The 69,148-nt window shown below is 60.4% G+C and overlaps 1 protein-coding gene and 1 pseudogene across 2 annotated transcripts; both read right to left on the bottom strand.

The window, feature by feature from the left end:
* LOC119092500 (uncharacterized) overlaps positions 1 to 6,600 on the bottom strand; it is a 22,456-nt pseudogene extending 15,856 nt beyond the window's left edge.
* A 1,850-nt stretch (positions 6,601 to 8,450) lies between these two features.
* Positions 8,451 to 42,971, bottom strand: LOC119091291 (ephrin-B1). 2 transcript variants are annotated; one of them, XM_037213984.1, is made up of 7 exons: positions 42,719 to 42,971; positions 14,851 to 14,992; positions 12,231 to 12,399; positions 11,969 to 11,989; positions 11,118 to 11,243; positions 9,830 to 10,030; positions 8,451 to 9,575 (listed from the first exon to the last, which is right to left on the bottom strand). In XM_037213984.1, the coding sequence occupies exons 1-7, from the start codon at positions 42,826 to 42,828 to the stop codon at positions 9,436 to 9,438; spliced, it is 909 nt and encodes a 302-aa protein (XP_037069879.1). In that variant the 5' UTR covers positions 42,829 to 42,971; the 3' UTR covers positions 8,451 to 9,435. The 2 variants fall into 2 exon arrangements, with proteins under 2 accessions (XP_037069879.1, XP_037069880.1); XM_037213985.1 differs by lacking the exon at positions 11,969 to 11,989.
* Between the last annotated feature and the right edge of the window lie 26,177 nt (positions 42,972 to 69,148).

The following is a 69,148-nucleotide window of genomic DNA, read 5'->3' as shown; positions in this document are numbered from 1 at the left end:
GTTGGAGAGCCAGCCCCGCTCAACGAGTTTGAAATACGCCATTTATGGGTTATGAAACTCCGCAAAAGGAGCATAGGCCGGTTTCCAGCTTTGGATTTGGAGCAAGGGCCGTCACTCGAGAGGGCCCTTCCGAAAAAGGGCCCTCTTGGGTGACAGAAGTGCAAGGTCTTAGTTTCTGAAAATGGTCGTGGGCAGCGAAAAATGACCGAACGGTGAAATTTTGAGCAGTGAAAAATGGTCCAGCCAACCCCCAAATTTGCCAACAAATAGGTTTCTCCTCAGATTTGGCGCCCTTTTCCCAAAGCTCGGGGGACAAGTCCATGTGTGTGTTGGGGAGGGGGAGCTGAAGCCCCTTATTCAACTCAGTTGGAATATATCCCCCTGGGTAGGTGTCCTAAATCACGATGCTTTTCCGCCATGTGATGCCTGTTAGCTTATCTGCTTTAGATCCCTTCGACCATAGCAAACCATGGTCATGAAAGGACATTTCCCCGACGGGCAGTGCCGCGGATGTTTAGCTATGGAAGAACATTTCAGGCGGTTTCAGACGGTCCAGACAAAATGGAATATCCTCTCAGAGAATCCTCCTGGATGGGGCTACCTAATGGGTCTCTTGAGCATTGGCAGGAAAGGAGCAAGGAGATCCGCACAATAACTTCATCACCCTTATCTGTTTCAACCCCTCAGAACGGTACCGTGCCTTTCTAATTTGGAGAAAGCGTATGTCATGCTGCTCGGTCATCTCGGGTTTTGGGAAGGCGTGGGTAAACCCATTCGTTAGCTTACTGAGACCATTGAAAGAAACAAAAAACAATCTTAGACAGAAGGCACGTACTAAAATCTGTAAACGTACCTTGTTGCTTGTAAGCAGCCATGTTTGTGATTGTACAGTTTAAGTAGCAGAAAGCAAGTTACTGTCAAAAGTATTCGGTTGGTGTTATCAAACTGTCTGATAAATGATATAGTTTTAACAATTGTGTGGGCAAATATTGAGATGGGGGTAACTTCTTCGTTTTTAATGAACTCTGTAAGTAGGCACACTTAGTGTAGAAACTACAGTCAAATTTACGACTTGTTGCAGAAAATGTCCAAAAAACAAATGGGTGTGTAACTGCTCCGTCTCCTTCCCTGTTACACCGCCACTGACCACACCCACAACAAGAGGGCTACTGCAGGCGTACAAGTGGCCATTGCTAACATGTAAAGGAGGCCCAGCCTAAACACAAATGAGACGCGTAGACCTCGTGGCTGAGCAGAGCCCACGGAGTTCCCTGAATTTGAGCGGGAAATGCCCCGCGCAGTCATGGACGAGAGTTCTTTCTGACTTACTTGCTTCAGGTCTCTCAGACATTTCTTTCATTTTGACTGGGATTTCTTAGACTTGTCGTTTCCCTTTTTACATACAAGTGGGAGGCTACAAGGGAAGTGGGAGACAAGTGGGGAAGCCTACTTTGTTGTGGTCTGCTATCCCTTTTGGGCGTTCACCATGGTAACATTTTACATTTGGTGTATCTTTTGACTTGCCGCATTCAACTTTCTTTTACTTTTAAACATGGGACGTTTTGCCTTTTGGCTTCTTATTCTTTTAGCTTTTGCCGTTTGGCATTATTCATGCGAACTGTATCCTCTCGAATTTTGTATGTTTGACCTTTTGCATTCTGCTTTGTATCTCCTTCGCTTTTTGCCATGCAGCTCTTTGTCCTTGTGACTTTTTAACTTTTTGCCTTTTTGATGTTTGGCTTTTACCCCTTTTGAATTTTTGCCATTCGACCGTATCTCCTATGACCATGTGTCCCTTGACTTCTTGGCTTTTGACTTTGTGTCCGGTTACCTTTGCGCCGCCAGGTGTACAAGCAGCAGCTGGCGACGGTGGCGCTGGAGGGCGGCGCCGGGCCGCGCCCTGTTCGCCGCCTCGGCCGGCCGCCGCGCCGGCGAGCTGTTCGGCCTAGCCAACCTGCTGCGCCTGCGCGAGGACGGCCGGCTGACTGAGCGGCTGCTGGAGCGGCACCGCCGGCTGGAGCGCCTCCTCACCAGCCACGGTACCGGCACGCCGCCCTCTACCGACCGGGCGGGCGAGGCGGGGCGGGGCGGCACCGCCGGCTGGAGCGCCTCCTCACCAGCCACGGTACGGCACGCCGCCCTCTACCGACGGGCGGCGCGGGGCGGAGCGGGGCGGCACCGCCGGCTGGAGCGCCTCCTCACCGGCCACGGTACGGCACGCCGCCCTACTACCGACGGGCGGCGCGGGGCGGGGCGGGGCGGCACAGCCGGCTGGAGCGCCTCCTCACCAGCCACGGTACGGCACGCCGCCCTCTACCGACGGGCGGCGCGGGGCGGGGCGGGGCGGCACCGCCGGCTGGAGCGCCTCCTCACCGGCCACGGTACGGCACGCCACCTCCGACCGGCGGGGGGGGGGGGGGGGGGGGGCGGGGCGGCACCGCCGGCTGGAGCGCCTCCTCACCGGCCACGGTACGGCACGCCACCGACGACCGGCGGGCGAGGCGGGGCGGGGCGGCACCGCCGGCTGGAGCGCCTCCTCACCGGCCACGGTGCGGCACGCCACCTCCGACCGGCGGGCGGTGCGGAGCGGGGCGGCACCGCCGGCTGGAGCGCCTCCTCACCGGCCACGGTACGGCACGCCACCTCCGACCGGCGGGCGGGGCGGGGCGGGGCGGCACCGCCGGCTGGAGCGCCTCCTCACCGGCCACGGTACGGCACGCCACCTCCGACCGGCGGGCGGTGCGGAGCGGGACGGGGCGGCACCGCCGGCTGGAGCGTCATGTGCCACCCCCGACCGGCGGGCGAGGCGGGGCGGGGCGGCACCGCCGGCTGGAGGGTCTCCACCGGCCATGGTGCGACACGCCACCATCGAGCGACAGGCAGGGAGGGAAAGCACGCACCGTTGGCTCCTGGTGTTGGGGTTTCGAATTTTACTGACAATAGGTGATCTTCGACGTACCATGAAGTGCTAGGTAAAGGATGGCAAGTAACCTTTAAATTACGTCATGAGAATGACACTGAGAGCGTCACAATCACGGCTGTCCAACGCCATCCTTTATTTTCCTAACTGTTGGCGGTAATTTTTTAACCAGCCCTAACAATCCTGATATTGTGAACGTGAGTTTTTCAGTATACCAGCTGAAGTCATCAGCCCCCATCTTTCATATCTGTTTGGCAGCGGCGCCATGCTGCTCCGTCCGTTGGGGCTGCTCGCTGGACTCGGTCCGCCCTCTGACGTCAGTGCCGTCCCCAGTAGAGCAGGAGGCGACGGCCGCGCTGCCCACCGTACAGACCGGCGTGGCCGGCCTCACGGTCAGCGACTACACGACAGTGGCGCCCTCCGACGACGAGCAGGTGCTGACATCTGGAGACGAGGTGGAGGCACCGTCGCCGTCGGAGACTGCCCAAACCCGAACACCTAGCACGGCGCCCCTGGATGCCGCACTTAGTAAGCAACGTGTTTCTCACCCTCATGTAGTGAACGGAAAATTGTTTTTACTTCGTCCTTTGTTTCAGCGGCTTATCCATGTGGTCAGTTGTTTCCACATCGATGTTTTTGATGGTCAAATACTCATGGTGAACTGGCTGATATGCGAAACCAAGTAACCGCGTAGCGTTATGGTCGTCCCTCCGCGGAATGCATAGAGGGCACGACTGTTTGATACCCCGGTGCTTTCCAGAATCGTGCGGTGTGCAGCACACGCACGGTAACGCGGCCCTGGTGGGCGCCAGCCGCGTGGAGGAGCACGTGGCGCGCCAGGCGGCCCGGGCCGTGTTCGTCCTCGGGGACGGCACCCAGGAGCCGGCCGAGTGGTGCGCGCCACTCCGCCGACAGGTGCGGCGCGTAACGTGACGAGAATGTAACAGAGGTGTGCTGCAGGGTGCCCTGGGGAAGGAAACTCTTCTCAGTACCAGGGACTTCACACAAAATAATAAAAAAGTCTAACCAGCATGAATTTCAGATTGAGTGAGCTGGTTCTGGTTACTCTGTTGATTCAGCCGTCTGGTGTCGCGATGTTTTCCGAAATGGTGCCGTTTTGAGCGGGTCTGGTTTTGCCTGTGGCGCCGGCGTGCGGGGCTAGAGCCGGCCCAGCGCTGTCCGCTGACCATGGCGCCACCTCACTGTGCCCACTGGGCGTGTTTCCAGGCGGGGCTAGAGCCGGCCCAGCGCTGTCCGCTGACCATGGCGCCACCTCACTGTGCCCACTGGGCGTGTTTCCAGGCGGGGCTAGAGCCGGCCCAGCGCTGTCTGCTGACCATGGCGCCACCTCACTGTGCCCACTGGGCGTGTTTCCAGGCGGGACCGGTCCGACCGTCTGCCCGCAAGCGAGCCGCCACGGACGCCCGGTATGGTAGGTCAGTAAACGGCAGGGCAGGTCAGGACTCCAGGGTAGGTCAGGCCTGGTGGTCCAGGGCGGGTCAGAACTCCGTCGGACACGTCAGTGGCTCTGGGACACGTAAGTACACTGTCGGACATGTCATTATCCGATGGTGTATGTCGGACACGTCAGTAGCTGTCGGACACGTCAGTACACTCGGTCAGGTCGGTACACTGCTGGTCAGGTCAGTACACTGTCGGACCCGTCAGTACACTGTCGGACACGTCAGCACACCGTCGGTTAGGTCGGTACACTGCTGGTCAGGTCAGTACACTGTCGGACATGTCAGTACACAGAGGGACGCGTCAGTACACTGTCCGTCAGGTCAGTACACTGTCGGACACGTCAGCACACCGTCGGTCAGGTTGGTACACTGCTGGTCAGGTCAGTACGCTGTCGGGCACGCCAGTACACAGAGGGACGCATCAGTACACTGTCCGTCAGGTCAGTACGCTGTCGGGCACGTCAGTACACAGAGGGACGCGTCAGTACACTGTCCGTCAGGTCAGTACGCTGTCGGACACGTCGGTACACTGTCGGTCAGGTCAGTGCTCTGTCGGACCCGTTAGTACACTGTCGGACACGTCAGCACACAGTCGGTCAGGTCAGTGCTGTGTGGCGAAGGCCGCCCACCTCGTCATCTCTCCATGGGGCGCGGGCCCGTGAAAGCCCGTCGTGACTGCCCCAGTTGCATCACGCCGGGCGCGCTCGACTGGGGGTCTCCCTTCAGTCCGTCCCTAGTGTCACAAGACTGCTCCCAGCTGTCTTGTGACAGGCATATGCTGCACGCTCTGATGGTACAGATGAGCTGATGTAATGCCGACTGGATGATAGCCACGTGAGCTGTACCCTTGTGGGTCACCCCTGCTGCTGGAGCGACCGGGGTGGCCAGCCTGCTTGCGTTAACAAAAACAGGAGATTACAAATTCAACGTCAACAAGCTTAGTTTTTCGCCGTTGAAGTGTCTGTTGGAATCCCGTAATGTCACTCATATATTTCTGAAGTCTTTTGGCAGTTTCGTCATCCTGCAGCCTGAAAACTGGCGAGACCGGTGGGTCTATGTGGAAAGGCAGACTACATCCTATCATGCAACTCATGCATTATCATGCAGCATTTTGCAACCAAATTCCATTCATTACCCACATAAAACTCCGGAACTAATGGTTCATAGGCCCTGTAGATAACAAAATATTGATATAAGAATCCAAGGGCGGCTGTTAATCAAGCTGCGGGGAGGCTGCGTCACGGATTTGGCGAATGGTACTCCGCTATGCCGGCTCTTCCACCCTCTTGCATTTGCGTACTGCAATCACGTGCCTAGTGTCAAGATGGTACGAGCATGCACGGTTCTCGAACATGACCGCTATCTTCACCTTTATCGCCGCAGATACAGATGGAGCAGATACAGGAGAGCCCTTCACTATCTTGCTGGGTAATCGCGGCTGAGTTGCGTCAGCATTGTCGACCTCCAAACGTTTGACATGACCTAACCCATGGCTCTCCTGTTGGTGAAGTGCCATTTGTCGAATGCAGCTCCGCTGAGTGGCCATCACATTGTCTCGATTGTGGCGGAATCCCGATAATTCAGGCTCTTGTGACCGCACGAAGCAGTTCGGGTCAGGTGTCATTCAGCTCATTGCGAGATTGCATGTCTCAATTGAAATAGCACCGTCGAAATGCTTTCCAAATCCTTTCATGAAAGCTATTCAATTTAATAGAGGTGTCTGCATACCTCTGTGGCATGGCAGTGCATCGTCTCCTCCGCGGTCCCCGCCAACGGCATAATGACGCGGTCGCCGACCGTCTGCGAACCTGCCCTGTTGCGGCATCACCGCGTGTTGAACCCTCACTGGGATACCGGCGTCCGCGGATGTCCGACGGTGTGCGCCGGCCGGCTGGCCGTCCGCGGATGTCCGACGGTGTGCGCCGGCCGGCTGGCCGTCTGCGGACGTCCGACGGTGTGCACCGGCCGGCTGGCCGTCCGCGGATGTCCGACGGTGTGCGCCGGCCGGCTGGCCGTCCGCGGATGTCCGACGGTGTGCGCCGGCCGGCTGGCCGTCTGCGGATGTCCGACGGTGTGCGCCGGCCGGCTGGCCGTCTGCGGACGTCCGACGGTGTGCGCCGGCCGGCTGGCCGTCTGCGGATGTCCGACGGTGTGCGCCGGCCGGCTGGCCGTCCGCGGATGTCCGACGGTGTGCACCGGCCTGCTGGCCGCCGCCATTGTGCGACTGATTATCGTCCGCCCGGCTCCATCCTGCCTCCTTTCGTAATTAGGTCTGCAGTCTGTTGCTATGCACCGAAGGTCACGACAGTCATGAGGCCGCTACGAGTTTCTCAGATATTGTACAAAGTTTGGGCATGGCTGTCCGTCTCAGTGACAAATGCCCAGCTCATATTGAGAGGGATAGAAAGAGGGTGACATTTTATATTGAGGGAGTGAGCGAGGGAGATATTATATAAGCAAATTGAACAGTTTGTCAGTGAGTAATATCTCTTAGTGAGTTCCTCTCGCCGTTTCAGCGCCCATCCAGCCCGTGTCGTGGACCCGGTGCCAACGCTGCCTGCAAAACACCGCAAAACCACCGACAGAGCGGGCCGACACCGCGGGCGCGTCACTGTTCGCTTCTCGCATCGACCTGGGACGAGCGCTGCTCGCGCCGGGGGGCCAGCGGGCGGCGGGTGGGCGGTGGTCGCCGCTCGGGAGGGTACCGACGGCCGGGCGGCAGCCTCTCGGCCGGCGCCGGCCGCCAACGGCGCTGCTCCGGGTGGCCGGAGCGGCGCGGAGAAGTGCGACAGTGCCGGCCAGACGGCCAGCACCGCGCTGAGAGACGCGGTCGGTGAGGGGCCTGCCGACGCCGCTGAAGCCGCGGCTGGACCGCTGCATTCCGCGGTCCCGGAGGCCGCGGCCGGACCGGTGGACTCGGGACCTCACACCGGCGCCGTCCCCGCCCAGGACGCCGCGGGCGCGACCCTGTCGGCGGCGAGCGTGGCGCGGTCGCCGCCGCCCGCCGTCGGCGGCGCCCCGCCGGCTGCCCTGGCGTGTGCCGACAGCCCGCGGCGGGCGTGGTCGACCGACGGTACGCCGGCGGCGGACGCGCTGCTGGACCGGCTGCTGGCATCGCCGGGCCGGCGGCCGCCGCCGCGCCGCCGCGCGCCCGGCGCCGCCCCGCCCGAGTCTGACCCACTGCTTGGCCGCTGGCTGCGCGACGGCAAGGTGTCGATCGTCCAATGACGGCGTGCCGGCCGGGCGGCGGAGGCAGACGCGGAGCGGTGGCTGGCGCGCGGCAGGCGTCCGGTCTCACTAAGGGATGACCTCGAAAGGGATCTGCTGCTAGGAAAGGCCGCCAGGGGTCCACCCTGCTGCCGGTACAAAGGCTGTGAATGTGAAGAAGCCGCGAACGGTGCGCGAACCCCTAGCCTTTTACTCTAACATTTGTAGCTGCGTGCCAGTGGACGGGTCGTAGTGTCCATCGATGGGTTTGGTTTGCTGGTTTGAGGTTTGCTGTGCATGAGTACACGAGCTGTCAATGCATGTTTGTTGATCTGTTTTGTTGTTGAGACGCGCTATCTGTGTTTATTGATATTTGTTAAGATCTACGAACGGACCTAGGAAATCTACAATTTGCACCGTGTGTGCTTAATGTGGACATTTTGTCCATTGTTATTGACGACATTCTTAAGGCCGAGTCATATGATGTTGACTTTCATAGACATCTGTTTATGTGACCATCACGCCGTCCCCCCTCCCCCCGCCCTCTCAATTGATCTGTAGCGCTGCGTGCCCAGCGTGGTAAATATATCCGCAACGTTTCCATTTTTGTGACGATATCAGAGATCCAGATAGAGCAGTCTGTGATCTCCGTGGCTTATCTATGCTATTTTGATCAGCTTCTACGTATCGTCGTCATTGGATGATTCTGTGATCCCGAACCTCCGTTCAGCCAGCGAGTCCATGCATAGGCATCTCGTCCGCGCCTTCAAAAGGAGAAGATTGCTGCTTCAGACCTGCACTCATGCCGGGTTTACGTGATGACGAGGGGCCGCACGACAACCGCCACGCATTGGAAGAAATTCTGATGACAAGTATTTATTACATTCAAGTACAAGCTAGATATAAAAGATGATGCACCTTGAGAAAGGAAACGCTCCGCTGTTGCCTCTAATCAAGCTTACACGTACCGAACCGATTGAGAAAAGGAGCAGATGCTGTTGATCAAATAAATCATATGACGGCCTCTTTGGGATAAGCGATCTAGCTGATGTGTCGCCGGGCTTCCAGGTGAGACAAAGCGAAACGCAACAAGAACAACAGTCATATGGCACACGACATTTTGATGACAAAACCTAAGTTCACATTTGGCCAAGCCCGAGAGCGGCTGATAAACTATTGATCGTTCAAGCACGTATTCTCTGAGCAATCCGTCAGGAACATTGGTGGAGACAGCAGAAGATGGCAGAACACGCAACAGTACAACGAAACGTCCAACACTAACACAACGCCGACGATGGCTGCGCTCCGTCATTTGCGAGTGGCCACTTGAAACCTGACGATGTAGGCACTTGCTATGTGAACGGTACGGCAAATCTGGAAAGTACGCCGACGGAGCAGGGAGGCGGTGCCTCAGCGTGAACACACCACAGAAGAGAGAATCAGGATTTGCCGCTTGTAGGATAATACTAGCATCTACCGTCGCTCTGACTTATCCACATGGTTTACAATATGTCTGGCGGCAGGAAGGCTATTATCATCATTTAACATTCAAGATAGGACAATACAAGTACAACGTATCACAATGGCCCTCATACACATGGCCAGCAAAATATCTTCCATCACAAAATCATCCGTCAATTTCAATCTTCAATCAAGCCCGATCCTCAATCACAAAGTAAAGCTTCACGCGGCGACCGCCCAGCCGCTGGAGGCGCCACGACAACGTGTCCGCAACCACAGCTTCCGTAAGCTGTCCCACGATGGCAGCACTGCAGCGCGTCCACACTCACTCGCTCACGCACGCCTGTACACGCATTTACACAGGCTATTGGCGTCGTCGGCGACTCAGCCGGGCACCAGCCTCAGTAACAGGAGACCTATGCTGACGGCTAGCGCTGCGCATGAGTCCAAGCTCCCAGCCGCCGACTTAAGTCCTCCCTTTTTCGCCACACCGTCGTTCGGGTGTTTGTTTTTGTCGAACTCGTCTGCAACAGGAATCGGCGTGAGAGACGACACCGCATACCAATCCGAAGACGTGCCCGACCGCAATTCGCCAACGCTACCGCTCTTTTCTCCATCACATTGCTGTCCCGACGGCTAAACTGAACAGCGTCACTCCAAGCGAACACAAAACCCTTCTGCAAGTGGCTTACCTTGTCCCGGTCGTGACAGCACCGCGCCATCACGACCGAACTCATCACACGCGAGACACCCGTCTCCCCTGACGGCGGCGGTTTACCTGTCTTTTTAGTGGTGGCCTTGACGTTGATGGAAGGCACGTGCAGGCCGTACAGGTCGTGCGTGCCCTTGTACGAGTGGCGCGTGGTCGGGCGCGCCGTGCTGACCGCCGTCGTCCGCGCCGACAGCCAGTCGGGCGTCGCGGTCGACGCCGCCTCGTCGGCCGGCAGCGGCTGCTGCGGCCCCGGCCCGGGCAGAGCACCTGTCGAGGGCGCGGCAACACGTCAGCCACGGGGCCGACAAAGGTCTCCAGAGTGCCGGACACGCGTCGGCCGTCGGTGTGAGGCTCGGGTCATGTGGCACGTCCAACGCTTATGGGTGAGCAAAAAATTGTTGCAAATTTATGGGCATGCGTTTGCATCACATATGGGGTGATGGATGATAATTGTATATCAGTGTTATGATCCGCGGCTTCTTGCGACAGCTCAGTGAGCGCTCATGTTCGCGGCTCACCTGCTGCGTCCACCCGTGGAACGTCTCCGAATAATCCACGTTGACATCCATGCCATGCAAGCATTCCGAAGTGCAACAATCGGCCTTCACGACCTTGCCAAACCAGTCCGATCCGCAAGCGACGATAACCGATAGACGATATCTCATGCAGCGACTGTGACCACCACCGCGTGCACATTGCATCAGCTGCTCCGCCGGTAGATCTGCGGCGTCACCCCTCGGCTGAACAGGATGTCACTCCGGAACGTTCCCGAGCTGATGTGCCGTCGCAGCTGACTGGCCCGCACGTGTCGCCGGCATGCGAGCCGCGCCGCGCCGCGCCGCCAGATCCATGCCGCCCGCGCCGCGCCGCACCGCTAGATCCATGCCAGCCCGTGCCGCGCCGCGCCGCCAGATCCATGCCAGCCGCGCCGCGCCGCGCTGTTAGATCCATGCCAGCCCGTGCCGCGCCGCGCCGCCAGATCCATGCCGCCCGCGCCGCGCCGCGCCGCTAGATCCATGCCAGCCCGTGCCGCGCCGCGCCGCTAGATCCATGCCAGCCCGTGCCGCGCCGCGCCGCCAGATCCATGCCACCCGCGCCGCGCCGCGCTGTTAGATCCATGCCAGCTCGTGCGCGCCGCGCTGCCAGATTCACGCCAGCCGCGTCGCGCCGCGGTGTTAGATCCATGCCAGCTCGTGCGCGCCGCGCTGCCAGATTCACGCCAGCTCGTGCCGCCAGTATGGTCATGGGAGCCTTCGGCCGCGGACGGCCTGGCCGATAGCGAGCTACCAGAGGGCCGAGCGACCCGCCTGAGTCACCGCCTCGCCCATCACCCCTCCGTGCCTCCCTCGCTCACCGGTGCCGTGGTCGACGATGTGGTTCTGCTCCGTCTCGTTGCAGCACACCTTGAAGACAACCTTCATGTTGTGCGTGGAGCAGCGACCGCCGATGCGACGCAGCATGTCGCCCCGGGCGGATGTCGCTGCAATAGACGGACGGGTCGTGAGGGCACGCTCCCAGAGATGTCACGCGGGGCACGTGACCCCACCTGGCCGGCTGCCTCCCTACCCTTGGGCAGATATGATGTCCAAGTTGTGTTGCATCACGATATAGGCGTGAGCGATACAATGGATGGGGTGACGGTGGTGCTTGGGATTATTCGTGACCAGTCGCCGGCGCACGTCGCTTTGAAACCGCACACGGGGCACCAGCAGCAGGTACTCTGAACGTATAAAGAGTGAAGTGCAGACAGTGAATTGACGCTTGCACCCGGAGCAGCTCTTCCGGAAGTCGACATCCAGGCTCACAAACATGCAGACAAACACAAACGAGACGCGTGAGGACGGAGCCGGGAAGGGCGGGCTGCTGTTGGCAATCGCGTCATCCTGGCAGTCGCTGCTGAATGCGCACACGGAGGCCGGGCGGGGGCGAGCGGGCAGGCCGCCGCCTCCACCGCTGAGTTAGGCCGCAGCAGGACCGCAAGGCAGAGAGAGGGGAGTCGGTACAGTTCGCCGCCGGGCTGGGCGGTAAGGGCCGCATCGTAGACGGGCTGGAGGGCAGCTAAACGCCCAGGCAAGCGGCGGCAAGGTGCAGGAGGCATGCAGCTGGAGGTGGAGTGCATAGCTGCAGGGTGGTGAATGGCGGTGCTTTACATGCACCAGCTGAGCGAAACGAGGCTACATTGCACGCCAGGCCACACGTAGTTACCGTTCTTTCCGATGAACCGCGCTTGAAAAGAGAGGAACATTTCGCTCAACCGCACGATCAGAACATGTACGAACATTAACATCGTATCACGCACTGCTACGGTTCAATCAGCTTGAATTACATGAGCACGTTCATTCACGATAACGAACATGACTCAACAAGCTCCCCTTCCCCCGCTTGCTACAAGTTACTACCTAACAGCAGACACTCAACGCTGTTGTCTGAGCAGAGACAGCGTCAGCGGATGGTGGGGCGCCCTTACAGATAAAGAAGTAGTCCTGCCCGGGCCTGAACTCCAGGCCGCCCGGCTGCGGTGTGAACGACCGGAACGTGATGGTGAAGAACATCAGCTTGTACGGCTTGTCGCAGACGGCGATGATGCGCGGGTTGGGGTTAGTGATACGGCACGTGTCGTACTCCTCCTTGGAGACCTGCGGTGAAAAAGGCGCGGTCAGCTCAGGCTGTGGCGCGGTCAGCTCAGGCTGCGGCACGGTCAGCTCAGGCTGCGGCACGGTCAGCACAGGCCGCGGCGCGGTCAGCTCAGGCCGCGGCGCGGTCAGCTCAGACAGCGGCGCGGTCAGCTCAGGCTGCGGCGCGGTCAGCACAGGCCGCGCGGACCATCAGTGACGTGGCGCTCTTATGTCGACATAAACCCGGCCGCCTCAAGCTTCCCGTGACTGGGGCCCGGCTCAGCACAGCGTGGCTGCATCATGGGAGGCGAGGAGGTTCAGCTGGGCTGCTCAGGCGCCATTCACTCGGTTTAATCGCCCGATAAAGCTCGCGAGATGATAGGCGCCGTCGCCAGAGGGCTGAGACCCCCGCCCTGCACCGCCGGCCTCGACACCCACGGCTGAGACGAAATACCACCTACACCTTCTTGACAGAGTGTTCAGCGACGACCTTCGCCCTGACACCACTGTCAGACCGCCACTGCGGAGCGAGTTCGCCTTCGCCGCCGCCCTGACGCACGGCCAGCCTGCTCTGGTCTATGTACGCGACGGACCGCCAGGCCCCGAGGGGCGCGGACGCACGCCGCGCGGTCCACGCCAGCCTGTGGCGCGCGCCGCCGCCGCCGCCGCCGCCGCCGCCCGCGCCGCGCGCCGATCCGCTTAACTGGAGTGCGCCGCGCCAAGTGGCCGGCTTTGAGCGCGCCGGCGGGCAGCGATTTCGTTATGAACTGACGTGAAGAGGATTCAATGAGCCGGGCCGGACCGGCCGGGAGAGACACCGACGCGGTGGGGGACGACCGGACAAAGCGGTCCCGAGGGCGCCTGAATGGCGGCGCCGGCGCGGCCCGGCTCGCCAGGCTCAGGTGGAGGATTATCGGCTGGTCTGTCTCCAGCTGGCGCGCGCGCCGGAGGACGGGGAGGCGCGGCGCCGGCAGGACGACGGAGGAGCGGGACTGGTGCTGCGGGGAGCGCGAACGGGAGAACAAGCAGAGGCAGAGGAGAGAGAGAGAGAGATAGAGAGAGAGAGAGAGAGAGAGAAGAGAGATTAGATAGAGAGAGAGAGAGAGAGAGAGAGAGAGAGAGAGAGGAGATAGAGAGAGAGAGAGAGAGATATAGGAGAGAGAGAGAGAGAGAGAGAGAGAGAGAGGAGAGAGAGAGAGAGAGAGAGAGAGAGAGAGAGAGAGAGAGAGAGAGAGAGAGAGAGAGAGAGAGAGAGAGAGAGAGAGAGAGAGAGAGAGAGAGAGAGAGAGAGAGAGAGAGAGAGAGAGAGAAGAGGGAAGGAGGGGAGATTGTCATGAAGAGGAGGCAGAGTAAAAGCGAGGAAATTACACTAACTGACGTTCAGGAGCTGCTGCGGTTTGCGCCCTTCAGCCTTCAGACTGGACGTCTGATCAAGCTGCGAACGGCCGGCAGCCTCCGTGCCGCTGGACGCGCGGCTCGGCGGCGCGGCGTCGGAGCCGGGCGGTCAGGCGCCGGCGGCCCAGGTCTGTTTCGGCCGGCCAGTCACGACCGATTCATGTCGCTTCGACATGCAACGCGCCCGGCGGTGACGCGGACCGCACCCCCGTCTGCAGCAAGGGGGCGCTCCCTGAACCCCGCGGCGCCACCGGAGCGCGCACCGCCGTATACGGGACGGACGCGGCGCGGGTGGGGACGCGCCGCATTCAGATGCGCCCCTGACGACCGGTGATGATTGGCTCCTGGAGGTGTGCGGCGGGGGGGGGGGGGACTCTGCAGCGTCCGCAAGGCGGGAGCTCCGGCTGCGCCACTGCCGCGGCGCGTCGTAACGTGCGTCATGGCTGGCGGTGGACGCACCGTCAGCTGGCCGACGCCATTTTCCCGTTCAAGATCAATTATAGTCGGCGGCCTTGGCGCTAAACGCGCGAACGGACGCGGTGTTAACACGGCCGGACTGGCCGGCGGAAGGCCCACCGGCGCGGGGACAGGAGAGGCCACCGACTGGCCCAGGCGATTCACGGTTCAAATGGTGGGAAAGATACGCTATCTGATGCTTGGTAAGAGGCGCAGCATCACAGTGTCAGACGCGAACCAGGCGCAGCATCGTAATGTCAGACGGGGACCAGGCGCAGTATCACATTGTCAAACGAGGCCAGGCGCAGTACCACAGTGTCGGAAGCAAACCAGGTGCAGTATCATAATGTCAGACGGGGACCAGGCGCGGTACCACAGTGTCAGACGCGTACCACACGCAATATCACAGTAATCCGTGAAACACACAAGTGAGCGCCGCACGTAACCATGTGAATCACAGTAGACTGGTCATTGCTCAATTTACTTCGTATGATATGCCAGAGACACGTCACTGGAAACACGTGTCAAAACAGATGCAAGCAGGACACAGCACAATGTTCTAAAGTCATCAGCAGTTAACGGCATGCGGAGAAAACATATATAAAAGCAGCAGTTGCTTACGTTATAGATGATGTATTTCTCGGTGTCCTCCTCCCTAGTCCACTCGTTGTAGCTGGGGCAAATGATGGTCACTTGATCGTACTCGAACAAGTTGTTCCCTTTATTCACGTCGATGATGTGATCTGTATTGCTGATCTGGAATCTGCAAAAAGAGAAACCGCCGGTCATCACGTGACCGCGCGAGTCGCGACCCGGTCCCGTCAATTACCCCACTCCCGCCTTCAACCGGACGCATTCCACCGCTTCCCACGACTGCGGAGCCGCCGCAAAAACGGGCTCGTGTTGCAGCTGAGCTGCCATCGATCAGCGCACGTGTCAGGCCGCGGCGGCCGAGCCCGGCGCTGAGAGTCGGCCGCGTCCACGCCCGTCTGATGAGGGGTGGAGCGCCGTGCACGGCTCGTCACTTTCACCGGTCTCTGCGGCGTCCGAGCCTCGGAGGCGGCCCAGCGCGGGTGGGAGGACACCGCGGTGCTGCGGTGGGTGAGCGGTCGGCAGGCAGCGCGCGAGCACTCGCTCATCGCTCCCGCTCGGGACGGCGTCGGCGCCGTGATAGACGCTTCGAGTTGATGCTGCGGGAAGGATCAGGTGCCGCAGCCAAGCCGACCAGCCGCAGGACCGCAGGCTCTGTTTTAGAGCCGGTCGCAAGCAATCGCGGACGTAGATAAGGACTGCTGTCGGCCTTCGGCGTGATGGCAACACTCACTGCTCGCAGCTCGATTCTGAGGATGCACGCACGCCAGACACTGGCATTCTCTGACCGGTCTGAGTGGCGCCGTATCGAGCCCCGTCCTGGTCATTGGGCCAAATTGGGCCGCTATCGGGCCGACCACGCCGGTCAGTTTGTTCAGCTCATATTGACTGTGCGCCGGGGATAAGGATTTCCTGCGGCCAGGGCGTTTGCTCTGGCCACCGCGGTGTCGGATGTCGCCTTTGTAGCTGCGGCCTGTTTGGCAAATCGGAACTGGATGGCCGAGGGCACACATGGCTGGTATGCCGGTCAATAATGTCGGGGGTCCAAGTCAAACAGGCGGCCGGGGCCCCTCCAGCAGGGCAGGATATCCAGCCTGCGCCCCGGAAATGGCAGGATATCCAGCCCGCGCCCAGCACAGTAGTATCTAGCACAGTTATAGGTTTGAAAATAGTCAAATGTTCAGCGTTGGCCTCTGAAATAGAAGACCATCGCCGGAAGCTGATGAATAGCAGGCTGACCCTTCCGGAAATGACAGAACGTGTTAGTTATGCCGACGTCAGTGGTCATGTGACAATGTGGCAAGATTGCAAACGTGTAACTGGCCGGATATCTGGCACCGACCGGATATTGCACAAAGTTTTGCTGCTGCCGCTAGGACATCCCCCGCCGACCAGCTGGCGCCGCAGGAGACACGTGAAAGCCGTGTCGGCGTGGGACGCTTAGCATGCACAGTTATCAGCCTCTAAATCACCGCGACAATGTTATCCAGTGTTCAGCAGCGCGAATAAGCCTGATCTGTGGCGCTGCCAGAAAGAGCGGCCCGACTTTTACGAGCCAACAGACGATGTGCGCTCACCGAAAACCCGCCGAATAAGAGCCGACGGCGGGACGGCGAACAACAGCCGGCTCGGTGGACAGGAGCAGCGCCACAGCGGTGAGCCGTGCCAATGCACAACAAATCCCGGGGATGAACAGCGCCCGCAGCCGCGCCTGCCGCCAGCTCCGCGTCCAACGGGGCATTTGCCGCCGCCAGCTCCGCGTCCAACGGGGCATTTGCTGCCGACACGCGGGGCGGCTCGCACGCACCTTGTTCACGCCGACCGCGCCGGGCACGGGGGCGCCGAGCGGACGGTGGGCCAGGTAGAGGCCAATCTCGGCCGGCCGGCCCGGCGGGCTCACACCTGCCGCGCGGGACTCGGCGCCCGGCCGCAAACAAGCCGCGAGGCGGCAAGCGCGGCGCAGAACCCGACACTGCCGCTCGCCCCGCTCGTGACGCCGCGGCGCGGTGCGGCCGGGGTGAGCGTGGGGTCTCGCTCGTCCCTACAACACAGGGCCCGACCCTGCCGCCCCCGCCGCCCAGCCTCTGCCCGGGCCGCTCCTCCCCAGCTCCTCTCGCATCTCCTCCCTCGCGCCCGGCCGCCGCTCTCTCCAGATCGGTATCGCGCCGCCGCCGGCGGCCGCCGCGCGGCGACGCGCGCCACTTCAGCCCCCGACCCAGATCGGGCGCCGCGCCACGTCAGCCCGGCGGCGCTACTCGCCGCGGCGCCGCTACAAGCCGCGAACACGGCTGCCGACGCATCCCGACCGGCTGCGGTGCAGTCGACCGAGCGGAGGGCGGCGATCGCTGCGCTGCCCGCATCCTCGCCTGCAGGGCTCCGCCCAGCGCGGCATTGTGCAATTACGGCGCCGCCGCGCCGGCTGACAGCGCGTGCAGCGCGGACGTCGCGTCTGGTTAGCCGGCACGCCACGCCGCGCGCAGGGGAGCGGTGCGCTGCCGGCCACCGCTGCCCAGAAGCCGCCGCCGGCTCGCGACAGTTGAGCCGCCGGTTTTTGCCGCCCGGTCTCGAGCGTAATAAGCTCGCGATATTGAGCGGCGCGGCGGGCCGAGAGGAGGCGCGACGATCAGTCTGGTGCGCAGCCGGGCGGACGGCGCCGGGCGAGCCGCAGGTGGCGACACCTGTCCGTCGTGGGACGAAGCTCGCCCGGCAGCGGCTGAGCGGCCGACAGGACGGTACACGACAGCGGCTGTCGTCACATGCCGGCTTGTCCACCGTGTCGGCGACCTGCCGACGTCCGCGGAGAAAAGGCGCGCATAAATGGGTGCTGGTGCACGCCCGTTCTCCACCAGACGTCTCAGCAATGCTTTTCGTCAGCACCTAGCCGACGTAGTCTGGCGCTGGCTGAGGGACCTCAGTGAGCCAGCAGAGTCGCAACCGCGACGCGACGCCCACGACAGCGAGATGGCGCCTCGCGCCGAAGGCCGGACCGGACGGGAAGAGAGTGAGCGGGCGGGGCAGCACTCCAGACGTGGCTGATGTGGCGCAGAGACCATTGTGGCGCGGCGGCCGATGTGGCGCGACGGCCAATGCGGTGCAGCAGCCATTAGCGGTGAATAGGCGGCGGTGGTGGGGGGAGGGCTCCTGCCAATCGCGCGGCTGGTGCAGCGGCGCCGCTCGTTGGCCAGCCGCCGGCGCCGAGGACTCCTCTCGGCGGTCTGCGCCGCCGTCTGACCGAGCCGCCGGTCGGCCAATCTCCCGCGCGCAGGACCACCCGGGTCCGGCCCCGCGTCATCAGAAGAGAACGGAGCTGCTCTGCGACACACCCACGTGGGAGCGCTCGAGCGTGAGAACACTCGAGCTCTCGTACGTTGAGCTCTCTCACTTACGAACCCGCGCATGCGTACCCCGCGCGCGACCGGGCACCCGCGGACGCGTGCATGGCCGCTCGCGTGTTTGCGTGCCGCGCCGGGTTTGTCACCATCCCGGGGCGGCGCCGCGGGCGCTTGGTCATGGCGCGTAAGTGGCGGCCAGCCGCAGACGCCGCCGCGGTCGCGGCTACGACCGCCGCTCGACGACGGCCGCTTCCGCCGGCGCGTCGACCACCCATTAACCGCGCACTGGCGCGCAACGGGCTTCTGCCGACTTGTTACGGCTTCTAAGTAATGGAAAATAAAAATGCGACAGGTCGGCAGCGGCTGCCGGGATTAGCAATCACGCAGGAGGGCGGCCGCCGGCCGGGCAGACCGTGAGAAGCCCCGGGCGCGGCCTGGCCGTAGGTGCTGATTGGAAGAGCATCAGCCAACCCGGACAAGATTTCACCGGGTGGAGGGAGGGAGAGAAGAGGGGAGGCGATGGAGAGAGGGAGGAAGACAGAAAGGGGAGAAACAGAGAGGGGGAAAGGGGAGCAGAGGGTGTAAGATGGAGATCGAGAGAAAGAGGAAGGAAAAATAGAAAAACAGAAAAAGAGCAAGAGACAGGCATTGATAAAGAATAGACGAAGCAAGGATAAAGGGCAAGGGGAATGATATCAAATAAAGATTGCACACTCGCTCAGTGTTGCGGAACGTCATTGTTAACGAAACGTACCATTTTAGTCGAATCGGTTCCTTTGTTCCGAGGATCCGCTCTGTTTGAGGCGCCCATTCAAGTGATAGGTTGTCAATAGCGGAAGATCCCGACGCCGCCGCCGTCCGGGGCGCGCCGGCATGGCCTACACCCCTGACCGCCGCCGCGGTCGGGTAAGCAGAACCGCCCGAAGTATGCAGATCGCGACGGGTGTGGGAACGGCGATGGACCTATAATTTTGGTGAACAGTCGACCGCACCGGATCGTTTAGCTAATAACACCGGCTGCAGGAGTTTACGAGGGTTACGGAGTGGCGCCGGCGGCGCGGCGCAGAATGCGACCCGCTCCGCGCGGCGCGCAGGCAGCGCAGACAGCCGGCTTGCGCTGCTGCCGGACTGGGAGCGGCGACCGGATATCGATTTTGTGAGCCTCGGACCGCGGCCGAGCAGCGCGGAGAGTCGCGGCTGGCACGAGTCGGCGGCCGCTAGAGCGGAGGGGTACCGGAGCAGCGGACGCTGGGCCGCCCCTGGCGAATGCAATCCAGCAGGTTATCGCTGATTCTCACGCCTTTGGAGGCGCTGGGTGGTGAGTACTCGGCCGTGAGAAGCGAGCCCGGAACGACTGGATCCAAAGGGCCGCACATGATCCGCATAAATGTCGGCAGGACAAAGCATAGCTGCCGCTTTGGCCAGGCGCCAATTAAAACGGACTGGACACAGCACAAACAAACAGACTAACTGACTGGCACAGCTGTTTTGGCCGTTCGTCATTTATTACAGATCAAACACACCGTCGCTCTTCGAACCACAGGTTTCATGTCCGGGGTGCGCGGGGTGGTAGCCAACGATCACATATCTAAAGATGTGTCTGCGGCTCGGGGTCACCTGTGCCGACACCAGTTGGGTATGCCGAATTCCTATGTTGATGTCTGACCGCAGCATCGTAAACTAATTACATATTTGCAATGCACGGTTGATTATCTGCATGCTGCAGCGCTGATACGCTGTTATAAGTGTACGAAGCATACCACTGCATTGCAAAATATTCCATAAACACTTGGGCCAAGGCCGAAGAAGGCAAGTCCAGACGAAAGTGAACTAACTAAACAATCGCCTAGCGTGCAACGTTCTCTGGCATTTTTGGGCGCCAACCGAGTCGGTCCACCCTCACAGACAGGAATGTGTGTGACCCCGCTCGATCACCATTCATCAAGGACCATTTTCTCGCCGAACGAGCCATGGACACTGGCTGTAGTGGCGGGGCGGACGCCAGGCGGGGAGGAGCGCGAGAGATAAAGCTGGCACCTGACCTCGACCTCGACCTGGGCCGGTGAGCGGCGCGGTGAGCGAGGGGGCGGGGGAGCGGCGATCCACGCGTGGGTGGATGGTGACCGACGGGCGCGTCCGAGCACGGCTGCACGGTGGGGAGACCGTTCCGCGCTCGGCCGGCGGCGGCCGAGTGACGGCGAAGGTGTGGCAAGCGCGAGGAGGCGGGCGATGGATGGTGGCCAGGAGAAGGGCGAGGAGGATCGTGGAGACGAGCCGGTTGAGGGCAAAAAGTCGAGGCAGGAAGCATAGCCACCATCATCCCCGGTAGGTGGCGACCCGACGTCCGCCCGTTGAGTTATCGGACGGTTTTACCCTCAGCCGGCTAACTCTCAAACCCGGCCATGGCCAGGAAGTGCCCGGGGCGGCGGGGCGCCGACCGGCGCCCCGGCCACCGCTGTAGCGCCACCTCGCGGCGGATCAGCGGCGCCCGATCGGCGGCTCGGCGCGTGACCGGGGCATTTGGTGACTCAGCAGGTCGGCGCAGGGTTGTCGAACGCGGCGCGCCGGCCGGCAGCGCACGCCTCCCAGCGCGGCGGCGCCAGTACAGTCATCCGGCCGCTATATCATGTCAGAGTAATTACCCGAGATTAACCGCACCACCATTAGTATGGAGATCACAGCCGGCGAAACTGGGGGAGCGCATTTTTGGCGTTTACTAAGACTGGCCTATTTTTGCAGGAGTGATTCACCGTTAGAATATTCAGAGTGAGGTGTAAAAACGGTCTTACGTGCTGTTTGCATTCAAATGAACTTGGAAACGTTCTGTCGGCCTGTTAATTTACTAGCCGCTGCCTCGGGTGGCATACCTGGGCATGCGGTGTGATAGCTTTATCGCACACGAAATCCAAACACGGCGCGTCATTCTGTCCACGAAAGCAGATCTTGGAAACTTCTCCATCGGCAACTCGTCACTGGCAGCGAGATGGTTATGGGCTGTGACGAGAGCGGGGCAGAGCGTGCCGAGCGGGTCTTCACCCTCGTGGCACGCAACGCGCCACCAGCTGTATAATACTCAGCCGCGGGGAGCGGTCGCACCGGCGCTCACAGCGGGCCGATCCTACGGGTCATAAACAGCCGACAAGGGCCACCGACCCGCGGCCGACCGCGCTATTCTCGGCTCTACGGCCGACGTGTCCATAGATAAATCGGTCTGTACAATCAGACAACACTCCGATGGTGTGATGAGAAGATAGCGCCGGCTCGCTCTCTCAGTGAAATACCTTTAAAACGTGACTCGTGCGGTGAGGAGGCCGTCACAGGCGCGATCAAACGGCACCACCATTAGATACTTCATTAGTTCCGAGAGATAGCGAGAAGAGTAACAGAGAGATGACAGCAGAAAGAAGAGACGCGCGGACAGAAGCGGTGAACACTGACCGGTGCGGCGGCCGTGGCTTTGGACTGACATTTCTAGCGGCAGCGTCTGTTACTGCGCTTTCAGAGCACGTTGAAATGTCTGTTGAAGTCTGCAGACATGAACGTTAGCGAAGCCCAAGCCTTGGGGTTTGTTTGTGTGTTGAAGCCGGCTCGCCGCGGGAAAACAGGCATTCACAGTTGACATTTATCTAGCGATACAAAAGATGAAAGTAATCCCTCCCATAATAATTGAATACGCACACAAAAGCGCTTGCAGGCAAAAGCAAACAGTGAATGTTCCTCCAGTAAAAAGCGTCCGTAAACAAGCTGGGCAACATTCCTAGACGCCCATCACTAACTTTGTAAATGGTGTCTCGGCCTTGGTGTAACATACCACGTTACGAAACAACAAGGAAAAGTTTGCACGAACGCGACGATCCCTTCCGTGCATCTCACGTTAGCCAGACATGACACGGGATGGGGTGGGACGTCCTCGCCGTGCTCCCCCTCTCCCTCCGTCCGCGGCTCTCTCTCTCTCTCTCATCCCACCTCCGTCCGCTCCACCCCGCACTACATGACGGGGACTTGCAGCCGTTGCTAGTCACGGCGCAGGGCGCGCCGACCGGCGGCCAACCCCGCTGGGCGGGCAGCCGTAACACTTTCGATCCTCTCTACACTGCAACTAATAGACCCAATTTACATATGAATAACACTACCGAACCTGCACGGATTTATGAATATAAAAAGCAGACATCTTGATTAGGATCTGGGGAAGTCGTGAACGAGCGTGGGTTCCAGCGATAAATTTGACATCGGCGGCGGCCGCCGGCCCCATGGTCGACACGCCGCGGGACCCTCGCCATCCATCAGACCGCTGCGGGCGAAAGACGCCGCGCCAGTGCGTCGGCATCCCGGGAGGCGTCCTTGTGGCCGGATCGGACCGCGCGCGCCCGCCGCCCGCCACAAACGAACTCTGGTCCAGACAGTGATACCGGCTTAAACGTCGCCACTCCGATAAGGGCTATCAGATGAGAATAGCGCCGTCAGTCCAAGGTCGCTGGTTATCACCGACGGGGAAGGCGCGCGGCGGCTACTGGTGTTACCGCGCCGCCGGCAAGCCGTTTGGACGCGTCGCAGTCTCTGGTGCTGGCGCGTGACGCCGCCCGGTGCGTTGCAGTCGCTGCGGGCAGGGCGGCGGCCTCGCTCTTTAACCACGCGCCGCGCCGACCACTGGGAAAGTATGCCGTCTGCGGCGTGCCATGGCGCCGGCCGCACGGCGCCGCCGCACACCGCGCGCCGACAGGTCTGGCCGCAGCTCAGGAACGGCCCAACGACAAGCTGAGCTGGAACTTATCAGCCCTGAACAGAGCTGCGCCGCAGAAAGCCACGACGGACCTCCGTCCAACAGCATGGCGAAGTCCATATCGCCGGCGACTGGTGAGGTCAAGGTCCATATCCAACAACATAACGTGGCGAAGCCCCTTTTTTCAACCGACGTCGGAGCGCTGTGCTGCTGATGACCATCACGCTACGCTATCCGCTGAACCTTGCCCCAGAGCTTAATCTGTCTCGGCTTCCGTGGTCACCGCAGCCGTCTGCCGCCGCCTCCCGCAGAGGCCGGTGCGACCCGGCCGTCTGGAGGCGGCCGCGGTCGCTGCAGGCGGCGCGCGCGCGGCGACCGGTGATCGGGTTCCCAGGGTGGCGCCGGCGGCACCGGACCAGCTGTACGTGCTGACCTCTGGCGGCCGTGCGGACCCGGTGAGAACCTGAGACGCGTCGATGACCGACCTCGCTCCGCTCAGCTGGGCGACGGGCGCTGGCGGCCGCCGGCCAACAGGGATGGCCAGGGCTGCAGCCGACGCCGTGGCCGGTCGGACGCGGCACTGGCGACGGCCACAGGGATGGAGACGAGAACGGGGACCGAGTCCGAGCTGGGGACGGGAGAAGGGCTGGGAACTGTGGACAGGACTGGAGCACCACATACCGGACTGGGGATAGTGCTGAAGGGATTAGGGACACGAGTGACTAAGCCTCGAACAACTTGGACCTAACCAAACATACCAAGCAGCTGCGGACATCTTGGACCTAACCAAACACACCAAGCAGCTGCGGAATCTTGGACCTAACCAAATACACCAAGCAGCTGCGGATACCATCGAACACATCCAACTGGACAACAGTCTTGGTGCTTGAAAAAATTTATGAGATCAATGATCCTACGGACGCAGATCACCATTCAAAAAGCCGGTAAACCCGACCTGAGCGCGCCGGCGAGATGTGACGGGGACATGCACCGGCCCGACCCCTCCCCTGGTCGCTCCGGGGAGTCGGTAATTCTCACGCTGCCCCGGAGACCAACGCGTGGGTGCTCTCGTTACAAAACATATTGGCGTCTGTGCTCTCCATGGCTACGGGCGCATCCCATTACACACCTGGTTATTAGCTCCGCGGCGCTTTGTCTGCGACCTGTTGCCATGGCGACGGGAATCAATACGGCTGCGTATGATGAGATTGCGTCGCCACGCGTCCGACACCGGCCCATGTCGGCTCGCCCGTGCGGTCGTCACGACTATTACGGTTCGGCGGGACACCCAGCGCGCCGCGTCCTGTTCCCGTTCTGATGGTCGCGCGCGCCTTTCGGCCCTAAATCCGTGTCGGGTATTTTCACCTGGGCGGCATTCAGAGGTGAGCGATTTTCGGAGGGTAACCCGATATTTGTCGCGATGGGAGCAGCGGTCGGGAGGGACCGGGCGACGGTGCATTCTTCACAGGCCTTTTGTGCTCCGTCAAGTGCCCCATGCCTCTTTACCCCTTCACGTTCCACGGGTCGGGAATGTACAATGGATGCCTTTAAATGCGAGGCATAAAGGAGCCTGTCGGAATTTCGGCGGTCGTGGGTCGGACGCCCCGTCGCGTTGCGACCATTCGCGGGCAGGGGAAACGATGTCTGAACGTGAGAGAGACGCAAGTCGTTCCGCCTAATTTAGACCACCCTCATTACGGCGCGGCTTTGACGAACGTTAATTAAGGATTCATGAGACCACTGTTTGGTATTGATAAGCTGTTTTTGAAGGCCGGTCGGACAGGGCCTTTTTAGACGTGACAGGAAAATGGGCTTAGCGCTGGCCCGGTGCGCCCCCACGCGTCCTGACCTACTCTTCTCGGCGCCCGGCCGCCTCTCGCTCGCACTCCGTGTGGGCCAAATCAGCCTGAAACAAAAGCCGCCCAGCCACGGCTTCATTGGGGGCGGCCGGCGGCCGGCGCCACAAAGGCCCGGCGCTCGGCGCGACGCCGTCTCGCGCTCACGCATCGATCACCGCGGCAACCTGACCCGGCGCCGGCGCCGGTAAAAATGTGGGAACGGCGCCCCTGGTCCGCATGGCCGAGTCGCGACACGCACCGCGGCCGGGGGACCGTGCAGAGGTGGCGCGCCGCTGCCGGGGCGGGAAACACGACCCGTCCGCTGGCGGCGGCGCCCGCGTCCCCTCCCGGCCGCGCGCCGAAACTAAAACAGCGCACCGGTCATGCGCCGTGCGCTGAGAGGAGGGCGGCAGCGGCGCCGAACTCACACACCGGAAGCCGCGACCGGAGACAGAAGTGGGTTTGGGAAGCGTCGCATTCATAAGCACGATGAAAAGTTCGCTCACAGCTCGACATCTGCGCCACGTTCCTTTTAGAGAATGGGAGCTACAGACTAGCTTCCCACGGTCTTTCAGGACGCCTCTCCGGAATGAGCACCGCAAACGGCAGCTGCCGTCCTCAAGCGAGACATCTTCCTTCCCAGATCCACTGGCACTAATACGGTAGCAAACATAACTTGGGCCGATGCGACTCGTGTTTTCATCTGAGCCAAGCACAAATCACCAACGAGTTACAGGGCCGAGCGGGACAGCTGTTCGTTCGGACAATAGCCGGACGTTTGGCCGCGTCGCGGCCCGTCCGCCAGTGACAGCGCCACTTTGTCTGTCAGATGTCAAAACCCACAAACTCGCGGGAATGCAAAAATATTCGGATTACGTTTCGGGCAATTGGATTTGTCTGACGGTCTGCTCAGCGCATCTGTTTGTTGATAATCGCTTTCTCTGGCCGGTCGGTCGAGCGTCCGCGGATAGTTCTTCCTCGCGAGCGGAGCGGTGCAGCAGACCAGCGGTGCCACCGCCTTCAAATTTCGCCCGGGGCGTCAGCCTCGCGTCCCCGGAAGCCGCTGACGTGCCAAGAGCGCCGGCGAGCCGCCCGAACGAGCCCGGCTGGCCGGCCGGGCCGGATTAGGATGCGCAGATGCGAGCCATGCGGCCAACCCGTTAGCCGGCCGCCGCGCCCGGCGCAGCTCGGAGGAGCTGACGAGTGTACCTTAGGCCGGCGCCGGCCGGCCGCCAGTTCCGACCGCCGCGCCCGGCGCCGCTCGGAGGAGCTGACGAGTGTACCTCGGGCCGGCGCCGGTCGGCCTTCCCGCCTTGGCCGGGACGCGGTGCATGGACAGCACCGCGCTGGAGCGGCGCACGCGCTGAACCAGGCTCCGCGGCAGGAGTTTGGGGATGGTTTTCGGAAGGCATTAACCACACAACAAGCTTTGAAGCCGGGCCGGATTTCAGCGTAAAGCTGATTTCGAATTCGCTATTCAACGGCGCGACCGCGCGGCAGAGAACATGTTTGTTGTCCGGGTATGGTAGGGATTTCCATCGAACGCTCATCTAACCACAGGGCCAAGGCAGTTCATGGCCCGGCCGCGCCGTGATTCATCTCGACCGCGCCCACGTAATTGTTGTCCGTGCGGCCGAAATTAATGCGGACGCCCCGCGCGAATTAATCATATCGGAAAAATCGGGCCCGCTACGAGTTAATCGCCGAGAGGCCGACGCCGGCGGGCGACGTGTTTTACTGAATGCCAGGTAGTGGCATCCGTCCATCTGATTGTTCGATATGCCGGCCGACAGGTGGCACCACTGCCGGCCGGCTCCCCCCAGCCCGCCTCGGACGGCGACGTCTACTGGTCCGCTCCACAGACCGTTGTCAACAAAGTGGAAGGCCCCGCTGAGGCTACAGCAGCCGTGCCTCATGCCTGGGAAGCGAATATTCGGGAAGCTAGCAATATGACGCCCCTGGGCACCTTTTGCTCTCTTTTTTGCTCTCTTCGAAGCGTTTGCAAGCGGGGAACTATTTTTGCCATGTCTCAAATACGGCATCGAATAAGCCGCACTGTTTCCCGGTTTTTCGCACAAAACTATGTGTTTAAACAGTTGGCAGCGGCCCTGGCGGGACCTTAAGCGGTGCTACGGGTGTCGTCTCCGTTTGGTGCCGGTGCACGGTGCGCGGCGAACAGCCTGCCCTCTCTTGCGACCTGCACCGATAGCCCTATTGAAAACCCACTGCGCTCTGCACCATAATGGCGGTGGCGCCGATGTCCGGAGTCTGGGCGTTTGCCAGCTGCGGGCGCCGTCCGGATTAATAAGCAGGCAATTATCTGCCAGCAGCTCTGGGAGCCGGGCGTTGTAGGGGCGGTGAGCCGCTTCGTTAAGCGGCGCCGAAGTGATACAGCGAATTGTTTCGACCAGTAGGGCAGGGCAGCTAGGATGAAACGCCACGGCAAGCCTAGTCGAGCTGACGGGCGGCGGCTGCTAGGCGATGACGATCAGAGCTGTTAAGCTGGTATTAGCTGAGTAGCAAAACAGCGATCATGCGATGCGGTATTTCGGGAAATCCAGATGGCATCACACTCCCGGCAAACAGCTAGCAGGGTCCACAGCTGGCACTGTCAGCGTGTTCGCTGTGGTGGGCCCACGACGGCACCCCAGGGTGTCATCCGCCAGAAGCTCACGCCGACCCGCCGTAAACGACACCGTCACCCCGGGTCGGAGCGTCCGCGCGTGCCCCGACAGCCGGGATCACCACATCAGCGGCCGTACTCCCGTGCGCGATCCGCGGCCGCCGGCTCACACCTCATCTAACGGTGCGCCGTTCCAACACGGCTAACAGGCCCTCTATCGACGGTCAGGACGCTGGCCCGGCCCGCGCCCGTCGCAGCGTTAGCACGGCTGCATTCCCGCCGGTACGTCACCGCTACGGCTGGTGGGGCGCCACTGGAGGGCCCGGTGACCTCGAGGGCCGGCGGGTGGCGCCGGAACCAACGGCGGGTCACCGCGTCTACTCACCTGCAACGGACACAAAAACGGCCATTAGTCGCTGCTGCGCGCAACAGTGCGGACAAACAACGCACGCCAAGCAGCGCGCGCGCCTGCCGTGCGTGTGTGCGCGTACGCGCAGTGCGACCGGCTGGCGACGGTACCGGCCGGCCGGCAGGCGCCATGGTGAGTCAGCACAGAATGCACAATGGACGGCATCAGCAGCATCGGCCGGCACAATGCCGCCGCCGGCCAGAGCTGCTAAAAAATAAAGTTCATTACGCGAAACAGTCGGACGGGGCGGCTGAATAGCGTCGCGGGCCCGGCTTTGCTTCTCGCTTGTGCTTTGTTTCTGCCTGCGCGGCGGCGGCGACGACGGCGGCGGCACACCTCGGTTCTCGGTGTCGACCCGCTGAACGCGGCGGCGGTTCGGAAGCGTTTCGAGGTGGCAGCCCTTATCGATTTGGCGCGGGCGTGTCGCCAGGTGTCGACCACGTCGCGTCGACTCGCGCCAGGCCGCGTCGCGACGGCCGCTCGTTAATCCCAGCGAGGCAGCCGAGCAGACCGGCTTTGATGTGACGCACGCCAGACGCGGGTGCGCCGTTTGCCGCCTCCCGTTGCCACGTCCGTGACGCAGCCGCTCGTTCCTCGGGCGACGGGGGGCGCGGCGGCCGACGGCATGCGTTCTGCAGCGCCGGCCGCACGGCGCGCGCGCCGCATAGCTGGCCAGCCGCGCGGCCCAGCGGCGTCGACGGACAGCTGCGCTGGCTGCCGCTGCGCGCCGCGCGCGGATCGCACCGCGCGACGCCAGTGCGGCCAGCGGACGGCAGCGACCTCGCCGAGTCGCGTCACGGACCAGACGTGCACCGCTGGCCGGCGTTGCAGACAGGAATGCGGGCCACGCCACTGTCAGCAGGAGCGGCGGAGGTCGCATCGCAGCGATCTGCGCGGACGGGGATTGGGACCGGGATGGACCAGCTATCAGTGGCGACGATCTTCCCTGTCCGAAAAAGCGTCTCAAAACAGCAGGTGAAGCGGCATTACCAGCCGCTCGCACGTCCCATCTACAAACGCCCGGCATTAGCATCGGCGCTCGGCTGGGGCGGCGGCCGCCCCGCCCGGCGCCAGCCCCTCGGCGCCCCCGACCGGGCCGCGCCGCCACAAAAACGAGCCGGCGCGGCGCGATCGACAGACGCCGACCGGCGGCCGGCGGCCGGCGCGCCCGGCACCTGGCCTGCGCGCACCACAAACGAGCCTGCTGCAGGCGTGGCGCAGGCCCCTGCAGGACGCTTCGCCGGAGGCTCGGGCCCCTGCACGGCCCTAGCCCTCCGAGGCCGTCGCTGCCGCCCTCGCGTCAGGGGCTAATCAGGGGCTGCGCCGCGCCCGGCCACCGCTGCTCGGCTGGGTTATGAGCTCGTCTGCGGTCCGCGGGCGGCTGGTGAGGCGGCCGCCAGGCAGGGAGGACGCCAGGCGACGCTGAGGTCAGACGGCCGGCTCTCAGCGTCAGCCTCTGCGGCTCCGGCAGCTGGCGACTTCAGCCGCCGGTTTCAGTGCTTTTGGCTTGCTCCGGGTACCAGATACCACAGCTACCAGCGCAAAGCATTCAGCCTCGGGCACGGATCAGCTCTGTTTCCGGCGGCAGCCGCTGCAGGTGCGAGCGGCGATCGCCCGGTCCGCCGCGCCCAGCAGCTCAGCTCACCACCGTCTGTCCCTGCTGACGAAGACAATTAGACAGCGGCACTAAATCCGGCGTCCTAAACAACAGTCGCCCGTCAGCCGTGCACGGCCGGCTAATTGAGCCGGAGGTGGCGCCCCCTATCGGCGATGACGTCACGGCTCCGTCGGCCACGTTCTGAGTGACGCCTCGGCCGGCCGCGCGGCGCGGCCGACTGTCAGGTGACGGACGCGGGCGGGCCGCGTGAGTGGCGTGATAACATCGCCCGGGGGCGTGCACCGGCCTCACGCCGGCCTCCCGACGCGCCGCAGACCGCGGCGCCAGCCTTCTGGCCCGGCTCCAGGCCACGGCCGCAGATCTCGTCGGGGCGTCACGGGAGAACAAAGCTAAGTATGCAACGTGGAGTGTTGCTTGGCACAGTGGCCGCAGCATAAGCCACGCCGGCTATCTGGTCGTGACCCGAGCCGGGCTCCGAACACGGCCCCGCTCACGCCGACTCCGGACGGCGGCACGTCGTCTCTGATTTGACTCGTGACTCCGGGGCCGCGGTTGACGAGGCGGCGACTCACGGCCGAGTCGTAACATACGCCCGGGCCCGAGTCCTCGGCTTCATGACCCCACCGGCATTACTGCACCCTGCACAGATTTACATCCCGCCAATTTACACGAGATCATAAATAGGGGAGAGCCGGGCGCTGTCCATCGACGTCGGTAGCCTGAGTGTGTTACCCGAGTCCATTACGGCTGGGCATTTTATGGTCCGATCCGTGGACATTCAGCCGACTGACTGCCTGGCTAAAAATACAGCGCAGCGGCTCATAAAAGGTAATCTTATTAAGTGAAAGACCTAAATTTACCAAACAAATTCGTAGCGCGATCATTTCCTTAGACCGTAATGCCGTCGGGCGGTCGACTCAGAATTAACCTCCAGTTACCGCAATAAAAGCGGTCGCGGCTTGTGATTGGACGCGGCAGAGAGGAGGGTTTAGTGCCCTGGGAACCCCGCTGACGGCGGGCCGCGAAGAGCCGCGTCCTGCTAAGCGACCAGCCCGGAGCACCTCCTTGCTCCACTCGTCGGCAGCGTCGCGCCGCACTCGACTCTGATTCCGAGCCGGACTCAACTCTGACTCTGTGCTGGGCCCGCGGCCAGCAGGCTCTTGACTCGCCCCAGTGCGCGTGAGAGCTGTGCTGGCCGCTAGTCTCGCTCGGCTATTTTTCCGAGCCGCGTCGGTGAGACGCGCCCGCGGCCGCATAATGGACTCAGCGGGAGAGCAGCCCGCGCCCGCGGCGCCGCCGAGCCGCGGCCGGCCCACTAACACAACAGCGCGGCCGGCGAACCCAAACAGCACCGACCGCCGACCGCCGCTCGTGGCAGCCGGCCGCTGCTTGGCGGCGGGTTTTACCGAATTCCGCACCGCCGCCGCCACGGTCCAAGCGCGTCGTCGCGTCGGACCCGGCGGCGGCGCGCGCGCGTCAGCTGAGCGGCGCCCTTCGCGGTCGCCGCAGCCGCGCCACGAGCGCCGACCACGCGCAGAGCGGTGTCTCTGGAAATTAGCCACGATGCGACGCGGGCGCCGCGCGCAGAGCGCCGGAGCGCGACGGCGACGGCGTAGCGCCCGACGCTGATTGGCTCTAATCCGGCGGGCATTTCTAACCAAACAAAGCCGGCGGGAGTGGGTTCTGAAGTCGGTCATCGTCAGGCTGGCGCCGACGCGGCAAAAACAGCCATTGTGGCGTCGTCCGGCCCCGCCCCGTCAAGTGCTCGTTACCTGCGGCCAGCGCACAGGCCGCGTCGCGCCACGCACGCGCCGCCCGGACGCTGGCGGCGCCGGAGCTGGCCGGAGGGGCGCGCGCGCGGCCGCGTGACGCTGCTCGGCAGAACGCGCCGGCCTCAAGCCGGGGAGGGGCGACAGCCGGACAAGAGCGGCAAGGCCCGGCCCGGACCAGGTGCGCGACGTGCCGACCGCAGCCGACGCAAACGGATCGGACGCCGCTGCGGAGGCGACGGCCGTGCTGGCCGCGAGAGCCCCGGCAGAGGGGAGCCGCGGCGACAGAGCAGCGGGAGCACAATGGGCCGGGTTGTTCCCGCTCACGCCGTCTGGCTGGCTCCTGCTGCGCGTCCGCTCGCGCAGACAGCGCCTGTGGCGAGCTCGAAGGCACGCAGGACGCTGCCTCCGGTCCGGCGCGGTCGGAGGCGGCCAAAATAAAACAGTGCATTACCCGCTTCCGGTGCCGCGCACGCCGGCCAGGTCTGTTTTGTTTTTACAGGATGACGGTGGCATATCGTGAAAGGGCTGCGGGGTGGACCCCCGCCGGCGACGACGGCGCCGTGCGGACGATTTGCGCAACTGCGACGAGGAGTGGCGCAGTCCGCCTGGAAAACTTCCGCCGCATCGCTCCGGTCGCTGTGTTCCTGCTCGCTGGCCTAATTCCATGTTGTCAAATCCGAAAATTGGCGACCAGACAACAAGATGAATGATGCGGCGAAGCACAAGCAACTCTCGCCCGTACGGGCTATCGCCCATCGAAGGAATGGGGCTCACCTTCCCATGAACCGATCGGGCGGTAATGAAGTGGGATGCTCCAGGTGTGGGACGCGATTCTCAACCTCACACCCATGCCCTTCAGTGTAGCGGACGGGCGATTTTCTCCTGTCTCGGCCGAGCAGCCTCGGGGCGTGTTGGCGGCGGCTCTTGGAAAATGGCCGCCGTGTGATTAGATGCTTATTTTATTAACAGAACTTGTGGCTTTCCGTATAAGCGTTTGTAAATATGCGGGCTAGAAGAAGAAACAAACACGATTATCGTCTACGGACAGACTGCGATAACCGCCAACGATTACTGGTATCCTAACGGACGGGCGGCGTGCGCCTCCGAAGCCACCGGCGGCAGCCTCTCAGCCACTGAGTCGCCCGTCGTCTTTAGTGCACTGCACGGAGGCGCTGCCGCCCGTCGTCTTAAGTGTACTGCGGAGGCGCTGCCGCTCGTCGTCTTTAGTGCACTGCACGGAGGCGCTGCCGCTCGTCGTCTTAAGTGTACTGCGGAGGCGCTGCCGCTCGTCGTCTTTAGTGCACTGCACGGAGGCGCTGCCGCCCGTCGTCTTAAGTGTACTGCGGAGGCGCTGCCGCTCGTCGTCTTTAGTGTATTGCGGAGGCGCTGCAACGGCATGCGAGCCTTCAACTTGTAAAGAGGCTTAGAATATTGTGCCACCTCCGTCACATTAGGAGGCACACAGACGCGCCCACAGACGTGGAGGGTATCTCGGCGTGGGCTATCGCAAGGTACAGGCCAGCGCCCAGGGGCGCGGCGCTTCCCCCGGAGCTTTCGCTGGCGCGCGCTCTGCTCGCAGCTCGGCGCGTGGCCACGCCAGAGGGCGGCGATTGGCGGTGGCGCTGGCCCGCGCCGGCCCGCGCCGCCCGGCCGGCCGACCGCCGCCGGACCCGGTCGGAGGCGCACAAAAACAGGCGGCCGGGCCGTCCAGCCGGCGGCAGGAGCGCCGCGCGCAGGAAGGTCCGAAAAGGAGAGCTGAAGTTTGCTGCTGTGGCCATCTGGTTAGGTAAGGGCAGCTGGGGGTCGTACTCAGGTCTGAGCGGCGGAGTGGTGACGGAAGCGACACTCGCGGAGGCGGACCGTGACAGGAACGGGTGGGTCGGACTACCGGTGCAGCATTGACGGAAGAGCAAAGTACCTTTCGACGCAAGCCGTTGATGCTCTTGTATCGAAGATTGCATTCGCTGGATGATGGCGTCAAACAATGTGCTAACCATTTACCATCTAGTCACGATCATCGCGCTACAATCGCAAGGCATACAGGTAGGCTTCTCGCCCGCCACATCATTCGCTGAATCCCAATGACAAGCGCTGTCTCATGGAGGCAGATTGCATCACCCCGCGACGCCATTTGTCATCTGCAGTGCAGACGCGCAGGCTCGTTTATCACCCGGTCCCGTGTGCGGTCTGTTTGTCCCAGTCACTTATCAGCGTTATGACACCACCGCTTGGTGTCACGTGATCAGGGCTCCACCACGCCACGGCGGTGGCCTGACCGCAGCCCCGCGGATACGTGACCGACGACGCCCCATCTTGCGGTACCGACCCTCCCTTCCTCTGCCCAGCGAGGCTGCGCCGACGTCGCTGAGTCTGCTGGTGTTCCGATAAAATGGCCCGTGTCACCAGTCTATTGCTCTCGAGAGCAGTGCCACTCGGCAGCGCTCCGGTGTCGCCGAGACCACGTGGTGGACGGCTGAAAGCCCGGCTCTGGGACAATGGAGCGCGACACCGGCACCAGGGACGTGCAACAGGTGATATGTAGCGGCGAGCCGACACAAAGCGAACGAAGACAGACGGGCGGCGCGCGCAGTCAGGAAGGTAAATGAGAGAAGCACGCAAACAAGACTGCCATCTGGGCTCCCGTCGGGTAACGCAGCTGGGTTTGAATGGGCACGGAGACGGAGAGGTAGCAGGCTGGGAGGGCAGGGGCCGGAGGGGAGGGGCAGCGCGATAGGGGGAGGAAAGAGGGCGGAGAGAGCGAGGCAGTGAGAAAAAGAGGAGAGGAGGCGAAAGAGAGGAACAGCAAGGAAATCGGACGGGGAGAGGAGGCGAGAGAGAGAGAGGACAGCAAGGAAATCATAGCACATTCCACATCTCCCGTCACCGGCTGAGTTACGCTGGTGCAGTTCTGCGGGCCTCCGAGTAAGAACGTGCCTGGCGAGCCGACACACCTTGAGCAGGATAGAACGATCAAATAGCCCTGCCATACGACGGAGGCGCCAAAAACTGCGACGGCCACCATCTGCAGACAGGCGGCGAACCAAAGCCGGTGCGCAAAAACGCGCAGAAAAACGCCCCGCTCGCCCTCCGAAGAAACGTCCCACGAATAGCTGAATGAATTCCAACAGCTCCACGTGCGGGGCGCTCCGTGTGTGTGCGTGGAGCCGCCATTCAGCGGACGGCTCGGGCGCGCCAGGTCTCCGACATCAGGCTGCGCGCGCTCGCGGTCGAGGAGCTCTGACACCGGCCCGGTCTCAGCGCCGCGTCAGCCGGCGTGTATACAAACAGAGGGCCCGGTAGTATACAGAGGGCCGCACACGGCCGTCGGCTGACCCGTAAAATACACAGCGGTGGCGGCCGCCCGGCCGCCAGGCGTCTGCGCCGGGGCGTCTGCCGCCGCCCGGCCGCCGCCCGGCCGCGCTCGCCGGCAATAAATCGATGGCGACCTCGACCAGGCTGCGATCGGGTCACGGCGCCGGGCCGCTGACGCTGGCGCACCGGGGCCAGCCGTGGAGGCGAGCGTGCCGGCAACCGCCGCCCGCCGCGAGAGCGCTGAAGTCAGCCATTCCATGCAGACAATCTCGGCTGGGTCATCACTCGCCGGTGAGCGGACTCCGCTTCAAGCCGAATCGTAATTTAATCGAGCGCTGCAACAAAGAGCGGCAAACGCTGCAACAGCACGCCCGCTCCAGTGCAATGTTAATTGAATGCGAGTCCTGCTGAGCCCGCACTAGACCCAGGCTCGACACAGAGCGTGAATCAGACGTCCGGCCCCCTCTCCGGGCCGGCGAGTAGGATGTGGGGCTGGCGACACCGCAGAGCGGCGCCGAGACGCTTCGATGGGGCGCAGGCTGGCACAGCCGCGTCCATGTAAATGGCATGAGTCGCGGGATAGGGCGGGGGTGGCCATTTGTCTTCCTTTAATGGCGGGACGCTGCTATTTATCAGCTTCACTTCAAGTGGCGTAAGCCCCGTGTTCAATAGGCGTCGGCGAGTTTATGTTTCGACCATCCGCGGCGGGAGTGTGGCTGAAGGAGCTGGGAAGCGGGCGACGTGGCGGCACGGCAGTCTGGGGAAGCTGCCGTGTGGTGCTGCTGATGGACGACGTGACCGGAGAGACAATGATAAGTGGATCACGGTCGTTACAGACACTGAGATGCTGTACTCATCCACCGGATGCACTGGGGCCAGCGGCTCTTACCGGTCAGAGAAGGAGAGGAAGAGAGAGAGAGAGAGAGAGAGAGAGAGAGAGAGAGAGAGAGAGAGAGAGAGAGAGAGAGAGAGAGAGAGAGAGAGAGAGAGAGAGAGAGAGAGAGAGAGAGAGAGAGAGAGAGAGAGAGAGAGAGAGAGAGAGAGAGAGAGGCAGCACTGGAGACGAGATCTCTTGAACGCCAGCACCACAAAGACCTATGTGGACTGTGGACTGCCTGTGGACTGTATGTGGCATGTCCGTCTGCAACGTCCATGATACACGCAGTCCACACCCCATCCACTGCACCCGAGGACATCGGGTGACATGTCGAGTGTTTGCGAGAGCGCCAGGCAAGCCGAGCCCCGGGCGATGCCGCGGGGCACGCCAACGTACTGGTGACGCCGCTATCAGCGCGCGTCGGGCCCGTCGAGCGGCAGATGGCGCCGCGCCACCGCCGCTGTCGGCCGTCACGGTCGTCGCCGTCTGCGTCACGTTCGCCGCTCGTCAATCCCGCCTGAGATATCGCCGCCGTCGCACTTCGTCGCCACCGACGCGCGCGGCGCTCCGACGACGGCGGGGATCGTCACCGGCGGCGGCGGGCGGCGCGGCGGCGGCGGACGGTGGCGAAACTGACCGGACAGATTAGGCCGGGCTTGACAGGCGCGCTAGTGCCGGGCTAGCGCCGTCATTAAGCGCCATTACGATCGCGGGCTAATTCAATGAAGCGGCTGGCGGCGCGGCGGAGAGCGAGCGCGCAGGCTGACCTTTCACTGCTCACCTCGCCAGTCGCCAAATCACCCCATTTCATGGGGCCCGGACGAGCTGGAGGTCACCGCCGGCCAGTTGGGCCATCCAATGAACTCGGCTGGACTGGGGCCGCCCTCTCGTGGAGCGACGAGAAGACCAAGGCCAGGCCGGGCTTCACTGCTATCAACGGGCCGGCTGGTTCGCGGGGGGACCGACGGTTATCTGTCGACGTCTTCATTCCGCACCATACGAGACGCGGATTTAGACGTGCAGGGCTCAGACAGGTCGCCTTTGCGGCCGGCCCCACCGTCCACCTGGCCGGCCGCCCGACAGCACAGCTACCCCGACACGACCACGGAATGATAATGAGCCGGCGGACGGTGCCCAGCCTTGTAGCGGCGTTGACAAATGCGGCCCTTTGTGCCAAAATATCCTCAATTACGGCGATGACTGCCGTGCTGCAGTGTCGGCGAAGCCCTCCGGCCGGCCCGGTGCCGTGCGGCGGGCGCAGAGGTGTCTGGCAGACGCTCCACGGACCCGGCGCCAGCCCCCCCCCCCCTCCCCCGGCTCGGAGCAAGCCAGAGGCAACCGCCATACACAGTCCGTTTTCTTCCGTCTTAGATCAGCATCACCTCACTTCTCGCACTTCTTCCTCCGCTCCTCATCTATCTCATCGCAGCCCAGCACACCGCCTCTACCCACACCGGTCATCTGTCTCTCCAGGGTGTCGGACCCCGACCCTTCACCGACGCGCCTCGCCAGCCGGCAGCTCCCATGACTGCGCCGCCCCGCCCGCCGGCGCCGCTGGCTTGGCTGCGGCGTGCCTCGCATAGCCGTGCCGCGCCGCCGCCGCCGGCCAGCCACTCGCGCCGAATTAGGCGGCATTGTGCGGCGCCGCCACAAAAAGCGGCGCTAATTGTCGCCGGCGCGCCGCGTTCGCCACCCAGGGGCCAGCGTCGGTGTCCGCCCTTCGGGGTGGGGGCAGGCGCGCGGGGTGCGCTGAGGTAACGTGGGATTGGGGGGGGGGGGGGCATGGGAACGCAACCCGGGGACCACGAGGTTGTCAATGGATTTGTGTCCTCAGTATCGCAACTATTAAGTCATATGCAGCCCATATCTGGGAACGCCGGAAGTAGCTTCAACTAAGATTCTTCGCATGCACTGTCTCCGCGCCGATAGTTTGTCCGGGCCTATTGCCCGGCGGTTGTTATGCGTTGTCAACCACGCAGCACCTGGCGCTTCGGCCCCTTGTGCCCACACCACAGGCGACCTCCGGCCTGACCTGACCCTCTTCGCCTGGCGTCTTCGTGACGTCTCCCACGTCTCTGGCGGGACGCATTCCAGCGCAGATGGCGGCGGGCGAGTTAGCGCCTGTTGATTGTCCGGCCGCCCGCCGGACCCAAAACCGTATCACGCTCATTACATCCCATTCAGGCCCGCGCCACCACCACAATAATACCAGCTTAAAACATAATAACTAGAACGGGAATTTTGTCGATTAAACCTGCTATGATTAATTGAGATCCCGCGGATAGTGAGAGCCCGAGGGCGAACTGAAGGCGGCCTGTGCTCAATTAAGGCGCCGATCGAGGCCGCTTACCTGGGCTTTAATATCGACCGGCCTTCGCAGGGTACCGCTGAAGGCTTAACAAGAACAAACATTATCTTCGTGCGGACAGCATTGCACCCATAATTCAGATCGAATGCGATTCCGGACCCGATAGTGTCAATTTGGCACAGATGAAGAGGCGGATACACGGCAAACCTCTTTAGGGCAGGCTCCGGAGCACGGCGGCCTCTTCGGTCGCCACTACCGCGGGCGCGGATTGGCGAGCCGACATCGACAGGTCATAACCGGATCGCGCTCCCTCGGGCCGGCACCTGCTGCAGCGTCCGCCGAATGTGCCGGCCCCTCTGCAAGCGCCTCGTCCGCTCTTCCGGCCTCGCCGGGCGCCGCCGCTGCAGAGGCCCCGCTGCAGGCGCCGCCGCCCGTCGGGCGGAGGGCGGCCACTGGCGGCGGCAAGGCAGACCGGCGCTGGGGCTGCTTCCGGGACGGTCTCCCGCCGCTACGAGGATATGGACGCTGCCTCTTCTAGGGGCGTGTTCGTCTCGATGCTTGCATGACGTCACTGAGCACTGCCAGTCGCAAAAGCAGCCGGACCCATACCTGCTGACTTGCGGACGGACTAGCTCGATAACTGCGATAATGAAGCTCGTCTACAGCATTGCGCCGGTAGCCGAGCCCGTGAGCTCCGCGTCAAGCCTTTGATCAACCGACTGCAGACGAACTGGTGGCGTAATGACGCTGTCGCGAGGGCCGGCTGGTGACGCTGCTGGACCGCGCGAGCAGGCTCGCTCGGCAAGCTGCTGACAGTGAGCGGCCGCTAGACCCCAGTCTAGTCTGTCGCCGGGCGACTGAGAGCGCAGACTGGTGCCAGACCAAGCCGTCCGTCAGTCTGCGCGCCTCCGTCCGGACCGCCAACTAATGTACATCCCTTGTCGCCAACCTGAGCGGCACCAGCGCTGAGGTCGTACGCTTCCATTACGTATTCTAATTTTATTAATTAATGCGTGTCGTCGGTGCGCAGACTAGCGGCGCACGGCGACGGCGGAGTGCGGGGCGGGGGGCGGGGGCGGCCGGGAGGGGGCCGTAAGGACGCCTTCTCGCCTCCGACCTGCCCGACCGCGGGGCGGGGGGCGGCCGGGAAGGGGCCGTAAGGACGCCTTCTCGCCTCCGACCCGCCCGACCGCATCGGCCACCGTGGCTGAGGAAGGAAACCGCTCTCTGGCGGACCACCAGGAAGAAGAAACGGGAGTGCCGGAGGTAGAGTGGCGCAGAGATGGCAGACGGCGTGGAGACGTCGGCAGCGCGTATGGAAATGTAATGGCCGAGTGTATGATGGCCGCATTAACAGGGTAGTGATTTCGAGACGTTCATTCGAGAGCGCAGGCCGATTACACACTTAATTGTACGTTACGTATGGGCTTCCAGGAACGCATTTTTGGTCGACCGTGCCCATTATTCATTGTTATCAAGGACTATGCCAGTAATGAACACAACGTTCCTCCACACTTCAGCTCATGTAACGCAGGACTTCTCTCCAGACTGCCCATGCATCATGTCTCGTACACGTGTTGGGAGAAGACAATCTATGCGCAGGCAGCTGGTTCGACACCGACCTTAGCAGAACACCCTGCGATGTAAAGAATATAAGCTCCGCAGCCGGCAGCGGCCTGACCCCGCGAGGGGTGCGGCACGGCCGCTGCAGCAGGTGAGGTGCGCTCGAGTGGAGAGCACGAGCGAAGCGCGCCGGTCAGCGGGACTCCTCCAGCGGCGGGGCGCTGGCCGCAGCGGCGCCGCTATCGGCCGGCGCATCTCGGCCCGCGCCGGGTCCTCATCAGCGCTCTGACGTCAGCCGGGCCCGGGCCCGCCGCCGCCGGAAGAGGGGTGCAGACGCGCGGGGCCTGTGGAAGACCTTCTGCTGAGGTCAGCTGACCGGCAGAGCCCCTCCGGTATGAGATGCTCGTCGCGCGTGGAGACAGCGGTGATAGCGGTGATTGGCTGTATCAGAACTCAGGCGGGGCGAATCGGCCAGCACGCGACCACGCCACCCGCCGTCACGTGACCCCAACCACGTCGGCCGGGCGTCGTCACGTGGTGCGGCCCGTTAGCCGCGGCGGCGGCGGCACGCGCCAGAGGACGAGTGCCGACAGCGCGCGCCGGAGCCGACAGATCGCCAGCTCAGGCACGGCCAATGCGCCACACCAGGGCCGAGATGCATGGTGAATCGCGGCGGCGCAGGCTTGACGTCACGTCGTTATCGGTTCCAAGATAGCGCGCGCCGAGGACGAGGCCGATCATCGACACTAGTGTCCGTCCTGGGCGCTGAGCGAGACCAGTGCCTGTCCTGGGCGCTGGGCGACACCGGCGCTCGTCCTGGGCGCTGAGCGACACCGGCGCTCGTCCCGGGCGCTGAGCGACACCAGCGCTCGTCCTGAGCGCTGGAAGACACCAGTGCCCGTCCTGGGCGCTGAGCGACACCAGCGCTCGTCCTGAGCGCTGGAAGACACCAGTGCCCGTCCTGGGCGCTGAGCGACAGCAGCGTCCGTCCTCTGCACACACTGTTCACGCTCCCCGACACTGCATGGGTTGACGTGGCGGGCAAGCCCTCCGACTTCACAGCGACACAGTGGTCACCAGTCAATGGCATCTAACGAGCGGCCCCGAAAAACCAGGCGCCAGACCACCGCGCGGCCGCCCGTAAATAAATCACAGCGCGCGCAGCGCGGCGGCAGACCTGGGCCTCGGCGGACAATGGGTCGACCAGGTACGCCGGCCGATGGCACCCCTTCGCGCGCCCGAATCGGCACAACAGAACGCGCGGGGACGCGGACTGAGGCGGGGGGGGGGGGGGGGGGGGGGTGGAGGCCGGGAGGTGGGGACGGTGGCGAGGCGGGAAGACCGCGGGAACAGGCTGGTTTGAGAGCTGCTCTCGGGGTCTGTCGGCGGCGAGGGGAGGCGGAACGGGCGACGCGCAGGTGAGGCGGACCGCGCAGCCCGCGCTGCGCCCGTGTCGCGCTTTGTGGCGCGATGATGGACGCGGTGTCGGCGCGGGCGGCGCAGGCGGCGAGCGAAGCGCGTCCGCCGCGCGGCCGACGGCCCGTGTCATTGACTCGACCCTCATGGAGTGGCGAGGCCCGGTCGCTGCCCGCCGCCCGCCGCGGCAACCCCACATTCCCCGCCCGAAACGCAAACAAGCCGCTGCGCGCGGACGTGTTTGTATAAATTTTAGCGGCGCCCGAATAAAAGGTGGTGGTTGGGGCGGGTCGTCAGATGGACACCGTTGTGTTCCGCCGCTCAGCGTCGGGTCTGCCCCGCACCCATGGGCGGCGCCGGGGAGCGCTCTCGAGGGCCGGCCCGGCAGACTGCTGTGCTCTCTGGGCCAGTCCGGGGCCCTGGCCTCGGCCACCGACGGATGACGAACCGCGGTCACGTGGTCGAGCGGGGGCGTCGGACCACGCAGCGAGCGAAACGTCGGGCCGCGCAGCGAGCGAGACGTCGGGTCGCGCAGCGGGCGAGGCGTCGGCATGAGCGAGCGAATGCCGGCCCGGGTCACAGGGTCGGACGAGACCACCTCCTGGAATGATTGGCCAGCCGGCCAGGCCAGCGCTTACCATCGCAGTGCTCTCGCTAGACCCAAGAGAATACAACGGCTACGGCGCTGAGTCCACGGCCACGGGGCGCCGCGTACTGACAGCGACCCTCTGTGCCAACCGCGCCTGCTCCATTCTATCCCCGCCTCGCCCCGAGTGTCGGGAGGCTGGGGCATGTTTTCGCCCATGTCGTCGGCGCCGTAGACCAATCGCCCCAGTGCCTGTTTACCGGCCGGCCGGCCGACTGGCACAAGCCGAGTGCCAGGTAATGGCTGATAAGGAGATGCGGCGCGGCGACGGCGCCAGACGCGGCCGTGCGCGGGCTGCGGCGCCAGACGCGGCCCGGTCGCATCACCGCGCCCGGCGCCGCTCGTGGTCGCCATCTCTCTGCCGAGGATGGGTCGCATCACCGCGCTCGGCGCCGCTCGTGGTCGCCACCTCTCTGCCGAGGATGGGTCGCATCACCGCGCTCGGCGCCGCTCGTGGTCGCCATCTCTCTGCCGAGGATGGGTCGCATCACCGCGCTCGGCGCCGCTCGTGGTCGCCATCCCTCTGCCGAGGATGGGTCGCATCACCGCGCTCGGCGCCGCTCGCGGTCGCCATCTCTCTGCCGAGGATGGGTCGCATCACCGCGCTCGGCGCCGCTCGTGGTCGCCATCTCTCCGCCGAGGATGGGTCGCATCACCGCGCTCGGCGCCGCTCGCGGTCGCCATCTCTCTGTCGAGGATGGGTCGCATCACCGCGCTCGGCGCCGCTCGTGGTTGCCATCTCTCTGCCGAGGATTGGTCGCATCACCGCGCTCGGCGCCGCTCGCGGCCGCCACCTCTTCGCTGAGGATGGTCGGCAGCCTGGACTGCTCCAGGATATGAGCTGTGCATGAGCGGACTTTAATAACGGAACGCAGTCGTATCGCGTTAATGCCGTTCCGCTCGATTGGCTAATTGCGATACAGCTGTTTATTCTGCATGAGATCGAGAAGCAATCAGCAGCCCACAGTATCTCAACGGCCGAGAGCTAGATAAGAACTTGATTCGAGGAGCACAGGGAACCGGATGCAACTATCGCTCCGAACTTGTCAGAACCTGCATGTTAGCATAATATACATCACACTAGACAATACCATGTGTTTTCAGAAACGAGGGCACAAAGGATAGTTTTATTCTGCTGTCTTGTAGCCAAGTACGCCTTTTATTGAGCAGCAGTAGCTTGAACGTTAAGAATGATGAAGTAATGAAGTCCAGCCATGAAGACTGTCCTGAAGACCTGAAGAAGCTACAAAGCGAAACATATTGACTTTTTCGACCTTATTATCCATACAATTATGCATTATATCAAAGAGCGATATAGGTGACTACAACGCAAACCCTACGGAGGACTCGCGGCCAGCACTCGCTGAAGGATATACAATCCAACTATGATGGGATCTTCGCCTTGATAAATCGTATACCAAAGCGCCTACTGCCGTCCACGCCGCGGACAACACGAGGACTTACATGGGGTTCGACGTATTCCAATGGATGTAGTAGTTCTTGGTGGCGGACGCGCTCGCGCACAGGAACGTTACTCCGAGCAACGCCAGCAGCCAGTCCCAGATTCGGGCCATCACGGGCACCTGCTCCCGGCCAGTGGTCACACGCCGAGCGACGCTCCCGCCCTCCGGCCCATGTCACTCCTGACGCATCCACTGGCGGCGGCTCGGCGCGTCGACAGCACACGCACGGCGGACGCGTGCACTCGCGGCGCTCGCTCGGCCCGAACTGCGGCGCGGCGGCGGCCGGCGGCGGGCCGACGCGGCGGCCGTCGCCGGCAGGGGGCCGGGCGCGCTGGCAGCGCCCGCGGAGCAGACGTCACCTGTCTCGCCGCGGCGCCGACGTGAGTCAGGCCTGGTCGCCCGAAGGAGCGACCGGCGACGCGGGGGGGGGGGGGGGGTATTATGCTGAGGTCTTAAGTGTGGTTGCTCGGTAATGGTCACTGCGGCTGCGAACGCGAGATGGTGGAATTGCGGTAACGAATCAGCGTGTCATGAAGCCAACGCGAAATATCCGTACATCGTCTTGGACGAGGTCGAAGTGGGGGAAAATTGTGCAATCAAACCACTCTCCTATCCCCGAGCAGGGGATTATATGTGACTAAGTTCCAGCACGTGTTGACCGATGTGACTCAGCATTCCGCTCGCCAGAAAAAACGGCGCTGACTCCGGTGGCCAGTGACGAGGATGTGACGTACCCAGCTGACCTGCATTGCCCTGCCAACCAACCCCTCTCTGGCTCGTTGCCGAACCCGCAAACGTTCACAGCGCGGGAGCATGGGCGGGAAACACTGAACTCGACGATGCCTAGGGCAGTTACTCTCGGACCGCCGAGCATCACACCGGCAGTGCCCGACCCGGCTACATCCCGCGACCTGCCGCACACGGGCGACAGTCGGCGACATTGCAGCGACACTCGAGCGACACCTGGTCCAGCGCCTGGTCGCGCGGTGAAGCGGCCTGACGTGACGCAGCGCGTCGCCTTCCCGGAGTCGTCGCCGCATTATTACCATGATCGGTCGGCTCATGCGGTCCATGGCCGGCCGAACGACCCGGCAGCGGCCGCGGCCGGCGCGGCCGGTCCGGCCCCGCCACGGACTGGCGCCTCCGCGGTGTCCGCCGTGACAGCGGCTGACACCTCGACCGACCAGTCGCCCGGCTCAGCGGGTGAGCGGCCCGGCGGCCCCGGCGGAGAGCTGCAGCTCCGCACGTGACAGCGGCTGACACCTCGACCGACCAGTCGCCCGGCTCAGCGGGTGAGCGGCCCGGCGGCCCCGGCGGAGAGCTGCAGCTCCGCACGTGACAGCGGCTGACATCTCGACCGACCAGTCGCCCGGCTCAGCGGGTGAGCGGCCCGGCGGCCCCGGCGGAGAGCTGCAGCTCCGCACGTGACAGCGGCTGACACCTCGACCGACCAGTCGCCCGGCTCAGCGGGTGAGCGGCCCGGCGGCCCCGGCAGAGAGCTGCAGCTCCGCACAGGGCGGCTTTGTCGCTCCGGTGGAGTCAAGGGGCTGCGCACGTCTCAGGCGCGGCGGAAACAGCGGACACAGCACAGGCGCAGCTCAACCTATGGAAACATATAGTAAATTGTTCAATACATTAGCAAGGAGCATTATTCACGAAGACAAGACACTAGTATTAGTTTCATTTCTCGGATAAAAATCAGGATAGTGGAGATATAGTTGGAGTTGATGTTTTGCCAACATGTCTTTATCGAAACAATAGCAGAAGTGTGCGCTATTCTAGTGAATTATGCCACTGTTTCCATAAAGGCATGTTGCCGAAATATCAACCCAACTATATCTATATTCTCCTGGTATTTATCCGACAGATGAGGATAATACTATTGTCTTATCTATGGGAAAATATAGCATCAATCTTACGGCGTTGCGTGGAAAGAAATAAGATCCCTACCACCTCCCTCTCTGCTGGTAGGCTCTGCCGGCACCGGTCCATGATCGTCATTCTCAACTATAAAAGGTGCTCTGATGATCATTTGTTTCGGCGACAAGACAACCTGACTCACAACGAGCTGGAGACCAGGAACGCCAAGTATCGTTCACATCAGCAGACCTGCGCGCGCGCCGCACAGTGTCGCCACGTCCGCGTACGGCATGCCCGCTATGCGACGCAGCCGGGGCAACTTTTTCCTGCGACTCGTATGGAGAGGTCCTGCATGCCGGCATGTCACAGTGTCCAAAACCACATCGTTTCACACAAAACTTGGGATGGAAGGAATCCGGTCTTACTGTTGGAGTGACAGCTGCACCATAACATTGTTTCTACGCACGGTGTCTCTAGTGATGACATCATCGCATTTGCTCTGGACTCTGATAGGAATAATAAATAGCATAATTTGCGCTCGGCCTGATGGCAGTGCCTTCATCTTGCTCATCAGATTTCTAAAGGTTGGCACAAGTGTACGTAATGTAGAAAAACTGTCATCTTTTGCGGGGGTGGTACGCCGTTCAACCAAGAGGAATTTTGTCAAGAAGCAAGAAGCACTGAATTGCAGTGAAGCAAGATTGAAATCGATGACAAACGTGCTCACCTGAAAAGTTGACTTGGTAAAAAATGGTGGTGTAACCTTGGCAGCTTGGGCGGGGAGGGGCAGCAGGCGGGCAGCCGTCGCTCTCTAAATGGTCGTGGAAGTTTAGCATTAACCATGTACAATGCACGACAAGAATCGACTTCAAAGCGCCCTGGCCTTCTCTTTCCGAAACGCACGTCCTCCCGTGAATAAACGCACGCCACACCATAGCGACGTAGAGCCAACCTAAGCCAGCAGAACATCGCACGCGCACTTCGACGCCAACCTGCATGAGCAGAGCGCCGCATCTCACCAGAAGCGGCAGCCCAGCACCGCACCTCACCGGAAGCGGCAGCCGCCTCAGTGCCTTCTCCGAGTTCGAGTCCGCTCGGCCGTGGACTCAGCCCGGAGACGCTCTGTTTACCCGCACCGGCAGCTCGTGCTGACATCGGCTGAATGACGACCACTGTCGGCGGAGATGAACCGCTCAAAGGGCACCTGTCGCCCGTCGACAGCTGCCGTCTCTGTTTGGAGCGGCTGTCAGGCCAGCGATGGGCGCCGACATCCCCGAATACCAGTCTCCGGCTCATAGGACGTCGAGCCGCGGCGCACGGCCGACGGCGCGCCCTGCCGCGCACAGCTGATCCGCCCGCTCGCATAAATTTCCGCTATCTTGATATGTATGCAACAGCGGAACGTGCGTTTATCCCGATTTGAATGTTAGGCGGCGCGATTGCATCTGGTGGCGTTATTCGTGGATGGAGGGCCCTCGGGCGTTGGCACTGAGCCGTCATCGAGGCGGCCGATCACAGCAGACCTCTGACGGTTTGGTAGACGACGTGCAGGACGGGGCGGTTTTCGCCGACGCCTCGAGTGGCGTCTACATTAGGCACACAAGGCGCGGCCGGCGCGGCGCGGAAGCCGGCCGAACCCGCAGAATCATTATCAGGCCGGTGTTGTTATGCAAATTACCGCGTCAAATGATCTGAATGCATCGCTCAACCTGTAACTAAATCCTTCGGTCATGATGGCGGATGGGGATTATTATAAATCACTCCGATCAAAGTCCGCCGTGCCGTACGGCCGGTGAAGCATAACGCGGCGGTGATCAGGCCCGCTGGCGCAACGGACGGCCGACTTCATTATCGTCCGCTCCGCCCCAGACCGGGTCATGACCCGAGTCTGAGCCGCTCGGCCGCCGACCGGCACAGTCCGCGTCTGCGCTGTCCCGTCACCGGCAGGCTCATGACCCGAGCCTGTGTCGGTCTGCACCTGACCTCCGCATGATAAGAGATTCTTGGGACGTCACGCACAAGCGCACGCTTGTCTAGATCTTGGATGATTATCGTCTTTGGTTGGTCCTTGGTGGCGGTTAGTTTTGGTTCCAAAGCGAGCGAGTCAGTACGGTATAGCAATACGGCAAAGAATAATACGGTTTTAGCATACAGTCACACACTGTGCTCGCCAGCTTCCTAGGACGGTACTACACAGCGGGAGCTTCCGTGGCGCGCATCGATCGTACCGCCAATCAGCGGCGGCGACACTCGGCGCCAGCAGCGGTGTGCCTCGGTGCGCACCATTTGCCGCAGAAGGGTGACAACAAGCCTGCCCCGGACGCCCGTCGTATCCCTGCCCATCCCCAGCGCCGCTGGCGGTCGTCAGTCGGCAGTGGAGTTGCCGGAAACTTCTGCTGACCCGTCCCTTGCCCTGGCCAATCCAGCTGAAAGCCCGGAAGGTCGTTTGCCCTCGACAACGGTGATGTGGCAGAACCGATGGCCGACGGGAACCGAGCTCATTCGGGATATCTGCCGAGACGTGGGTGACTGTACGTGCGTGAACTTTTGCCCCATTAAGGCGAATCATGATCTGAAAGTTCTGAAAGCAAATTTGTAGGACATGGTTACCCCGATGGATGATCAGAATACCAAATATCCACAAATAATTCAGCGCACATGCACTTTTACACATATGCTAGTTTATTTCGCTCCTGTTTAAAATCCATTTGCCATTTGATTTATGGTACAAGAAACGGTGCATGACACTTTTTGCAAATATTTGTTTACACTTTTTACACTTTTACGTCTTTTAAGACGCCAATCTGATTACGTTGTCCAACTTCATCTTTGAGGAGTGAAGGCGTGCACGGGTTATACAGCTGAGGTAAGCTCCAGCAATAGAAACTGAGTTGCAAAACATCACCATGAAGCTGAAGCAAAACACACATCAGCAGATGGCAATAACTGTACATGGATCAAGCAAAACGATTACAGGAATGACTGGCAACTGGCTCGTAATCATGTCAAGATGTGCATCAATACTACCAGGGGCTGCATCAGTATGAACACCCGCTCCGTGTCCATACTAGGCAACATGCCAGGATTCAAAGCCCCTTTCTATTTTGGAAGACGGGAATGCAAAACACACTACGCAGATGTGGAAAGCCTTAAGTCCGGTACCGCACGGGAGACAACGCCACAAGTTTTCTGCTCAAAGTCAGCAGGGGATCACTGCCGCTGCTGCCTAATGGAGTCGATTGAGCGTTGCACCAATGACAGGTGCCCCTACTATGAAAACTGGTGTCAGAAATTAAAGTGTGGTCTAAGGTCCGCAGTGATAAGTCCGAAGCATAGTCGGCATTAATCGCATAAGCGTTTTATTCCCGCCAATCAAAATACTTCAGGGGCTTATTCTAGCTGTCTCTCAAGCATAGCAAGAGCTTTAGTGCGGTGTCACGAATCGGCTCTATTTGTACGGCGTGGAATGACACCAGATATTTATCGCATAAACTAGGTGGAATGCTACATTTGGGATGTCACCAAATTAAAAGTTATTTCCAGTCATATGGTGGAATGACAACGATTCTCAGCTATGTAAAGGTGACGGCGGTACCTCGCATACAAGACACTCTTAACCTGACCCAAGTTCTCAGACGTCTGAATTACTCCTACCCATTTACTCTTGCCTCACCGAATGGACGAGACAGACTTCTCATGTCGATAGGTCACCAGATATGTGCAATTCCAGCTACTCTTGCTTCTAGCCCGGCAGATATCAGGAAAGATGATCAAAGTAGGTAAACGATGGGTACAATATTATATAAAAATATTAATATTAATACAATATTATGATAATATTAATGCAATATTATGATAATATTAATACAATATTATGATGATATTAATACAATATTACACAATAAAAAATTGTACAATATTTTGCGGTTTATCGTGTCGAATTAAGCACACAAGCCTCTAGGGCCTGAACGCTTTCTTTTCACCAATGATCAGCCAGAGATAAAAAAAAAAACAGCCGTGGAACACAGGGGGACACTTTCCTTTATACGAGCCCATCGTTTACCTTCGTGAGTCAAAGCTTCTGACAGTAATGAGATGTGGCCGCTCGCAGACCCGGTGTAATGTGCAAATCGGTTCCGGCTCGTCGGCCATCAAATAAAGCCGCGCGTCTAAGACATCTGCGATGGAGAGCTGTTCATTGGTAAACACGCCGACGATTCTCGCAGTGCAAACCGTAAATTCGATTGGAAAATATACATCACGAAAATTTTCAAGTCATTTCCACAGTCTCTGGTTTATAAGCAGGCATTTGGAAAGTACCAGTCATCGCCGAGCCGTGGGAATGGCCGAGGTCTTGTGAGCCATTTATCACATAGGTCGGCTGGCCAGGCGAGCATTCAATTACAGCGTAAATAAATCAGAAAACAAACGTCGCTTCCGCCCTGCGCAGTCTGCCTCATGCCATTCCTACTACCATACATCCCTCGTCCTCGCCGACAGCCAATACATCTGCGAAGCATATGTAAGCGAGAAAAATGAGGGAGATAATTGATACGACCCATTATCCAGCGAAGTAAAAAGGCATTCTCACAGAGTGTGGAAAGGAATGACACCAATGCGAAGCGATGGATAATCACCGTTACCTGCCTGAATAAATGAATTCGAGGAGTGCCCGGAACAACAGGTCTCTTTAACGCATTCCCTCTAGGCAGACTTCCACTTCATCGTCCTACAGCGGGTATCGATCCAAACGCGGCTCACAACATATGGGGTTAATCTCGACTCCGACTATAAGTATTAAGCGCAGTTCTGATTTGATTCCGCGTCTGGCTCCTGCAAATGTGAACAATTTCTGGAATTGATTCTGATCGGACCAATTCTGAGCCCGATAGGTTAGGATATTGTTCGTTCTGCGGTCTCCATAAAATGCCTTAATAGGACGCATACTCTAGTGGTGATGTAGTTAAATGCAGGTGTGTTACGTACGGTGCAAATAATAGCTGTCAGGATACACTTGTGTGCTGCTGTTTAGATTTGTATTTGAATTGCCTCACATGCAACTTGGATAACTCATCCTTGATTATAAGTCACACCAATAAAAGGAATCGATTCCACTATGACCTAACAGAAAAAGTTAAGTCCGGTTACCACCAGAATCAAGTACAAGTCCGCCTGTAAAAAAGGCTGCGCTATAGTCATGCCCTTTTGCGGGTTTTCCCCACTTGATCCAGATTTGTGTTCCTTTTTTGTTCAGCTTGTGCAACATCCCCGATGAGCAAGGTGACCGCTGGCCACCATCGGCATCAGGGCGATGACAGGTGAGCACGCTCGGTCGGTCGGCCCCGCACCATTACCCGTGCCGGGGCATTAACGGCATCCTAAAGATCGGCTTGGCTGGCCGAGAGCCGGTACCAAAGCGATCCAAATTTGGGGCCTTTGGACGGCACGGCTAGCGTGTAAACAAGCAAGCTGCTTATTCGGATTCGGATCCCAGCTTTTTTGCTGACAAATCATTTAAGTTCAATTGAAACACCTTGCAGCAGCACCCGGGGCGTTGACGATGCACGACGACGGTGACAACATGAGATGACATCGTTTGGTCATAACAGCAAACAACCGACCACATTGATGTGCCGAGGCGTTTGCAGCCAGATCACAAGCCCCAGGCATGAGCCCTCAGCCAAAGCGGAGCCGTATCCAAGGTGACCTCTGCAGGTCGGTGGGGCCGATAGATTAGGGAGATTAGCCCCATGGCACGGGGCCCACCGGTCTGCGGCGGCAGTAAGACGGACCTGGCCGGGCCAGCCATAGATCACGCGGCGTCCACACCACTGCCCGTCCCGGATGGCGAGGTCACCTGGCTGTGCTCGGCAAACCGCCAAGTCGCGGCCACTAACGCGAGCTCGGTGTTGTCTTGTGCTTTGGCATTTCGTCACCGGAAGCGAACACAAGTCACGGAAACTTAAATGCAGTATGTACGCAGAGGGAGGAGGGAGGCCAAGCGTGCTCTACACTGCATGGTACGCTCAAGAACCAATCGCCAGATTAACATGTTCAACAAATGAAGACGGAATCGAACAACTTGCAAGAATCCTTACAGCATGAGCTGTATCTAAATCAGGCTTCCCATCTAAAGCGCAAAAGCGAAAACATGTGGGTGAGGGGGGGGGGGGCGGCCTGTGACCGAGATGCAGCCCCTCCTATTTCGATTTCCTCCACATGGTTTGTCAACAGCAGCTGCGAGAGGAGGATCATAACAGGGAGGTTGAATTGTAGGGTGCGCCTGCAGGAAGGGACCAGCGTCCAAGGCTGCCGCACAGGTGTGATTGCTGCAGTCCGCCGTGTGATCCCGTCTGAACCCCGCTCAAAAGACCGTCATTTCAGTGTCGGATGGCGACCAGCAGTTCCGTCCAATGTTAAAAACACGACGATAATGAATAGCGCACCAGGAAAGTATCAATCAGGCCGGCAAACGCATTCCGGCAGTGGCTCGATATCCGACGTGGCCGCAGCCGACGCGCGACCGCCCGCTGATTGGTCCGCAGCCGCCGCCACGTCCGATTTCGTCCAATGGGCTGCCGGCGTCTGCGGCGGACGCGCTCGCCGCGGCTAATCATTGTCATTGCCGGCCGGCCGGTAATGCCCACACCGGCTGGCCGGGCTCGTCTAATTGTACGCGGCCCGGGCACCCGCAGCGTGATTAGGCGTAATGCCACCCTTCGATGCCGTCCGGGGTGCGCAGGCTCGCGTGGGAGGTGGGTAATGATAGCTGGCTGACGCCCGGCCGACCGGGCCCTCCCCGACGTCAGAGGGACGGACGCCCGCGGGCCGTGGGCGCGGTCAGGGCGCTCGGCGGCAGCCGGCTCTGGGGGACTGTCCGATCCGGCAGGCGCGTGACGGTGTTAGAGCAGGCAAGGCAGAAGACCGGAGCACCAGGTGGCATCAGACACCACCGGCACGTGCCGGGGTCCGGGAAGGGCCACTCTACGACGTGCGTGCAACTGCGTAGAGGAAGAACGGAAAACAAAACAGGCGGGGCTGGCTGGTGTAAATCTAGGGGTGTACCACAAGGCGGAGAGGGAACAGCTCTCGTTTCCTTTTTGCTGGACCGTAGTTTGGTTACATCAGTGACACTCGCCACAGCACGGATGTAGGGTGAGGCAGCATCGGATAGACACCCTTTAACTGTCATCATTGGGACGACAACCTCGAGCAAGCACGTGGCTCATCCCAACACTGCCAACGTGTGAGGTGTCAGTACTGTACGTGGCTCATCCCGACACTGCCAACGTGTGAGGTGTCAGTACTGTACGTGGCTCATCCCGACACTGCCAACGTGTGATCTGTCAGCACTGTACATGGCTCATCCCGACACTGCCAACGTGTGAGGTGTCAGTACTGTACGTGGCTCATCCCGACACTGCCAACGTGTGAGGTGTCAGTACTGTACGTGGCTCATCCCGACACTGCCAACGTGTGATGTGTCAGTACTGTACGTGGCTCATCCCGACACTGCCAACGTGTTAGGTGTCAGTACTGTACGCGCAGCATCAATGGCTACGAACAAAGCCTACAGAGCTGCAGCGAACTGAGCAGGCAGAACTCCGTCGTCTCCGTCAGCACATCACAGCCTGAATGATAGCCGACCTCTCCGCGGCTCCACGCCAGCGGTTCTGCGCAAGTACTAATCAGGTGCATAAAAACTCGTCAGGACACAGCACGATCGCCTCCGGTGCTGATTGAGGCATTATCCATCAGGGGGGAGGGGGCACCGGCTGGCCGGTCGGGGACACCGCACGCCATCCCCACGCGAGTGTGTAGAGCGCTCGGCCACGTACTGCCGCGGGCGGTCCAGTGCACGGCCACTCCCACGCGAGTGTGTAGAGCGCCCGGCCGCGCACTGCCGCGGGCGGTCCAGCGCGCGCTGTGACAGACCCGGGATGGCGGTCCACAGGAGCCCGCCCCGCTGATGGGGTCGACACGGCGCTGACCGACGGAGGACGCGCTCCCGCCGGGTAGGATCGGATCGGGGAGGGGAGGGGAGGGGAGGGGGAGGCGGGAGGGAGAGGGCTGTCGTTTATCGCAGTCCACCGCAGCCTACCGTCGCCCACCGCAGCCGCGTCGACCGGCGGCGCCAGTGGCGGGGCCCTTCCAGGAGCTGTCAGCAGGTCTGCCGGCGCCGTGTGGCAGCGGTGGACCTGCGAGCTGATCAGGCACGCGAGTTTTGGCCAGCTAGCCGGTTTACAGATCAAACGAGGCATGTGCTGCGGTTTGCATTGTTTTCTGGCAAGCTGGGGATCAGATACTACAGGACTTTCAGGCAAGGTATGGAGTGACGAAGAAGCTCGATGTGTTAGAATAAGTGTCCGGCTACTCATCAATAAAATTTAGTTGTATATATACATACATGTGTTTGATTAAAAATAACTGCTGACTTAGTATTAACGGGCTTTTTGATGCATCGTTCTAGTTTCCGGGCCTTTGGCTTGGCATCATCACTTAGATTAAAGATGGTTCGCACAAAATTACTCATATATTCATCGCTCCTTCCATTTTAACGTTTTGAGATCACATATCATCGTCGGAGAAAACTAAATGACACAAGAAATAAGTTTTGAGTTTTAAAGGGTAACAAATTGTGCACTTCTGTTGGAAAACATCTTTTGGTGCGGAGAACACAAATGAAGCATAACTAATTGAGGTAAGACGGAGTCCTACTTTCACCTTGACACATATACGAAACACTCATAATGGGAACACTACAAAAAAACAATGAGAACACTATTGCCACAATCACATCAGTAGTGCTCAGCGCCCACCACCTAATAGTTCAAGAGTTATGCATGAATTGTCTGCCTGTTTAGGGCCGGAGAGAGTTCGTTAAAGAATGCTCATCAAAAAGCTCGTCAATGCTGAGTCAGCAGTTATTTTTAATCAAACATGTATAAAAGAAAGGATTCTGCCAAAATATTTCAACGCATACATGCGTGTGTGTGTATGAATAGGTATATCAACATGCTCTTTAGCGTCAGCTACGTTTGCATTTCACGCGTGCAATTCAGGCAAAAGCAACGCAATATATCCTTTCCTCGTTTAAGAGGAGTGTTAGGATGTAGAAAGCACGTAGGTATATCAATTGGTACCATTTGCTAATAATTTTTCAAACTTTTTATAGCCCACCTATTCTGAAAGATATCCCTCCCATTCATATCCGCAATCAACGTGGGTCATACCTAAATACCACACCAGTTAACGGCACTTAATTGGAGGCCTGTATGAAAACACAAAACTTATGAAAACTTAAAGGCAATGTGAAGCCATTCCCTGTGTTTATCATATCCCAAGCGCAACACGACTGGTGGCTTCCATAAAACAGCAGCGCCGCCCGCGAAGGAAATACAACATTGGCAGACAAACCATCAGGCTCATCCGATATTGCAGCAGGTTCCATAACTCGCAGGACTCAAGGCTAATCCTGCCGCTGGAAAATACAACATCCTGGCTCGGGAAGAACCAAGTACTGCTGTGCGGGCGCCCCTTCACCATGGGCTTACGGTCACCACAGCGACCACATCACCGACCAACGGACGCCCCCAAGGAGAGGTCAGCGCTGACGAATCAGCGCCAGCAGAGCGAAGTCATGCGAGGGGCAGCATCAAGCGCGGGAACGCCGAAACCCGGCGGCGCAGGCGGGGAGGGGAGGGGGCGAACAGGTCCCGCCGGAGGGGAAAGCGAGGGGTGGACGGGTCGTGGAGGTGTGAGGGTCACGGCCGCCAGCCCCCGACGAGCTCGCAGGCCAGTTGCGATGACCTGCGCATTTCGAGCGGCTGCCCGTCACTGTCCCGACCGTATATATTGGGCCCACAAACTGAATTTAAATTTGATAAACGATGCATTGTCGGCCGGGCCGGCAGAGGGGCGGGCGGCAGCGCGCTCAGAATACCATCAGCGGCCTGGTCTGGCCGGCGGGCGGGGCTTCTGGGCCGAACGGGGTCCGGCTCCTGGGCCGAGCCGGTGGGACCACGCGGGCGGACCAGGACCGCGCGGTCCCGGGCTGGAGGCGACGGTCCTGTCACCGTAGGACCACGGCTGACCAGAGATGTATGGTCCCAGACTAAAGCGAAGGGGTCTGCGTGCATGAGACCGGACGGTTGGCCTGCTAATGCACAAGTACTCGCATTAGGGCCGCGGTGGGGTAAAGACGAGACACGACGCGGATCCGAACGAGAACTGCCAGCTCCACCGCGCCGCACACGCCCGCTCCTATCGGCCCATCATCATTGCCCACATCTGTCGTTCCCGCACCTCTTCTACTCCTACCATCGATAACGGATCGACGACTTGGTGTCCCTCAGCCGTCGACGGAGGGGACTGGTTCCTGAGGGCATAGCGTGAGCCGGACCACAGCACAGAGCAACCGGACGAGTTTTTTGGCGGTACATTGTCTCACCAGCAGTGGATGTGTACGCTGTTGCAGTGTTGCGTCTCACAATGTGTACCACCACTCCATATGTGTGTCAAGCTTACGTCTCTACGGCGTACTTAGCGGTCCATTCTATGTGTGCTCCGCTCAGACTTGCTCATCTCGTCCGGAACACGGTGGCGTGATTCGATGTCCTCTTTCTCTGCATATCTAACGTGTCATCGCGCAAGAGACATGTCAAAATTCACATGTAATTATGCAACAGTATTTTACATAAGCGGTCGGGTTCCTTAAAACAAAGCTACTCTTCAGGCACCACCACAGGTTATTTGATTTTCATCACGTTAATGTTCTCATCAACCTGCTGCCAACCGAAAAACGTTTATCCCGCCGCCTTCTGCAATTCCGCGCGGCCAGCGAGCGGTGCTCTGCTCATGCACAACGGTCTGTCGCTTCTCGGCTTCCATCTGCACCGGCCCGATTAGGCCAGTGCAGATGAGCTGGCTATATGAGTTATGGCGATCCGTGCAAAGAGCGGGTTTCTCAGCGGACGTCGCCACCCCCGCCCTCCTCTCCATCGTCGGATCATATTTCTTCCCCTGTCGGAGATACCAGCTGGTCAGACAGAGTTAGTGACCTCGTCGGTGGGTGCAGGTCCCAGCAGCATGGCACGTTGACTCCTCTGTAGGGCTCAGTCCGAGAAAGCATGCATTGGCGTTCACTAGAACATCAGCGGATGCGACTGCTAATGGTACGTTACCGTACAAAGTGACACGCCTATTTTTCGCGCATAATGAAAATAGATCTGGTGTCAGCAGCTCGCTCTGTATTTCCAAGTTTCCAGAGCATACATCATATCGGTAGGTACGCACTTCGTCGCTTTGATCTAATCGTTACGCGAAATTTGAGGTGCAGCACACGCTGCGAGTTACGACTCTGCAGCAACCGCAAAACACGGTGCCATTAAAAGTGTAGATAAACGGACACCATGATTCATTGTTTGCGGCCCGCAGATTGCTGTGCTCTTGTCAGTCTATCCACAAAAGCCGTTATCTCGTTGAGGGGTTGCTTGTAAGTCAGCAGCACGCCCTTGTCCTTAGTGCATCGGTTTAGCGGTATACTGCTGTCCAAGTCAACAGCGCTGGCCTCTTATTTGCACTGCTTTCGAGGACTTCGTGCGTCTGACGCCCTGCAGGATGGTCAACACCTCTAGCACATACAGCGTGACGGCCCAGGAGAGGGTGAGACAACACCAGTTGAGTGTGCTGCCGGTCGGAAAGCGACTGAAAAGCCCCAGCACCGCGGAGGCGATCGAATCAGTGGATCGGAAGCCAGGTCCGGGATGTCAGAGCCCTGATGCGCGGAGCTCTGCGGGGCCTGGGGAGAGCCACCTACCACAGTCGTGCGCCAAAGCGCGGAACAGCGCATGATGCAAGCGCGGCGGTAATCTGGGGCTCAGATCCACTCGATGCTGCGCAGCGATCCCAGACACGAACGCTCGCGGTGCTCCTACCTGCTCCACTAGCACGAGTGCGCAGCAGGCTTCGAATGCCTAACATGCAAGGCGGTAAGCCCTTGCTAGACGTCAGAGCGCGGTCGGTTTTCTACAGCTTCATGCCGCGCTCGGGGAGAGCGGCGGTGAGCCAGGGGATTAGATGCACCAGCGGAATGCACTCCGCAGTCAACACCTCGACTGGGCTCGACAGTTGTCCATGCAGTCGGGCTCCAATGAAGCACCCGCAGCAGTCTGCGACACAATAAGGGTCCCGCCCTCGTACTCTGCTGGGATGAGACAGCTGCAACACGGTCGCAGCTGGCTGTGCGCAATACCCAAGTCCTGCACTCACCCTCAGCTGCGATGGGACCCAAGTACCATCTTTAAAGGCGGCCGTTCTCAGGCACCAGTCGCGCACTCTTACTCGGCCCCAATGAGATCCGAGTCCCACCCTCGTGGGCGACCGTTCCCAGGCACGAGTCGCGCACTTTTACTCGGCTCGGATAAGGTTCGAGTCCCAGCCGCGCGGGCGGCCCTTCTGAGGCACGAGTCGCGCCCCGCCAGGACCGCAGCCTGACTCGGGTCGGCCTCTCTGCTGCAGGGTCGCCGCTGGAGTCCAATCAGAGGGTCACGACGCGACACGCCGTGATTGCACCGGGCCGCCGTGATCACGGACACAATTCCGCGGCGATAAGCGATGGTCACGACGCAGCGGCGCGCCGCTTTACGTCGCATTCATCGCCCCCGCGCCGCCCCGTCTCTTCCACTTTGGCCCCCGCCCGGCTCAGGACCGCTTCATGAGGCGGCACGGCTGGCCGGCCAGACCCCGCGTAACGCGTCCCGCTGCGCGCGGACCGCATGCAGTTCGCGACACGACTTCCGGCTCACAAGTCAGAAAATAATTGCCATGTCCAGCGGAGATTTAGTGTCATTGGGAGGCTGCTGGCTGCGCGGTGGCGGTCCGGGCGGGACTCTTCTGAGGACGCCGGCCATCGCCGGCGCTGTAGGCGACCGCAGTTATGTCCCCGCCATGATGAGGCCGCCACCGCAGAGAGCCTGCGGATGTCGGGCGCGCACACGTGGCCACCTCAGAAAGGCCTCCCGGGAAGCGCGAACACTGGCTCGCGCGTGGTTGCGTTGAATGAAGTCGGTTCTGAATATTTGTTTTCGGACAGGCTGGCAGCTAAGTAACGAGAGGCAGGTCCTGCGCCCGTCCACTGTCAGGCACAGGGACGTGTACGTAGTTGTGCGGCCTTGGCCACGTTCCACGTACCTCGCCGCTCGATGGCCCTCTGTTCAGCGGCGGCACCCACCGGCGCAACCCCTTCGCGCTGCGTGCCTCACCGTCACCCTGACGAACCGCGGAGGCGCGACGAATGCCGTCTTGTTTTCGCCGCGCGCCTGTGGCCAATCGGCCAGCCTTCCGGCGCGGCTGCCATTGTGCAGGGCCGCCTCCCGCCGGGTGCGGCCCGGTAATATGCGCATACGTTTCCTGCCGTCTGACGGAAGCATGGCCCCACAGGAGGGTGCCGTCTGCACACTTGTTGTACGGCCGCGGAGCTGACGCGGTGGCCGGGGTGCGCTGCGACTCCCCCGAAACACGGCATGACCGGCGGGCTCTGCTCCGGGACACCATCGGCAGACTGATGACGGGACGCTTCTGCCGAGCGTGGATGGGCCTCTGACGGGTGCCGTGTAAAGATGATGAGGGTATTTTAGAAGTTCTGTGCTATCCGCTGTGCAACCAGCCACCGCGTGAAAATCACGCGTGCTCTGACGACCAGCCACCGCTCCTCTCCCCGCTGCGCGGGCCGCTGTCCCTGTCTGTCAGGTATGTGGGGGAAACCGGCCAAGGTCCCGCTCGTTCTCTCGGCGGAGGCCACCGTCGCGTGCAGCTCAGACAGTTCACGGAGACCGGCCGGTGATCGACAGCTGACGCGGTCTTTTTGCCGCGAGGCGCGCGGCACCGGTCCGTTTTTGCCCAGCCCACGTCCTGCGGCACGGTGACGGCAAAAACGCAGGGCGCACACAGCACACTGAGACATTGCGCACAGATGGACCGTCCGCACGGCCGGCCGTGATAGCGGCTCCCGCCAGTCAGCTGTTTACGGTCGGAGACGGTCCCTCTTCTGCGACAGCGAGTGGCAAATACTCAGCATCCGGCAGCGCCGCAACGATGACGCCCGAGCTCCAATCCATTCTGACCGACCGGAGTTGACCCCGCCCTCGGGCTCTGCAGCCATATGCACCGAACTACCACCCTCCTCCCCACGCGTGTCTCGGCCGAGGCACCCCCAGCTCGCGCCCGGCGCGGCTCGCTCTCTGGACCGTTCAGCACACCGCCGCCGGCCGAGGTGCCAAATAGCCGGCGTGACCCGGGCCAGGCCTGCGCGTGACCCGTCGCTGACCCGTGTAATCGCCCCGGCTCTGATGGATGCGCCGCTGATACCATCTCCGGCTATGGGTCAAACGACGGTAAAAAGCCGGACGGCCGCCCGACAAAAAGACTGGCGTGTGGCGCCTCAAAATTCAGAGATGCCTCGATAGCCACGCGGCGGCGTGGTTACATCACGCATCGGGATGGCTGCAAGGTGACAACAGCCCGGAAAAGCCGCCGGGTCGTGCCCGTCCAGACCAGCTGCGACACTTTTAAGGCACCGCATGCCGCGCGCAGACAACCCCCGCTGGCCGTGCGTTAAACGGAACACCGCCGACCCAATTAAACCGCGCTGACCCGTCCCGTGATCCAGTTTAATTGGCAATGATTAGGAGGCGCTGCACCGCCAGCTGTTTGAAGCGCGCCACGGCGCGCCGCCAAAACGCGCGCCGCCAGGCGCGGAGAGACGGGCCAGAACGGCGCGCCGGTGGATCTGGGGCGCGCCGCTGACCCCTCGCGGCGCGCTGGATGTGACCCCCGCGACCCGCGGCTGGGTCAGAGACGGGCCCGTCCACCGGATGAGGTCCCAGCATCGGGTGGATGGGATCGAATCACGGCGCTGTCGCAACGGACACGCCACCTCGGTCGTGGACCAGGTATAGCCCGGAAACGCACAAATGTCCCGTGAATCAGCCCACGCACACGAGTCATGAGAGTCGTGAATCAGGCAGGATGTACTGTATGCGTCCACCCTAAGCGGCGAGGCTGCGCTTGATTGACAGCTTTCCCTGCCGCCACCCCACACCGCACACGGACACAAGAATGGCGTTTTCTACCGAAAACGCGGCCGTCGGTGACGGTGACGAGCCGCTCTCCAGTGGTGACTTTCCAGGGCTGGTGACCGCAAAACAGCACACCCCGACAACGTCTGCTGACACCGCTGCCGTCCCTTGAGCTAGGTGGCTTAACTCCTGATACTGCGCGTCAGCTAAGCCCTGGCAGCAACGTGGCTTACAAGACTCGAAGTGGACCTGAAAAATGTGAGCGATAGCCGGTGGCCAGGCAGCGCGCTGACATGAGTCGATAGAGTCAGATCGCCCAGTCCACCCGAACGGCTTTAAAACCACTGCGATACACGTCGATAACGCCTGGTATAAACGGATCGCGGGTGGGATCTCACGTGCGCGCGGGCTGCGTACCCCAGACTGCACAGCGCGGACGGCACACGCGTCACCAAACCTGTTTGGTCTTATGCTGTCTCCAAGCGCGGCCGGCCAACTTGTCAGGGCGGCCCAGCCGTCGCCGCTGCCGGCTCAGTCCAGCTGCAGAGCCAGATTTCGGCCCGATATGAAGCCTCCCTATTTAGTTCGACAGCTTTATTACCTCCGCTGTAGGAGTGGATGGAAACTGCCAGGCGTCCGCTCCATTCGCCAGCGTAGATGTACTGACAGCACGAACAGATTGCCGCTTACATACTTCTGAACGCATTTTGCAGCTGCAAATGCCTTTCCCTGTGGGCTTTGTGTTGCCAATGCAATGGCTCGTCAGCGCAAATAACGCTGCGGAAATTCACACCAAATGCGCCATTCTTCCGGCGCCAAACTATTCACTCAATGCCCCAGCACGATAAGCCGGGTGGCATTGCTGAACGGTCTCATCAGACTGTATTCCACCTTGAAAGTTCACTGTCTGAGCCGGAGAAAATCGGCGGGAGCTGGCGCCGCCGCGGCCACCGGACAGTCCCGGCGGCCAGTCCAGGCACCGCTCGATCGGCGGCCCGCTCGCCGCACGAGATTATCCCCGATCATCTCATGATTATTGATCGTCCGCCCGGCAAGTTATGACCGCGGAATGTCACGGCGCCAAGCTTATTTCGCCACGAGCCTTTATCGGCGCCCAGGTCGCCTCATTATGAATATCCGCTCGCCGGTTTATGAACGTTTCGTGCCGGCCTCAGACGCCGGGCCGCCGATGCTTATCGGTCGGTCCATTTTTGATCGGCCATCCGGCGATGGCCAGAACAAGAGCGCCGCGCCGCCGCGGCCCCGCCCCTCCCCTTCCCACGGCCGCGCGATCGGCGGCTCCGCAGCTTCGCGGGACATGACCGTCCGGCTCGGGTCAGGGCCGCCGCCGCCGACGCAGCTCCGCGGGACATGACCGTCCGGCTCGGGTCAGGGCCGCCGCCGCCGACGCAGCTCCGCGGGACATGACCGTCCGGCTCGGGTCAGGGCCGCCGCCGCCGACCCAGCTCCGCGGGACATGACCGTCCGGCCTGGGTCGGGGCCGCCGCCGTCGCCGCCGTATCACATACACGGCCAACGGTTGGCGGCAGGTGAGGGTCGTAACATCGACGGGAGACCCCGCACCGGCCGTCGCCGATGGGTCGTGGAGAGGGGGAGGGCGGACGGGGATGGCCGTCGCCGGGCGGCGGGGCGCCTGAGCGGTTAGTATGGGTGGCGGACCCATACTGACCGCTGGCGGCCGACGCACCTTCCGACAGCATTACGGGGGATGCTCGGAGGGCTGAGGGGGATGGTGGGAGGGCTGAGGGGGATTGTCGGAGGACTGAGGGAAATGGTCGGAGGGCTGGGGAGGTGCCACACCGGCGCTGAGACCAGAGAGCGCGGTCAAAGACGCGCGTGCCATAAATCTGACTCCGTTGAAGCTTCACATCGCAGGCTTCACTTTGATCTGGTAGGGAGGAAGTCTGGATGTGACAACGAGAGAAACTAAGGCATCCTCTCTCAAATAAGCTCTTCTTGGGCTCAACGCTTAAACAGAGGGAATAAAAACTAGAAAACCAACGTAGAAAATCGCAACAGTGATTAACAAGCGGGTTTACCGCCTGCAGGGGTTTCCCGCCCAGACTCGCACAAATCAAAACGCCCTACTTTCCCGACGCACAGCTGTCGACAGTCCACCCTGGCACGCAGCTCCAGCTACCCCCAGCTCCAGCCCAACCCCAGGCCTAGCCCCGACGCGTGCGACCACGGTGAGAGTGTGGGTACAGAGCACGAGCCAGGAAGCGTTCATGTTCGGTCACACCGCGACTCACGTGTTGACAACAGCGCTGCCAGAATCGGGAGGCGATCCATTGCTGCCGCCGCCCTCCGCTGCGAGTAACAAGACGCCGCGCCCCACCCGGGCCCGTAACGAAGAGGTGGGAGGATGCGGCAGGGTCGTCATCCGCCCCGACCCCAGCCCGCAGCGGCCGAGACGCGCCACCCCGGCTGTTATCGGTCGCCCTCGGCGCTGTTTTTCCGAGCCGCCGCCGCTAACGAGGCTTCTCAGGCGACACCTGGCATGTGCAAAATGGAGGGTGTGGGCCATCGGAGCTGTCACCAATGGTGATGGACGGTGACGGCTGACAAGTGGGCCGGGCCGCTGGTGCTGGCGCTGGTGCTGGGAGGGGTCCGGCGCGTCCGTCTGTTTATGTATGCACATTCTGCGGCGGGGATGCCGAGAGTGGCGAACACGCTAATCAGAGAGGCGCCGTCGGCCTCAGTCCGGCTCTGCAGTCGCACAGGAATTCCAACAAATGCCAGAGACGCTGTGTCGGCATTTCGACGTTCTCTGATGGACAAGATCATTAGTTCTCCTCGCTTGTTTAGATCCCTTTTTCCTGCATGCTGGGATGACGGGAGGTGTCATTCACGTGTTCGGGCGCCGTTGGATGCATGATGGATCGTCTGAAGAGGATTACCGGAGCCCTTTGATCTAGGGAGGTTCAAACAATGCCGCCTCGTTCGTGTATCCCGACAAGCCAAAGAATGTCGCGTGAAACCTGACAAGAACACTAAACCCGTGCCATGGTAATGGCCCCTATCTGTTCTAAGGCAAACTCTGTGTGTGGTTAGAACAGCCATGAGTCCGCACAGGGTGTTAACACGACGCACTAACTTTGCTGGCTGTAAATAAAGTCATCTGACGAAATGGTATCCCCCGGCATGTCCATTTCAATCGTGTAGGAGGTAAGGATAAGGCCGATTGCAACACGATTCTAATTTGATGATCCACCTCTCAGCGCATCAGCACCAAGAGCGGTCTATTCACTTGATAATTTCCTGACAAGGCTCACTTATACATGGTTCTACCACGTATTCATGGCGCTGCTGCAGGTGTATGCTATCTAACGTCAGTAATACGAAATGGGAGGCATACCCAAGGATGGTCGCGTCCTACAATGATGTCATTTTGTGCGAGCTCCCGATGAGATGAAGAACGCCGAACGCCAGCACACGACAGCTCCAAAGAAGACCCACTTCCTACTATCATTCGTTCTTGAGCTCACGACGCACGAATGATCAGATAGCCTTGCTCTGGGCGCTCACGTTTCCGTCAATAAAGAGGTCTCCGGGCTGTCTGAATGCAGGCGGATGACAAATTATCTCGGTCATTCATGAATAAAACTAAATCCTTCGGGGATCCGCCGCCGCTGTATAATTCAGGCGGAGCGCATTATCTCAGAGCTGTGGTGACCGTTTGGTTCGGCGAGCCAGAAGGCCGTGCTGTCGGCCGGTAAGCGCTTCGTTCCACTTTCGCATGGGTTGTCAGGTGCCAGGGCCTAGGGAAAATGTAGCACACACCAGGATCGCCGTGATGCGATGGGGAGCTCAGCTTCGCGTTTCACCATCGCCAGTTCCTGGAGATTGTGAAAAATGGCGTAAATGTATCTACATGAAACGATACACTCATTATGCTGTTCATAACTTCACAGCCGCAATTAATGCTTCTTCCTCGGCATCAAGGACAATCACCGCAGGTAGATTAAGTTGCTTTGTCATCTCAAGCTTATCTGGCATGACTGCAACCATGACAGGCCTCTCGCAAAGCTATCTCAACGCTGCCAGAGGAAACGATCTACCCCTGGCTATGGTCAGAAACAGAGACGTAACATTCTGGCCCGCCAGTCTCTAGCCCGTCACAGTCTGGAGGGCTTTTGCTGGGCCGTGGTTCAGACTTGGCAGGTTATTACGGCTTACCTATCGTTTTCAACAGGTAAGTGAGGGGGCTTATTCTTTCACCAGTCTTTGTCTTACTTACTACTTACTTTTATACTCTTTTGTCGTTTACTCTTTGAAGTTTACGTTTCCATTACAAATCTTTCAAATGCGGTAGAAAATCTTCATGCCGAATCAGGTATGAGAATTTCACACCTCGATTGGAAACATGCATCGATAAGGGCCCGATAGTCTGAGATACCCTATTCTGCGATAAGAATAATATACCACCAGGTATCAGGTATCTGCAGATAACCCATGACAGACATGACACATCAGATTGCTGATACACAAATAGCAATTTTATGCAAACACCCCAGGGTAGCATAACAACATAAACCGAAGTTATCGACACATAACACGATATGTGTGAAAAGTAATTGTATATATTCTACTAGGGGTAGTAGTAGGTTGAACACCAGTGATAGATGACTACTTTATGTAAACACAGCAACATACCGCACTTGGCTATTTTTATGACGATGTGGTGCAACAAAGTCTTACCTTTTATGCAAAAGCCATTCTTCGGAATTGATATGAATGATCAATGAAATAACCAGTGAATGGGTAGGTTGACTTCCAATGCCATGATCAAGATCACTGGCTAGAGGAGGTCGGCGACAGTCGATGCATATATGCGCCACGTGTGCATCGATTGTGCGATATCATGGAAGTGAAGATACGGAAATGCCCTGTATCATAATCTTGTATACGTTAGTGCATTCATGATGTGTTTGCGAAATAACAATGTAACGTAAATAGCAAAGTAAGTTTTATGGTAAGCATTCTTTGCATCCGTAGTACCTACATGATACACGGCGACATCTCACTAAAACACTGACATAATGGCTGCTGTAAGAACCACCTTCAGCTGACGTCCCTACCTATCGTAATCAAGCACCTTGGCCACCCCCAAAACACAAATAGTCATTGCAAAAATGGCATGACAGGTTATTTGAGTGTATTTGCCTACCGAAAAGGTTTGCATCTGGTGTCTGTCATTTCCATACTAGTCGGTGCCGAGAATTTGGTTCAACATGTGACGTCAATAGACCACCAGGCAAAGCTCAGAAAATTGCAGTCATCGAACGATATGATTATTCCATCTACGTGTTGTGAAAGTTTTGTCTTGACATCAACGATCTTTTCAACGCAAACCACCGTTGACTGATGCGATATATCTAGCATGTTTGGGAGTTATCATGCAGGATGGTAGGGCTTGCTGCCGGCTCATGGTTAGGAGGATTTTTAAACGCAGAGGTGTCGCCTATTTTCGGCGTCCCCCCAGTTCGTACCAGTGGTATACTCCATAATAATGACGGAAAAATGCATCAATAGTAGGGTCTGTGGAAACAAGTTCTGCACACTGCTATGATATGAAAGTGCTTTTAAGTGGCGAACAACATAAGGGATTTGGCGCACTCGTTTAAACACTATGTGGCTATTTCGCACATGGCGGCAGCGTTAGCGGCGGCGCTATCAACAGTGTGACGCTTCTCGCCAGCGACAGCGTTATGATTATTGTGGAGGGTCCTGGATTCCGAAGGACTGAACTGGCGTCCGAAGCTTGTGCACTCTCTTCCGCTTCTACCGCCATCTTGGCGAGAACCCCATGTGGACACTGTTACTGCAATACCGCAGATAAGGTGAACACTTGGCATAATAAACCACGTGCTCTGCGCCCGCCAAATTTGTGTGACCATCTGGCTGAGGTAATGATGGCCAGTGTGACCACCTGGCTGTGAACATGATGGCCAGTGTGGCCGCCTGGCTGAGGTCATGATGGCCGGTGTGACCCCCTGGCTGTGAACATGATGGCCAGTGTGACCGCCTGGTTGAGGTCATGATGGCCGGTGTGACCGCCTGGCTGTGAACATGATGGCCAGTGTGACCGCCTGGTTGAGGTCATGATGGTCAGTGTGATCGCCTGGCTGAGGTCATGATGGCCAGTGTGACTCCCTGGCTGTGAACATGATGGCCAGTGTGACCGCCTGGTTGAGGTCATGATGGTCAGTGTGACCGCCTGGCTGAGGTCATGGTGGCCAGTGTGACCATCTGGTTGAGGCATCATGGTCAATGTGACCGCCTGACTGAGGCCATCATGACCGCCTCCCCAGGATCCCCCCCCCCCTCCGCTCCCCTGATATTCGTGTGTTGTGACCGCCGCATTATTCATGCATAAGGCGGCGTTCGTCCCCGGACTGACTCTCGCACCAGCTCGGGCAGCCTTTACCGGGAGCTGCCACTATACGCAGCTCAGCGTCTGCCCCACACATATCACTCCTACACAGGCTGACTGGAAGCCCGAAGAGCCCCAACAAGCCCGGCCGAAGGGACGTGGCAGCAGTCAGCTGACCCGGATACAGTGCGGAGCCAGCTAGCTGATTATGCGCCCGGCTGGAGCGTTCATGTTGCCAATGCGCATATTTGGGTTCGGCGTCGAGCGAGTGTCTATGAATGATGCTGTCATACATGTCACCCTCGACACAACATCTTGCAAAGTGGCCTGTTCGGAAAAGTGTATTCTCGAAGCCGAGCTGAGATCTCTATCAACAACTAGCCTCATCTTTGTGGTGGCACAACATTAGAGAGCGTTCTTAACGGATATGACTTGATGCATGGCGCTTGAGGTAGGAGAGCCACTGCATCGACATGTGACGAGATATCATTGTATATGTATCGATTCGGTGCATGTTTTGCACCTTTAAATGACTTGTTGCGATTTGCATTTTACGGGGTACCTCCACCTTTCATACATCATTTCTTTGGTCCGCACAATAAGCATATGATATATATATATATATATATATATATATATATATATATGCATATATGCATATATGTGTGTGAGTTTATGTGTAAATATACAAACATATATGTACGTGCTTGGAAATACAGCAATCCGCTCCTTGTCTACATCCCACTATTTCACGCCTTCGAAAGAGCATCATACGTGCATGATGCATCCTTTACTAACCCAGCTGCTGTCGACTGCACGCATGCCAGAATCACAGAGACTTGTCGGTCAAGCGCGGCCTCACTAACCGCTCCCACCCGGGCTTCCAGTCCACCACGCCATCCCGGCACGGGCAGGCGGCGGCGCGGAGGAGAGGGGGCGGAACTTCACACGTCAGCGTGTCCGGCCGACCGCTCCGACCGCAGCGGCATCGGCGCATTTACATGTGCTTCGGCCGCCAAACACGCGCGGAATTCGCCCGCTGGATGTCCGTTCGCTGTTGTCATGACAGCCCGGGCCAGTGGCGGCGGTCGGCTCTATTTTGCGCCCCTCAGCAGCTAAGTGCGTCTAATGGTGCAGCATTGTGCGCGCGGAATCGGTCGCGATATGGGGCGGAAATTAAGTCAACTCTGTCAATAGGACGATTGTGTGCGCCCCGAAAGGTGTTAAAGTGCGACGGCGGCGGCGGCCGGGCAGGGGGCGGGGCTGGACGCGGAGCTTCCTGGCAAACAGGGCACCGCCACCGCCAGGGCAAACACAGCCGGCTGTCGCGCGGGAGGCGGCGGCGGCGGCGGCAGCTGTCACCGGCGAAACGCCCGGAGAAGTGAGGCACCTGCTCGACCGCGCTCGCTCAGACGGTCTGGGGCGCCGCCCGCAGCGGTCCCGCTTCAGCAGTGCCCCTCCCCCCCCCCCCCCCCCCCCCACCTCCCCCGGCCATGGAAGGCCCTCGACGTTCTGGGACGAGCCCGGGGCACAGGGTCGGACGGTCCCGCTCTCATGGTGGCCCGTCTTGATCGGGTCCCGAGTTCGTACACAGAGCAGAGGGTATCGCGGCGACCGTCGGCGGAGGGGGAGGAGCATCGCAAATCCCCCTTCTGCCCGAAGGGGATTAGACTACCGTTATTGCAAAAACAGCTTAAATTGATGTGCCTCGTGTAGATTTTCTCAAGCCCACACGGTCAACCGGTCAAAGTAGCCTGATCTCCTGGAGAACCGCTTAAGAGAGCCGTAGCCCGACCCGCGGGAGCCGACTGTTGAGGGTGTGTTCAGCACCTCTCGGGGGCTCCATTGTGCCGAAGTGACTGGGGGTGTGCGGCGGCCGGTCTGTCCACAAAGGCGGCCAGGCAGCCCGACTTCACACGCCCAGCGGCGCGGGCCGGGACGCAGCCGTCTCCTGCCGACAATTGCCTTCATTAGCTGGCCGGAGCTGCGTCGAGCCGCGTAATCTGTTCCTTTACAAATTTTACACCGGTTGAATAATGCGTCTCCCCTTAGAAAATCATCGGCTTCGAGTCGATTATTCTCGGGTCGGTCGCCGGCGGCCGTCCGGCGCTTTTATGTTTAGGGAAATTTATGTGCGGGTCGAGCGAAGCGGGCGGGTGTCGGAATGGGGCCCTCTCTGCGACTCTGAATGGATGGCAGGCCGGACGGCCGGGTCTGCTCCCCAGCGCCCATCAGTTCGCAGGGGACGACGACACGGCCCGAAAATTACCGACCCCGCCGGAATGTACAAGATCTATACCCGGACAATGTGTAATTTTGGAGACGTGAGAACATTATTACACGCACCGACCCCTTCACCGATGCTGTGTTTAACTTTTTGCGGCGCGCTCGTCGGGCTTCTCGGGGAATTCGGCGTCGACGAGAGGCCCGCATGGCATCCGTGACCGGCCGGGCATCCCGTGAGATCCGAGGGCCGACTTCAGCGCGCCGCGGCCGCCCCATCTCCGGCACGTCGCGTCTGCAGCGGCGCGCATACCGGCGCTCGGTCGGCTCCTATTTTGTGGGACGATTAGCAGAGCAGGCGTGTGCATGCCGCAAGACAATCGATGGGGATTAACGGCAGCGTGACTCTGGTCCGGCCGGCTGTAATGGGACGACCGGGTATCGGTGCCCGAGCGCTGAGCATCGGTACCCAAGAGCCGGGCATGGGTACCCGAGCGTCAGGCATGAGTACGCGAGCGCCGGACATCGGTGTCCGAGCGCCGAGCATCGGTGTCCGAGTGCCGGGCATCGGCGTCCAAGCGCCGGGCATCGGTACCCGGGCGCCGAGCATGGGTACCCGAGCGTCGGGCATCGGTACCCGGGCGCCGAGCATGGGTACCCGAGCGTCGGGCATGGGTACCCGAGCGCCGGACATCGGTACCCGAGCGTCGGGCATGAGTACCCGGGCGCCGGACATCGGTACCCGAGCGTCGGGCATGAGTACCCGGGCGCCGGACATCGGTACCCGAGCGTCGGGCATGAGTACCCGAGCGCCGGACATCGGTGTCTGAGCGCCGGGCATCGGTACCCGGGCGCCGGACACGGGTACCCGAGC

The sequence above is a fragment of the Pollicipes pollicipes genome, unplaced genomic scaffold, assembly GCF_011947565.3.
Source record: "Pollicipes pollicipes isolate AB1234 unplaced genomic scaffold, Ppol_2.1 Scaffold_3447;HRSCAF=4054_pilon_pilon_pilon, whole genome shotgun sequence".
NCBI classification, from domain to species: domain Eukaryota; kingdom Metazoa; phylum Arthropoda; class Thecostraca; order Pollicipedomorpha; family Pollicipedidae; genus Pollicipes; species Pollicipes pollicipes.
This window is presented reverse-complemented; position numbering and strand designations above follow the sequence as displayed.

Excerpts from the sequence above, each read along its gene's own strand:
- LOC119091291 (XM_037213984.1), bottom strand. The coding sequence starts at position 42,828 with ATGGCCCGAATCTGGGACTGGCTGCTGGCGTTGCTCGGAGTAACGTTC. Across the intron at positions 12,400-14,850 it reads AGAAATACATCATCTATAAC|GTCTCCAAGGAGGAGTACGA; the intron begins GTAAGCAACTGC and ends TTTTCACCGCAG. Across the intron at positions 10,031-11,117 it reads CATCGTCGACCACGGCACCG|GTGCTCTGCCCGGGCCGGGG; the intron begins GTGAGCGAGGGA and ends CGCCCTCGACAG.